General features: G+C 46.5%; 2 protein-coding genes and 1 long non-coding RNA gene across 6 annotated transcripts; 2 read left to right on the forward strand and 1 right to left on the reverse strand.

Moving 5' to 3' along the window:
- The first annotated feature begins 3,562 nt into the window (after positions 1-3,562).
- LOC142559304 (uncharacterized) lies at positions 3,563-12,987 on the forward strand. Its single transcript, XM_075670921.1, has 3 exons — positions 3,563-4,524; positions 5,922-6,849; positions 12,625-12,987. Exons 1-3 carry the CDS (start codon positions 3,632-3,634, stop codon positions 12,985-12,987), a joined length of 2,184 nt encoding a protein of 727 aa, XP_075527036.1. The 5' UTR covers positions 3,563-3,631.
- Positions 12,988-46,911: 33,924 nt separating this feature from the next.
- Positions 46,912-51,180, forward strand: LOC142560722 (uncharacterized). 3 transcript variants are annotated; one of them, XM_075673019.1, is made up of 5 exons: positions 46,912-47,235; positions 47,317-47,445; positions 47,757-47,852; positions 48,421-48,480; positions 48,538-51,180. In XM_075673019.1, exons 3-5 carry the CDS (start codon positions 47,799-47,801, stop codon positions 48,595-48,597), a joined length of 174 nt encoding a protein of 57 aa, XP_075529134.1. In that variant the 5' UTR covers positions 46,912-47,235; positions 47,317-47,445; positions 47,757-47,798; the 3' UTR covers positions 48,598-51,180. The 3 variants fall into 3 exon arrangements, with proteins under 3 accessions (XP_075529134.1, XP_075529133.1, XP_075529132.1); XM_075673018.1 differs by having other exon boundaries at positions 48,421-51,180; XM_075673017.1 differs by lacking the exon at positions 46,912-47,235 and having other exon boundaries at positions 47,243-47,445.
- On the reverse strand, positions 50,903-54,567 carry LOC142560723 (uncharacterized). 2 transcript variants are annotated; one of them, XR_012823420.1, is made up of 3 exons: positions 54,282-54,567; positions 53,668-53,741; positions 50,903-53,058 (listed from the first exon to the last, which is right to left on the reverse strand). It is a non-coding gene; the product is annotated as an uncharacterized LOC142560723 (long non-coding RNA). The 2 variants fall into 2 exon arrangements; XR_012823419.1 differs by having other exon boundaries at positions 50,903-53,741.
- Between the last annotated feature and the right edge of the window lie 17,522 nt (positions 54,568-72,089).

Here is a 72,089-nt window from a genome sequence, read left to right on the forward strand (position 1 = left end):
ATGGGGTTTTACGTGCCAAAACCACTTTCTGATTATGAGGCATGCCGTAGTGGAGGATTCCGGAAATTTCGACCACCTGGGGTTCTTTAACGTGCACCTAAATCTAAGTACACGGGTGTTTTCGCATTTCGCCCCCATCAAAATGCGGCCGCCGTGGCTGGGATTCGATCCCGCGACCTTGTGCTCAGCAGCCTAACAACACAGCCACTGAAGAACCACGGCGGCTGCTGCGTGCTGTAGGAGATGGCTACGTCATGGCGTTTTCAGTAGATGTCTGCTCAGATTCTTTATGTCCAAAGGATGCTATTTACCCTGACGCAACATTTCGTCACATGATTACTGCGGACCTATTGCCTGAACAAGCAGCAGCTGTGTCACCTTTGTTTCCTGCCACATCTTCGACCTCAACAATTGCCAATTGGGCCAGACCTCAATTTTTAAGCATCACATAAATTGTGGTAATGCCAGTCCTATTCACCACCGGCCATATCGAGTTTCTGTTTCAGAGCGTAAGGTTATTCAAGATGAAGTGAACAAGACACATGCCAAAGGTATTCTTGAACCTTCCTCGAGCCTTTGTGCGTTGCCCTTGGTACTTGTTAAAAAGAAAGATGGCACATGGCGTTTCTGCGTAGATTGTCGTCATCTAAACCGCATTGCCAAGAAAAACGTGTATACCCCTTACCTGGCATTGACGACGCCCTCGCTTGCCTCCACGGCGCCAAGTACTTTTCATCAATAGATCTTCGGTCTGGTTATCGGCAAATTTCTGTGGATGAAAAGAACCAAGAGAACACCGCGTTCGTTACCCCTGATGGCCTATATCAATTCAAAGTTATGCCATTCGGTCTATGCAACGCCCCAGCAACGTTCGAACGCATGATGGACTCTTTGCTTTAAGGGTTCAAATGGTCAACATGCCTGTGCAGCCAATGACGACGTTCTCGTATTTTCACCTACATTTGAGACACACCTTGAGCGCTCATCACCTGTTCTTCAAGTCTTCCGCGAGGCTGGGCTGCAACTAAATTCATCGAAGTATTACTTCGGTCGTCGCCAGGTTACAGTGCTGGGACACCTCGTCGACGCTTCCGGTATTCAACAAGACCCGGAGAAAATTCGTGCTGTCACGTCTTTTTCTGTACATCAGTCTGTCAAAGACGTCCGAAATTTTGTAGGACTACGCTCCTACTTCCGACGCTTCGTTAAAGACTTTGCAGTGATTGCCCGACCGCTTACTGATCTTCTGAAGAAGGACGTGCCGTTTACGTGGGACCCCACTCAAACTGCCGCGTTTGCCCAGCTCACCAACATTCTCAACACGCCACCTACGCTGGCCCACTTTGACCTGTCCCCTCCTACAGAGGTGCGTACCGATGCCAATGGTCACGGTATCGGAGCCATCTTAGCCCAGTGCCAATGTGTAAGCTGCCAATGTGCCATCTTAGCCCAGCCCAGTGTTATCGCCTACGCTAGCAGCCTCCTCACAGCAGCGGAGCGCAACTATTCCATTGCAGATCGGGAATGTCTGGCTCTCATCAGGGCGGTTTGCAAATTCAGCCCGTACTTGTATGGCACGCACTCCTCTGTAATCACGGAACACCACGCGCTCTGCTGGTTTTCCTCACTCAAGGATCTTACCGGCCGGCTTGGTTGGTGGACTCTGCCGCTGCAGGAATATTCCTATGCAGTAGTGTACAAGTAGGACCGATTGCACCAAGACACAGACTGTTTCTCACGCATTCCATGGGACGAACAACCCGCCGACCCGGACCCCGATGCCGACACTTGCGTTTTCTCCGTTTCTCAATTGCTACACGTTGCCGACGAGCATCGCTGTGATGCAACCTTGCACGCCATCATTGATAGCTTAGAATCTTCGTCTTCTGATTCGTCCCTTCACCTGTTTGCTCTACGGGATGGTGTATTATACCGCCACAGTGTACGCCCCGACGGTCCTGCCCTACTCCTCGTCATCCCTAACCACCTCCTGTCAGCTGTTTTCCAAGAACTTCACGATTCACCAATGGCAGGTCACCTTGGTGTCTCCCGCACCTATACGACGGGATTCACCGACGCTTCTTTTTGCCATGGCTTGCCCGCTCCGTCCGGAAATACGTTGCGGCGTGTGAGAAATGCCACTGCCGAAGAACACCATCGACGCTCCCTGCCGGGCGCCTTCAACCACTCGGCATTCCGTCGGAGCCGTTCTTTCGCGATCGCATGAAATTACTTGGCCCTTTCCCTATATGCACGTCTGGCAGACAGATTACGCCACGCGCTACGCCATCACCAGAGCTCTTCCAACGAGCTGCGCCACCGATGTCACCGATTTTCTTTTACGCGACGTGATTCTACAGCATGGCGCTCCACATCAACTGCTCACTGACCGTGGTCGGACATTTCTTCCTAAAATCATCGCCGACATCCTGCAGTCCTGCTCAACCAAGCACAAGCTGACTGCGTCTTACCATCCACAGACTAATGGTCTCACGGAGCGTCTGAATCGTACCCTAACAGACATGCTTGCAAAGTATGTCTCGTCCGACTATACCGATTGGGATCTTGCCCCACCCTATGTCACTTTTGCATATAATTATTCGCGTCACGACACTGCCGGTTATTCCCCGTTCTTTCTGCTGTTCGGCCGAGAACCCACATTGCCACTGGACGCATCCCTTCCATCCGCCGCAGCAGAGACCACCGAGTATGCACTTGACGCCATCACGAGGGCATCCCAAGCACGCGAAATTGCCCGCGCTCGCCTCCAGACCTCGCAAAGAAGTAACGGCGTTTGTAGGATCGCCAACACAGAGACGTCCACATTTCGCCTGGATCTCTGGTACTCCTGTGGTCGCCGACTCGTCATGTTGGCCTGTCAGAAAAACTCCTGTCTCGGTGCAAAGGCCCATATCGAGTGCTGCTTGCAAGTGACTCCAGTTACGTACGAAATCGCCCCAGTCAGTACCAGTACTCATCTGCCTCGAATTCCACTGACGTTGTGCTTGTCGCACGCCTCAAACTATATTACTCTCCTCTTATCACCGATATTTGGACACACCGGGACGGTGCTTCTCCCGCCGGGGATAATTATGCATGCATATTGCATGTTTCTTATGGACGGTGCACGCGGGCGCCCTGACGAAGACGACGAACGCTCTCTGGCTCTCTAGCTGTCGGCTGAACTGGCCAGCGCTGATTTATCCTTTGTAAACATACATTGTAAATAGACTCCACTCCTTAATCCTACGTTCGCGTAACAATATGCTAATCTTTGGCTCATAGGCCGTGTGAAATTTTCGGCCCCAGTCCATGCTTAACAATAACAAAAAAAGAAAGAAAATGAAAGCGGTACATCCTCGCAGCGTTTCTTTTTTTATATATACATGGCCCATGGTTGGCGATAATCTTACTCTTGGTAGTCAAAACATGCTATAGAACGGAAGTAACGTCCCTTGAGGTAAACGCGCTCGTGATTTTTTTTTTCATTGTGAAGCAACTGTTTAGTCGCTAAATCTTTCGCCCACCTTTTTGTTTTCTCTTCTTCTACGCACAGGTTATACGATAGACGACTGAAGGACTGCTTTCAGGGGGCAGCACAGCGTTTCGCCAATCAAGCGGCCGGTGAAGCATGTCTGAATCCTCGCAAGCTGTGGTCACCAAACGTGCACCCCACCAGGTCAGCATCGGCTGGGACTCGCTGAACATCCCGTGCACTAAGAAGGATGGCGCCAGCTGCAGCTTAATGAAGCACCGTCGTGATTTGAACAAGGTCCTCCTAGGTGCTTGCCTAGAGCTTGGGGAAGATGGGCGAGGAAAGAGCAGAGGTGCCGTCCTAATCGAGTGTGACCAGGCACGCGCTTGCGTGTACGATGCACACGGACCTGAGCACGTCTCGCGCCAAGCGAGGGCACTGGATCTCGCCGTGCGTCTACTCGCCGAGCATCGCTGCATCACAGCGATAAAATTCAGTCCCGTTTGGATCGGTCGCGCTTCGATGCGTTCAGCAATAAATCGCAATCGCTTTTTGAAAAGGATTACCATGTGCCGAGCACTTATATTATCACCTCTCGACGACCCTATCTTGCTCGAAGTGCTCAATCCTATCCCACAGCGTGGAAATGTCACCTTCAATGTCAGCGAGATCGAGGAGGAATGGGGAGCCGACGTGCCCATGCCTGGAAGGTCACTCGGATTAGGCATGGATCATCTGACAGCCCTCGACGTGTCAGAGGTTCAAATGAGCGATAATCACGCATGTTGGCTGATCCGGGAGCTCACTGAAAACAAGAGCATCACCGAACTCAGTGTCTCACAATGCGTGTTCGGCTACCGCGACGAAGCTTCCAACGCGCTCTTCGCCAGATACCTCGCCAAAGAAGACTGCGCGCTGCGCAAACTGACTTTGAAATCGGAGCACTTTTACTGCAGAGAGTTGCCCCTGAGGGAAATCGTCGATGCAGTCTGCAAGATAAATGCTTTGGAGGAACTGAACGCAGACATCGAGACGACGAGCGAAGTATTGTAAGTATTGCTTATAATTGCATTACGAAGCGACGCTACCAACACGGCATCTTGCAGCACGTATTACGGGACCTTGGCTGCTTCGCCCTGTAATGCCCAACATGTCATATAAGAAAATTTGAAGCATCATACATAGTGTGAAATCTAATTTAAAGGGCACAACTTAACGCGATGCCTATACTATTGTATTTCATGAGCTGTAGCAAGCTTTTCAATTGTTGGGAGTTCAGCGAACAAATTATTAATTGTATATTTGCCCCACAGTTTGTTTAAGCTAACGAAGACTTTTTTTTTAACGAAATCGCTCTTTATGACTTGAACAAAAAAGGGCACATGTTGTTTTATACAAGGTGTTTCAGCGAACACTTTCACAATTTTTTAAACGGTGCCTGTGACAGATACCGCAATTCTAGTTTTTGAGCAGGTCAACTCGAAGGTAGCGACAAAACTTCCACAAGAAATTGAAATCCAAAACCGACCAATTATACAAGAATTCACTAATTAATTTTCAGCTCATTATCGCATGACCCATATTGGATTTTACAAATTCTAGCAGTGGACTTCGCAAGGCGCATCCACTTGGAAGGAGTTTTGAAGGTGACACCAGGTTCCAGATATAAATTCCCGAACTTCGCGAAGAAATGCATTGGCGGTCCAGTTACTTGTGTGCTTCAGTGCATGAAACGACGTTATGTTAACAATTTAGACCAGCTCATAAACTAGGATTGCGATATCTGCCACAGGCAACTTTTACAAATTTTTGAAAGTGTTCGCTGAAACATCCTACATTTCCTTGATGTCGAACTAGCATTGTAAATTGCGTGCTTATGAACGCGATTTAGGTCACTGCGAGTTTAGTTATTTTCTTGGACTTTCTACTGTCATTTGTTAAGATTGCTACAGGTGTCGTGTATTCAAGCTCGTGTTTTATTCGTCACTCTAGACGACAGCAGTGAATGGTCATTAGCCAAAATTGAACTTGCCCTTAAAAGGATACGAAAACGCTCTTTTTAAGTGATTATAATTACGTATCGTTGTCACATAAATGCTAGTAATTGCGAAGGAAAATGATGAGCACCGCCAGAGAAAAGACCAAGCTTGGTTCTGGTTGAATCTTGTGCGGGAACCTAAGCCCCTCAATTCAATATGACCTGATGGATATCAAAATGCCTTTTTTTTTCACTGACACCGTTTCATTGACGAGACAGTTGTCGACACCTTGTGGATCTTTTGAAATATGATGTGGTCCTTATTTCTTGAAACATAAATGGTTTGTACACGTTCACAAACGTCGATTTCTGTTTCTTGCAGTTCAGTGTATAGGAGCTCTAAATAACTTTCTTACTTGAGGCATAATTTTTCAACAACTATATTTTTTTCTCCATATGTGTTTCCAGCATGAGCACGGTCACTCTCTTCGCCGAAGTCATCACACGCAGTGCCACACTACGCCGGCTGAGGCTACCTTCGACGTCGTGCGAATGTCGTGCGTCATTCTGGAATCCATATCTCCAGCGTGCGGATCACCAAGCCGCGAAGCACATGGAGTCCTTGTGCCAAGCCCTACAGAAACAGAACTCGACGCTCAGCCGGCTCTGCATCGACATGCGGACTTTCGGAGAAGCAGAGTGCCACGCCTTCTTCCGTGCGGTCGCGAACAACAAGGCACTGAAGACGGTGGTCGTCAACACCTTGCCCTGCATCGACGGACTCGACAGAGTCTCCAGAACTATCCGTGAGCGGAGACTCGATGACCGCGTTGTCGTCAGGGGACACTGCGTGCACGACAACACAAGGCAGCTGCAGCAGTGCCCGCAAATCTGCAATGCAACGATCAATGCGGAGAGTCCAATTGCCAACGTCCCGCGCTCGATAATCCCATCTTTACGTGTTGTCACTGGTTGCCATCACATAACTTCGCTACGGGTTGTGTGCTATAGCTGCGAACGCAATGAATATTCCGCCTTGACAGCATCTATAAGGGGATCTACCGCGCTAACTGAGGTAGACATAGAGCTGATTCCCACGCGTGTCCTTAGGACAAGCCCTGAGCTTCGGGAATTGGAGGGAGAACTGGTGTCAGCTCTCGCTTCTAACACTAAGCTAGTCAGAGTCAAGCTCAAGGGTTTGAAGCTGTCATACGACGACTTGAACGTGCTCGCGCGAGGCGCTAGCAGGAGCCTCAGCCTCACCGAATTCGCCGCGACTTCTGCGTGGATCCTTTACGAGTGGTTTCAAGTCCTGAGGCGCAGCTGTCCTGTACACGAGACCGAAGCGTTCCTCGAAGCATCCGACCTCAAGGACGGCGCGCTGGCGGACATCATGGTATGACTCTGTCCTAACATCTTTTTTGCCTGGTCGCCATAACAAGGAAAGTGATAGCCTACTAAAGACAACGCACGCAGAGGATTGTCCACTTTGAATATTCTGTGGAAGTTACTAGGCGGAACTCTTGATTGTTATTAGCATATTGCGTCCTAAACGCCACCATTGTCCATGGTCTGCGCATATTCACAGCGACTAATAAAATTGCTTTGAAGACAGAGTACTTACCTATATAGAAAGCTAAATGGTGCCATAAAAGGCGTCGCAAAGATGTTCGAGGCTACAAGTAGTTGCAGACAAATGTACCTATTACCCATGATTCACATATCAGCTGAATGATGAAGACCTCCCTGTGGGAGACTCCGTAAGACTTACGGAAATAATCTTGGTACCGGCTAGTCGGACAGTAAGCTACGCTGGGTCGTTGACACATAGACTGCGACACACATGCGCGTTTCTTTGCGTGCACCTTTTAAACTAATGAAGTGCATTGTTAAGTCTCCCATATGCAAAATATTCCCTCCGGCACTTGAATGAATGAATGAAAGAATGAATGCTTTATTTAGACAATACATTGTCTGGGATGTAGGGGCTAAAGGCAGATGCAATGCCTGACAAAGGCCCCCCCTACCTGTACATTGCTCAGGGGATGGAACATCATGAAAATACAGTGGAACAATGTAGAAACAAGAAAAAAAGAAAATGTATGCGGCAAGCAATCAAGTATACAAAGAAGTAAGATTGTTACACTTTATACATAGTATATTATCAGTGATGCGCGAGAACATGGAAATATTTGAACAAGCGAATAATACGTATGTGTGTTACAAAACATTATATAGCAAATAGGAGAAAAAATGCAAAAGAAGAAACGACTAAAATGAAAACAAAAGTCATCGAGACCGCAAGTACAGTTAAGTACCATTAGGAACTTAGCATAAGATAATTCCTAACCTTTTCTTTATACTATAAGCAGATCTGCATTCCTGAATCATAGTAGCGATTTCTGGATTATTATTGAGGAAATGAGGTACTAGGTAGGCGAGTGTCCGAGTTTGGTTCTACATATAGGTGTTCTAAGTCTGTTATGCCTAACGTGATATTGTGAGTTGTCGGATGACAAAAATGTTGACAGGGCATTTGGGTCATGCAGAATTTCCCTATGTGTATACATAGCAAGCCTTAGTTGGAATAGATGTTCTATTGTGAGTATGTTTAGCTTGAAAAAGTATGGTGCAGTGTGGTCACTACGTTGAAGGCTTTCTATGCGACGCACAGCTCTTTTTTGTAGGATTATTTGTAGGATTATTGTAGTAGGATGTTTGTAGGAATTTGTCTTAGTAGTTGTATCGCAGATTAGTTGACAATAGTGTATATGTGAATGAAAAAGAGCACAATATAGCTGTAGTTTTAACCATTTTGGCACCAAGGTCCTGGTACTATACAACATAAAAATTGACCTGCACATATTTGCACGTATCTTGTTTACATGTGGTGTCCAGCTCAAGTTTTCTTCAAAGACGACACCTAGAAACTTATATGTAGAAACGCGTTCGATAGCACAATTCTTTAATCTAATACAGGTACTATAGCCATCAGGCTTATTACGGCTTTTGAAAATAATATACTCAGTCTTTTGTACATTTATTTGAAGCTGATTACAATGCAACCAGTTTGATAGATTAGTTAACCATCTATTAGCTGTCTATTCAAGTTCAAATAAGTGTTTACCTGTAAAAAAAAATACTTGTGCCGTCTGCATTAAGAACTATGTCAGGAGTTCAGGGTATGTTCACAAGATCATTTATATAAAGAATAAAGAATAATGGTCCAAGGATATAGCCTTGCGGTACGCCATATTTTATCGGCTGTAATTGGGAACGGTAACCAATTAGGCTAGTAAATTGCACCCCGTTGGATAGATAACTGCGTATCAGATTTAATACCAAACCTCGAACACCGTAGTGTGGCAGTTTGCGAAACAAAATAGGATGCTTAATAGAATCGAACGCATTTTAAAGTCGAGAAATAAACCAAGAAGGTATTGCTTATTATCAATATTATTAACTAATTTTTCTTTAATATCTAAGAGCGCCGTTTCGGTTGATTTCATTTCACAGAAGCCAAATTGCTGTTTGAAAAGCATTTGGGGGTCGCCAATAAACTTCATTAATCGTGATTTTAATGTATATTCTACCACTTTAGAAAATAAAGGTAGCACAGATATAGGCCCATAGTTATTCAAGTCATTACAAGAGCCACCTTTGTGAATGACTACTACTCTGCCTATCTTCATGCCTTCAGGAAAGTTACCCATTGTGAAAGCTTGATTGCAGATGTGTTAAAGTGGGCCACATAATAATTCAGCAACATGTTTAATTGGGTCAGCCTTAATGTCATCATAGCCAGCGGCAGTATTTTTATTTAACGATTTCAAGTATGTAACTATTTCTAATTCACTACATGGGGCCAAGAAAATAGATTGCGCGCAGGAAGAAGAAATGTATTGTTCACAGTCCTTTGTTGTATTATTTGTCTGACCTGCTGCACCAGCAGTTAGGAAATGATTATTGAATTTCTCTGCTAGGTCGGCTTCAGTGAACTCAACGCCGTCAATGGTTAGTGTCGTAGGAAGGCTAGCCTTTGTTTTTTCTTATGAGCAGACGTGCCGAGTTCCAAGCTTTCCTGGTATTACGGCAGACCCTAGCAAACCTTGCCTGATAATATTGAATACGAGCTCTCTTCAAATCTGAGTTTAACTTGTCGCGAACTTTTTTGTATCCATGTAATATAGATATGTCTCTCAGTCTAATGAAGTTATGGTATAATTTATCTCGTTCTCTAATTCTATTGTAAAGATAACTGTTAGTCCATGGTTTCCTGAATTGCTGTGCCTTTTGTAGTATTCATCAAATTGAACCTGCTTTGCGCCTTACGTTCACGTAAAGACGCTTGTTCGAGCTATGCGAGTCGATCATGAACGAACCACTAGAAAACGTTACTGCGAGACCGGTGAAATACTCGAAGCTGGGTGTGGCACAACGATTATTTTTTGTTTCGACGTCCCAAGCCACCTTGTAATCTCCAGCTCCACCATTTGCCTAAGCGTGATGAAAAAAAATTACTACAGATCTCCACCTACTAAGTCACTATAACTCAGGAGTCCCGGCAATTGCCCAGACTGCCCAGAATTTTATTGCTCGCTCTCGCACATGCTGTGGCAATGTACCACGTTACCAAAGGGCCCTCTCTCCAGTGAGCCCGAATGGGAAGAAGCCATCAAAAGTCCGGACCTCAAACTCCAACTCAAGGCCGTCCAGAGGGCCCACGAACTGGCGGAGCGTCACCACGTTCCCGTCCCGACTTGGGAGTCGCCTACGGTTTCGGCCGGAGGAGTTCCCCGCGTGGGATCTCCAGCGACTTGAAACTTCTCAGGACTTCAATAAAGTTCTTGACTGACTGTCGGATCTCCACAGCCGACCACATTGGAATGTGAACTCCGTGCCACTGGAGCAATGTACATTGCAGAGTCGAACGCGCTAACCACTAAGAAATCGCGGAACATCGATGCTGGGTAATTAGTTCAAGGCTTCACACTCCAGGCTGATTCTCAAAGGAGTGCAAAATACTCATGCATTTAGACGGCGAGAAGGAGCAGCACTGCAGTGCGCGAGGTTTACAGTACGTGGGCATTGGAAAACATTGTCTTCTTGACAAGATGGCGGTGTTCTTTTCGCGACGTTCCTCGTTGTCGTGCTCGTGAAAATAGCGCCGGTGGCACAAAGAGGCCATACCTGAAAATGATGATGAAAGCCTCAAACAGGGCATGTAACCACGATAGGAGATACACTCAAATTTTAAGTTATTTGTGGAAAACAACCTGAATATGCATCGCCAACGTCGATGCTCTACGGCGACGTCTAAGCGTCAAACGGCGCACGCATATCTCGTGGAGCCGCACTCCGTTATTTCGCTTCTGGCATCAGTAGTAGTGAAAGATGTTGGCTCCAAACTCTACTTGAAAGTCTCAGACGGGAATTTCGAAACGAGTCACCGGGCCTCAAAACCATGAAGCGTTTTAATAGCGCAACAATTCCTTCACCGGCGTTCTACATGCTGATGCAAAAGCCGACTTAATGAAACGATGGAAGGAGACTTCCAAGTGGCAAGTCATTTCGAAAGCTACGCTGGGGTGACTAGATATTGCACTGAGACTTTCTGTTAACGAAGGAAATACGAACTGCGTCTCTTTTACACAAAACAAATTAAAAAAACACGATTCACTAAGTGTACCTCAAACATATTTAAATGATAATACGTCAAATGGTCGCGAACAAAGGAAACTGCGAATATAAAGTTCTAGAAAGTTCTAGAAATAGTTTACTTAATAAACGTAGGCTACTTCGACAAGGGGAGTCTGAGAATGCTAAAATCTCTGTGTGAAGGTAGTTCGAATTTAATAGCATGTTCAGCGTCACGTAACACATGATCTTAGGTGAGCAGGCATGTGGCCAATAAACCTTCGCACGCTACCTAATGACATCAAGGCTGCCGAATTCGAGACCCTCGCCACCGGGTAAAAAAAAAAATGGATGTTACACATACGTTTAGCAGGAAGGGTGCTGCTAACACTCCTACGGCCCTATATCTAGTAAATATGGATACCCAAGTTAGTGGCCAGATTCATGACCGTGGCTGTAGCACAATTGCAAATACAACGCACGCGTAATGCTGGCGTTGTGGGTCCAGCTCCCAACGGCGACAAGTTACCGTTACGTCCGCTCTCATTTCCAATTTTCTTGATTATTTTCCACATTTCAACTACAGATAAATTCACCAATGCTTTCCTTGGCTTCATTGCCTGTTTCCTATATATATATATATATATATATATATATATATATATATATATATATATATATATATATATATATATATATATATATATATATACACGCGCACACAGACCATGTAAGAGCAGTAACTGTTCGATGCGGACACGATTCATGCCAAGCATTTTTTTTGCTAAACGGTGAATGCTTAAAATTACGTAGCTGTGGACCGGGCTTGCATCGGCTTAGTGTTTAATCAGATTAGCAAGCTATAGTGTCAGCAGATGCCGAGTCTCACGGTCCATTGCATTTCCGAGGAGGAATGTGTTACGCACTACGGTCATCACGATGTGGCAGCGCGCTCGTCAATCACGTCGGACGCTTCCGTGAACTGCACACGTGCCAAAATTTTGTGAACGAATATATTACGTACTTTGGTGGAGTGAAGAAATCGGGAAATTTGCAAGCTACAGTTTGAATCAGCTCGCACAGCGATGATTGGAAATCGCTGGGAGAGGCCTTCATCCTGCAGATGACGTAAAAATATACTGATGATGATGATGATGATGACGATGATGATGATGAAGGTGATCTTTCTGCACCCACAACGGCGTTTGCCTGCAATGTTTGTTTGCTCTATGTGAAATCCTGTGATTGCACTGGATGGCGCTTGACGTCAAAATGCTCATAATCCCGTTGCGTAGGCTTCATATCGGCAACTTACGACATTATTTCTGGAGTGAAGCAAGCGATGCTGTGATCGAGACGGCACGTCATGTTTTTACAGTATGTGCACTGCTACCTTCAATTTCCTTATCGATTCCACGCACTATCCACTTCAGTTCCGCTTTCGCGTACACTATAGAAATGCTTGGAGCGTTTGACTTTCGCAGGCTTACATTTCTCTGGCTTTCCCAACCGTGGCTCATCTCTGTACACGCAGGAAGTGACCAAGAAGAACGCATCCGCCATCTTGGACGCAGCAGACTTCGTGCTGGGCGAACAAAATGGCGTCGAGGGTGCGCGCGCCATCGAGCTGATGCGTGAGCACCCGCGTCTCCTCGAAATGGTGATCGAAGGTGCTGACGTCACTAAGGCCGAAGCCAAGAAGAGGATCCGCAGCGCCCTGGTTCGCGTCCGCAGCAGCAGCATCGACGAATTTATGAGAATGACTGGCGTCGTCAAGGAGGCGCTGCAGTGCCTCAGTCATCCCGGTGCCAGGAGGCCTCAGCTCGCCGACATTGGCCACGACTGCTGGCTCCACGTTCGAAGTTTCCTGAAGATAGCGGACGTCGTGTCAGCTTGAGCCAGTCCAGGTCAGTGAAAACAATCTAAAGGCCTTTTTTTTTTCGCCGTTTGCATGGGGTTGGGGCTTGAAGCAATAGCTCGTTTAACACAGCATGACGAAAGTGAATGTGGCTGTCTATAAATGAAAATAGCACGAATTTGTCGTAGATTGCTCAAAAGGCATTCGGCAGTAGCTTACGAAGAATTTGTGAAGTTTGTCAGATTCCTGCTACGGGCGTCATTAGCCTTATTACTTAATCGTAAAGCTCAGATTGATTTTTCTATGTGCCACGCATTTGTTTTGATAGTACAAAACGCGCAAGCTGAGAAGGCGCATATATCGTAAACATTCACTATCGTCTTGGATAGTATTTCAGCCACATGCATGGGGGATTCAAAATTACTGCCTTATTGATACGTTTACTGTTTTTTCATACGCAATAATGAACTTGTAATGGCATCACAGACGACAAGATTGGTTCGAGATGGCAGCGCTAGATTAAGGGGGGGAGGGGTAGGGCTGAGGGGTCAACAGCCCAGGGCCTCACCTCGGACAGTACGAGAAGGGGCCCATTTATTTTAACCTCCCCGATGAGCCTCCTTCTACTGACGAGCTCCAGGAAACAACACTCCAAGAACCGACTGACTTCTTTCCTGTTAGTATGGCTTCAAATAATCATGTTCCCACCCACAAAGTGCGCCTCGGGAGGACCAACGATACGGCTTCTCGTTGCGGCAACAGAGAAGTACTGACACCCCGCAGCGAGAGGTACGTTGCGAGATTCTCCGAAGTGACCCTGCTAAGTGGCCAGACGTTATTACTAACAGCTTTCGGAGTGCGTGCCTTGAGAAAGGGCCATTTTATTTTCCAAATCGGGCAGAAATTTTTCCGTCTTCCGAAAGGCAATACAAAACTCAGAAACGCTGTATGTCACCTCATCTTTTCGTGCGAAAGGCTGTAAATGGGGAGGCGTACGAGCGACACTGCTTAATGTACTCGGAGTCCAAAGGTTCCGTTTACTGTTACATGTGCAAACTATTTTCGATTTCAAGCAACCCCAGGGCTTTGACCACGCACGGCTTTTCCGATTGGAAAAGAGCAGAAGGAAAGGTTCGCACACATGAAAATAGCGTCGAGCACCGGAACTACGTGGCAGCACGGCTCGCCCGCTCTAATTCGAGCAGCACAATTGACAAGGAGCTGGTTAAGAATCTTGTCACTGAGGCCGCTTACTGGAAAGAGGTGTTGAAGCGCATAGTCGTTGTAGTTAAGCTTCTAGCTGAGCGCAACCTAGCGTTTAGGGGCAGTGAGGAGATTTTTAATTCACCGAGAAATGGCAATTATATGGGAGTGCTTGACGCCATTGCCAAGTTTGATCCCTTTCCAGAGTAGCACGTCAAACGCTACGGCAACAGAGGAAAACGTCACCCATCGTATCTGTCAAAAACCATTTGTGATGAATTTATCGAGCATATGGCAAAGGCTGTGAAGGAACGTCTCGTTGACGAAGTTAAACCCGCAATATACTTCTCTTTAATTGCTGATTCGACTCCAGACCTAAGTCACGTTGATCAGCTGTCAGTTGTTTTACGATACTATTTAAATGGGAAAGTGTACGAACGCTGTCTTGGATTTTTTCCAATTGAATCGCATACCGGCTTGTATCTTTTCGATACCGTGATGTCCCTCTTGACGACCAATGGCATCTCAATTGATGATTGTAGGTGCCAAACTTATGATAATGCGAGTAATATGCCAGGAAAATACAAAGGACTGCAAGCTCAAATCAAACACATGAACGAATTGGCCGTCTACGTCCCGTGTGCTGGTCATTCACTGAACTTAGTTGGCGCGTGCAGCGTTGACAGTTGTCTTAAAGCAGTCAAATTTTTCACTGTAATTCAGAGACTGTATGTGTTCTTTGCTGCCTCACCAAAGCGATGGCGGCATCTTTTAGACAGAGTGGGTGGAACTGTCCAGCACCTTGTTTTGAAAAGTCTCTCTGAGACCAGGTGGTCAAGACACGCTGAATCATGCAAGGCCATTCTGAAAAATTGCAATGCAGTCTTGTATTGCCTTGAAGCTATATCAAAGAACGAGGAAGAAAACGGTGACACTAGGAACGAAGCGCAGTCTCTCTTCAAGAAAATGACAAAACTAGAGGCTGCATTCATGGCGATTTTCTGGAGTGAAATCTTGGAGCGCTTTGACAAAACGAGCGTAGCACTTCAGAAACCAGGCCTAGACATTTCAACTGCTGCAGACCTGCTGAGCTCTCTAGAAGGCTTTAATTCTTTGCGACCTCTCTTTGATACCTCCGAATAGAGAGCACGCACGCTAAGTACCAATGAATGTTATCAGGATGAGGGCAAACGCACCGTTTTGAGTAAGCACCCGGACGGAAAAAGCGATAGTGCGCTCCAAGGTAGAAAAAAGTCTATCGTATACAGACCTACAATGCTGTACTTGACAGTCTAGGCTCTGCTTTGCGAGTGCGAAAGGCTGCCTACACTGAACTCTGCGATGGGTCCGGATTCCTAAAATTGCTGAGAGAAGTTGGGAAAGAGGCCTCTCTGGCACAGCAGGCTAAGTTGGTGAAAACGTATAAATATTATTTGGAGCCACAATTTTCCGCTGAAATCGTTCAGTTTGCGAACTTTCTGCACAACTCTGTGTGCCAGGACACGAGTCCCCAGGGAATAATGAAGTTGCGGCACGAAAAAAGAAAAGCTTATTGATGTGTTTCCGAACCTTTCTATTGCTTTGCGAATGTACTTAAGCATACCCGTGGCAAACTGTGAGACCGAACGATACTTTTACGAGTTGTCGCTGATAAAAAACGCCTTCGTTCGGACTCCTTGACGACAAGGTGAATTCGCTTGCTATCATGTCCATTGAAAGTGACCTCCTCCGCGATCTGTCCTTCGAAGAGGCTATATCTGATTTCGCCAAAGCGATGGCGCGAAAGATGCCATTTTAAAAGAGGACTGTTTGCGCTATACATGGATAGCTCCAAGATGTTCGTTGTGTCGCCTCCCTGCCTCCACGTTGCCAATGAAACGCTGGACAGTGTAATTCAAGATATGCAAATCTTCGTTGTTCGTCTCTTGTTTGTTCTTGTGATATTTAGCGTGCCTATAAAGAACTGTATTTTTGTTGTTTCTGATAGTGCCACGTTTATTTGGCGTCGTCCTTGCTTGGGGGGGGGGGGGGGGTCTTACCGTTAACGAAAATATTTTCAAATAATGTTTTGTAATTACAGTTGGTAATTTTCATGTCTGTTCTAGTGCATTTTTATGGTGTTTGTACTGCCTTAAGTATTATATGTATCTATGCATATTTATAGAGTAACGTGTATAACGAATACTGCAGTCTGATGCTTGAATTTTAATAAAGAATGTTTTGGATACAACCATGCGTCTCCTCACAGGATTAAGCTTAGTGATGCAAACAAGGCCTAGCTACAGAAGGATCGACATCTGAGCTGTGTTGTCTTGTCTACGTTCTTGTTCGTCCTGAGTGCGCTAAACTTTTCCTTAAAGCCTAGCTTTTGCTGAAAACAGAATGCAGATTCATAGACAGTTTTAGTATAGCGTACGCTATTCCATTGCGTACGCTAAAAATAGCGGGTCGCCACTGCGCATGCGCTGAACGCTAAACGAAATAGCGGATATAGCGGGCGTACGCAACGCAAACGAGTTAGCGTTAGCGGTTTTGCGTGGTTTGCGGTGTTTGCGGGAAACATGGCTGCGGTCCCGGCTGCTCGCTTCGAATTGAATTTGGCGTTGCTTTTGTAAAATGCGCTTCGTTCATAGCAAATGACTGTGCAAACGGCTTTCGCTTACTCTCAGGCCGCTTCGATGACAGAGTATTATGGATAACTTCGTCGTGTTTTGGAGATCGCTTCTCGTTTCGAACGAGTCGAAGCCTAACGAAAGAAATGTTCGAGATGTCAGCGCCACCTATCGCTACAGGCGCGAAATGTGCGAAACATATGTGTTGGTATTTACAACAGCACGCGTTTCAAGCAAGTTTTGTTGTTTTCTTTATAATAGTAACAATAACAATAATCCCGTTGATCGCACATCATTGTTTTTAATTTGGTGGAATTAAAATGAAACATGGCATATTTCCAGTAGCATAGCAGGTGCCAAGGGGGGGGGGGGGTCAGTATAGGGAAAGGGGGCCTGCATGTGCATTAGCCCAGGGCCCCCATTTTTCTTATTGCGGCCCTACCAGATGGTCTGCTTTGTTATTCATCGATAGCTGTGCAGGTGAGAGATTTTATTGAAAGGTGAGAATGCCATCCCGGTTATGCAGGTCTTGTTAGCTCAGTTAGTGAGAATGGTATGAGGAGAAAAAGAATGAAGGGGAAAAAATTAAGAATAAACGAGCTTGACAGTTGGGATTCCGTGTAGCACTTACGAATTGTTTTTTCCCTCGTATGTATAAAGGAAAACCGACATGCCATTTCATGTATTCATCTTTTGCATTTACCGAATGTCTTCGGGATTTACCATATAAAAAATACAAACAGCGCTAAACGAACCTAGAACCTGTTTCATACTAGCTGGTCTACAGACTACATTTGGTTCCGTTTCTCAGGAGATTTGTGTATCATGACGTCATAAGGCAGAAAATGGTGACATGGGATGCGAACATCGGGACGACTGGGTCACATGTTTCATCTCTCAGTGCTCTGCTCTGCTGCCGCACAGCGCCGCGCAGTGAGTAGCTTTGTAGAACATAGCTGAGCATTCTACTTAAGTTAATTAATTATATTTCATATTTTAACTTGCTAATGGCCTTCTCCTTTTCCTAACGCCATCATTTTCAAGGCACACAACATATCACACGTTAGAGGAACAAAATGGCGGTGACAGGAAAAAGTTGGTGGTCATTCATACTTTGTTCTTGCTCTATGTATTTAGTACAAAAAAAGAGACCCCGAACAATGAAGTTAATTATGATGCGCAAGCTACCGTCAATACTGCCATGACGCACATAAACAAACGGTACATATAAGGTCCAATTTATTCAGAGATTAGACTTCGGAAACAGATATTTAATTCGTAACTAAAACGGGCCTTTTATAAACTAGAAAGTGATGAAATATCACGACCTCTTATTTTGAATGAATTGGCATGCACGAATGCTTTTATTTTCTACACAACCTGCAGTGTGAGACTGAGACGGCTAAGGGTGTTCCCACATTTGTATGATTATCGCTTCCTCGTTGTGTTATCAATGCTAATCAACAAATTTTACCAATACCTGCTTCATACTGCAGCCTTCGGCAGCCGAGCCTGGCAGCCTGAGGGGAGAAGGAACCAAGGTGGCCCCTCCTGCTGGCGTCGAAGTGCGGCTGTCAAGAGGGGCTGTTACGTTTCAACTAGTAGGGCTCGGTTGTGCACCTCTGGACTTTTCCCACTCGTTACATCGCCGACCCAGGAAGCTGTTAGGAAGCCACTGAACACCGTTTGCCATCGCCGATCCAGAATTGTTCCAGCGTGTATTCACTGTGTGGTGGCGTTTAAGCAGTGGAGGAGGCGTTCGGTCGTTTTCCTCGTATTACTTCACGTGACATGAACGACGATAGGAGTTTGCTTGACACGTGCCAATTTTGCAACCATAGTGGCGTGCCGGTCTTTCTTCATTGACCCTGATTTCAGTCCTGAAACAAGCTTAGATGTATATCTATCTCACCCGATACTATGTGCTGCCGTTGTTTTAGTTTGCAGTGTGCACTTCGGAGCGACTGATTTCAGGCACTTATTAGACACTAGTGTTCTGCTTGGTTTTATTGCGGTAAATATTGACATGCAATAAAGCGACCATGCGTCTTTCAGCGTGTCTACCACCATGTGCTCGAGTGCCGAGACCTTTCTTACACATTTGTATTACTCTGTCCGCAAAGTGTCAACTGTCAGTGTTGTACTGTGCATTGTAATCGTCATGTCTGACGAAAGTAACAAATAATCTATGTGTGTTTCCGCAGTGGAGCCCGAGCTAGCATATAGACCTGGAATCAATTTGCTACACACTTTGAATGTGAGAGACTAGAGACGAGAACTCGAACGTATTTGAACTTGAACGTGCCGGAGTTTTGTTTATTTCCCTCAACGGATTCTCCTTTCCTTTTAAAGCATTGTATGTGTTTCTTTTTACACAGGGGAAAAGTCAAGTATACAGTACCACGCACTCGACATAAACTGTCAGGTATAGTGATATTATCGCATTTATTACCTCGGTACCTAATGCTACATCGACAGTCAAAAGACGTTTCGTTCTTGAACTAGATATATCTCAGGATGTGCAGTTCTGATCCCTAACCGCGCGTTGATACTACTTTAGTGGAACTCAACGGACACAATTAGCTTCGCAGACCGGAAAAAGTAGTGATGTTAGGTATAGCCATGTATCTAGATTGCCTAACTCTATTACGAGGACATATTGACACAGTAGATGTTGACGGCATGTAAATGGGGGGAGGAGGACAGTGAAGGACTAGACGCAGTGACAATTTCTAGTAATTTTGCCACCATGAAGTGAGTTTCATTCACACAGGAACCATTCACCTTGTGTTATCAGCATAATGTCATAGCTACAGCGCACGTGAGTAAACTGGAGAACAAGTTCGTTGTCGACAGGTTTGTGTTTTTTCTGTTGCCTGCATGTACCAAAATATTCCAATAAATGAGTGTGTCATTGCAAAATGACTGTGTGTGGCCTTTTATTGAATAAAGCTCATGCTGTGTACACTAGAAATAGAGAAATTTAACACTCCCAGGGTTAGTTTAGAAGGAAAGGAAAAATACCCCAGAAGGTGGATGGCAAAACGGCGCCGCGGTGACTCAACTGGTGAGAGAATCGCACGTGTTACGTTGAAGGCGTGGTTTGGTATCCCACAAGCGGCCAGTTTTCTTTGTTTATCCACTGTCAGTTCCATTAATTTATCATTTCTTTAATTCAACTATTAAGTACAAACATTTTCCCCTATGTTGTCATTGGTGTCTGTTGGCTTCTTATGATATGGTTAATGAAAATCGGGCCCCTCTGTTCCCTTTCTTCTCGTTCATTATATTAAGAGGGTCTCGATTCCGGCAGCATGGTAGCATGGAGGTAGCGTGTGTGGGTTTATCGACCAGTAGCCGTCAACTAGGTAGAGGATGTACTTGTAACGCCTGCGGCAGAAATGTTGTTCCACATCGGACGCCTAGGTTAGTGAGTGGTGGCGCTGGCTAACACTCCCTGGGTTAGTTCGAGAGGTAAAGCCCAGAACGTGAATGAGAAAACGGGGCCAGCGGTTGCTTCATCGGTAAGAGCATCGCACGCGTGATGCGATCACGTCGGTTCGTATTCAACCTGCGGCCAGCTCTTTTTCATCCCCTTTCATTTTCATTAGTTTCTCATTTCTTTACCGTAAGTAGTAAGGGTGTAATTTCCCCTATTTTACCCAAATTTTTTTCAGAGCACGTGCTCTGGGACTAGAACACTAATCATGTTATCACGACCCTAGCTCGCACTATAGGATTAATCTACAGGCATCGAGGCTTATTTCCTGTAAGCACAAGACTGCTCATTTATCATTCACTGTTCTTATCGAGCATAAATTACTGCTTTTTAGTGTGGGGCAATACAGCCTCAACAAACATTAGGAAACTGACGATAATGCAAAATAAAGTAATGCGGATTATTGCAACTTCTCCACCAGACTACTCAGCAGACAGCTTGCTTAGAAAGTTTAGACTAATTAACAAAGAACTTGTATAACTATCACCTTTGCAAAAAGTTCAGAGATGAAAAGAAACAAGGCATTAATCTCATAACTAATCTGGCAAACTTGCAAACCAATACCCATTACTATACAACTAGACATGCTGAGCACTGGGAAGTCAATCGTAACCGCACTAATTACGGTGAATAAATGTTACGACACACAGTACCAAGTGTATTAAATAATTTTTTTCGCAAGGAAATTGATATGATGAGCATTTCGAAAGCAGAATTCAGAGATTTATTCCTTTAGTTGTTTAGAAATAGCGTAGAGAAAAAGTAATACCCCTGTCACACGGCAAATCTAATGTCATTTCCAACAAATGACATTTGTTGCGATTAATGTCATTATCACAGCGCGCTGTCACACGGCGAAAACTAATGTCATTTGAAAATGATTACAATGACGATAGTAAAAAAAAGACACAAACCCACTTTTGCCCAATAATTATTTTCCAATATGCTAAATTCCACTAGAATGTGTGATCGTTGCTTTCAAACCGTAGCGTTCGATCGCTAACTTGTCGACATTGCCAACGAAGTTGAGTCGAGCCAAGCCAAGCCAAAGCTAAGGCAAGCAACAGGGCCAAGAGAACGATAGGCGCGTCCGCTACATCTGCTAAAGTAGTACGAGAAGGGCACTTGCATGTCATCGCCGTTCTGATGTGCATGCGGGCTTCTAATATCCTCATTCTTGGCGCGTGCCACAGGAAAACACGCGCACGCTTTTACGCCAAGTCATTTGAAGCGGCCGCGGCCGATGCTCCGGTGCGAACCAACACGACTGCTGCAGCGAAAGCTAAAGACGGCTGTCTGGTCACTGGACTGAGAGTAGTTTTCTGTATTTACGCACGTGATGGACTTCAATAGTTTTAGTTTAGCGTCCGCAACTATAGCGTACGCTATACGCTATAATATAGCGTACGCTAAGCAGCACACGTTTTCTACAATTTTAGTTGGCCGGCGATATCTTCGGATCTCAGAGGCCATATGCCGTCGTTGCGGCTATATCGCGCCTTTACCGACAGGTGGCGCTGACATCTCAAACGTTTCTTTCGTTAGGCTTCGACTCGTTCGAAACGAGAAGCAATCTCGAAAACACCACGAGGTTATCCATAATACTCTGTCGTCGAAGCGGCCTGAGACTAAGCGAAAGCCGTTTACACAGTCATTTGCAACGAACGAAGTGCATTTTACAAAAGCAACGCCAAATTCAATTCGAAGTGGGCAGCCGGGACCGCCGCCATGTTTCCCGCAAACCCCGCAAAAACGCAAACTCGTTTGCGTTGCGTATGCCCGCTATACCCGCTATTTCGTTTAGCGTTCAGCGCATGCGCAGTGACGACCCGCTATTTCTTACCGTACGCAATGGAATAGCGTACGCTATACTAAAACTGTCTACTTTTAGTATAGCGTACGCTAAAAAATAGCGGATCGTCAGTGCGCATGCGCTGAACGCTAAGCGAAATAGCGGGTATAGCGGGCGTACGCAACGCAAACGACTTAGCGTTAGCGTTTTTGCGGGGTTTGCGGAGCTTGCGGGAAACATGGCGGCGGTCCCGGCTGCCCGCTTGTAATTGAATTTGGCGTTGCTTTTGTAAAATGCCCTTCGTTCGTAGCAAATGACTGTGTAAACGGCTTTCGCTTAGTCTCAGGCCGCTTCGACGACAGAGTATTATGGATAACCGCGTGGTGTTTTCGAGATCGCTTCTCGTTTCGAACGAATCGAAGCCTAACGAAAGAAACATTTGATGTCAGCGCCACCTGTCGCTAAAGGCGCGAAATAGCCACAACGACCGTATATGGCCTCTGAGATCCGAAGATATCGCCGGTCAACTAAAATTGTAGAAAACGTGCTCTGCTTAGCGTACGCTATGTTAGACAGTTTTAGTTTAGCGTCCGAAACTATATCGTACGCTATACGCTATAATATAGCGTACGCTAAGCAGCGCACGTTTTCTACAATTTTAGTTGGCCGGCGATATCTTCGGATCTCAGAGGCCATATGCCGTCGTTGCTGCTATTTCGCGCCTTTAGCGACAGGTGGCGCTGACATCTCGAACGTTTCTTTCGTTAGGCTTCGACTCGTTCGAAACGAGAAGCGATCTCGAAAACACCACGAGGTTATCCATAATACTCTGTCGTCGAAGCGGCCTGAGACTAAGCGAAAGCCGTTTACACAGTCATTTGCTACGAACGAAGTGCATTTTACAAAAGCAACGCCAAATTCAATTAGAAGCGGACAGCCGGGACCGCCGCCATGTTTCCCGCAAGCTCCGCAAACCCCGCGAAAACGCTAATGCCCCAACCACTGGCACGCGCCGGAAAGCTTCGGCGCGCGCCGAAGGGTCAAATGCGTCAAAGCGTCGGTCGGAAACGCGGCGAAGCGGAACGTCGCGCAGCGATTATGTCTACTGCCGATGCTAGAAGTTTGCCGACGCGCGGCGAAGCTGCGCCGGCGTGCACCAATGAGAGGCTGCGACGAGTCGCACGCGTCAACCAATCGAAGGCTGCGTAGCCTCCGGCTGCTATGCCTGTAATGGCCGCCCAAGCGGAGGCTCCGGCATCAACGATCGTCCGAGTTTTTTGGACGCACGACGCGCGCGACAGTGTTCCTAAAAGACAGTGTTGTAATAGTAGGCTGACAACGACACGACCGACCGACCGACGACAGTGGGTTGTGGCAGTGCGACGTGGATCCGAAGCGACTTCGAACGACGCCGACTAATCCAACCTGCCCATTGGGTTCCGCCGGGCTCAGTGCGATCGTCTGCTAAAACAGCCAACCGAATCACGATTACCGCAACGTCTGTGCTTGTTGTGTGTGTATTTTGTTGTGCCCAAAACGAATGGAAACATGTTTACGAGTTCCGAAGTCTGGATAATCAGCACTCGCCTATCGCCGATGTTGTTTACGTTACGCGTAGGCCTAGCGGGTCCATCGAGTTCGTAACTGACGAGTGAACGAGGCCAGCTAAGAAACTCTGTCGAAGGAAGTGAATTTTCAGGTCCGTTTGGTGCTGCAGTGATTTAAAATATGACACTCCTGACTTCGTGTGATGTGTGATGTGGTGAATGAACCGTGTGGAAGTTGGGTTGGTCAACCGCGGCGTGTTTCGTGTGGTGTCGGTTGACTCAAGTGTCACGGCCAAGCTCTGCGCTGTTTCCAGTGGTAAAGATAACTTCCGAAAGCGAAATACACTAGTAGCCGAACTATTACAAGTACTTACATAATCAGCCGTGCCGCCTGTTTCAGCTGACACTGCGCTCTTCTATTCGGCATGTGAATCCAGTTCAGTACAAGTTCACTGTACTCATTCACTCACTTCTTTCTAGTGCGTCCGTCTTTTGGGCTAGTTGGGCATAAATCGCTCGTGTAGCAATCAAGAACACTGACGCACTGAAGCATACGTGACAATGCAGTCATGTTTGAGTCAGTGTGTCGTTATAGTTGAGCACTGCAAAAAGAAATTATCTGTTTTCAACGTGTACCCTGTGTGCAGTGCATAGCAGGACCTGCATCATGCAAGACCTATGCGTGTAGCAGCGTATACCACGATTGCTTCGATGCCCGCTTCAGAAGCAGCAAGTACTGAGTCAATGAAACTGTAATTGATTTTTTATCTCACTTTTTGCTTATGGAAAGTGTAGATGGTGTGAGTGCATTGTGGGGGAGGTGAAAAGGTGTCGTCAGTGTTTTGTGCAGTCAGTATGCTTAAACTGCTGGAATCCCTTCAGCTTCTACTAAAATGTTTCTTGCTGCGATACTATAAATTGTAGTCAGGACAAAGATCTACTCAAAACCAAGTTACTAATGCATCTGCGCAGAATGTGTTTGATTAACAAGTTAACGCTTCCACAACAACAATATGCCGATGCACAGCATATGTGCTTACAATAAATGCATTCCGTAAAGGTGAACGACTGGGATCAAACTTTGTAGTAGCGCTGTAAAAAGTGCTGCCATGCGTATCAGCCACAACGAAACTGCTGCACGTCCAACCTTCTTCCTTGGAGGCACTTCTATAAAGACTGTTCGGGCCCTTCCCATTCTGGGTGTAGCATTGAGCTGTTCTCTCAACTTTTCCGCATATGTCACCAGCACTGTATGTAAGCACCGGCCCTTTCTTGGGTTTGTGTCGCGTGTCTCCCTTCCCTGATGACCTAAGGTTTTCCGAGCACTCTACACTTCTATCATTCTGTCACGACTTGAGTACTGCTCATCAGTATAGTTCCCGTACCAAACTAGCGACGCTAACAAACTCAAGCTTGTTCAGCGCCGGACAATACGCACCCTTTACTCCTGTCTTTTCGGTTGTCACAAGCTCATGCCAGCCTTCTAGGATTGCCTCAAACCCCTCAAGTAGCACACCCTGCAATACCAGCGCAACATTGCACTAGTCTATACTGTAGGGTGCTTGACGACTCTCTGGACACCACTAATATTTCTTCAGTTCGTCTGAACAAGTGGTCAGCACAGTCTGAGCCCTCATCGCGACTCTATGGCCCGACACCACAACTCCATGATTATATCTGGCATGCAGAGCTTTCTCTCCACCCCCCTGGCGATTTGGATTCTCCTTCCTTGGAACCAGACTGAATTGGCACTCGTGTGTGTTGTGCACCTGTGAAATGTGTGCGTGTGTGCCGTGCTGTGTTATTGAGCAAGTGTGTGTGCACATGGAGAGGAAGGAAGTGTCTTCTGCATCCTGCAAATTCCTGCTCTAGATGGCTGGTTATCAGATGCTCTAACATACAGGCATCAGCCTTCTTTTTAGTCTAGTGTGCCAAGTTACCACTAAGATTATTATTGTTGTTATTATTATTATTGTTATTATTAGAATCATCACTTTGACCACGTTGATTGTGTTGAAGCAAGCGTGACACATAATTCAAAATATTTCTGGAGCTTTGTGGGCTCTCCCTTCTAAAAAGACTGCCAAAGATGTACGTCTTCTTCATGGAAATAGTGGTGTTGTCTCGAACACTGCTGATGCCTTTGCAGAACATTTCTGTTTGCTATATGGTGTGAAATATGCTTCAAGTAACCTTCCTTCTCAGTCTGGCGCAGTGTATGCTAACAGTCAATGAAAACCTCGTTTCCAAGTATATGAAGTGCCTTAAACTTTGCCTTAAACTTTCCCTTTCTTGTGGTGCTGATGGTATTTCCTCCGCAGAGCTTAACCCTTTGAGACGCTGTCTACACAATTGGGCACAGCAGGAGCGTGCATCAATAGCAAAAGCACTGATGAAAGTAATGGTATTTAAAATGTGTTTCATACATCTTGAAACACTTATTATTGGAACTGTGCTGCAATTTTGAATAACGTGCAGAATGTTTTAACAAAATGAGTGGGAAGGTAGACGGCTGGGTGTTGTTACTCTGTGTCAGTACGTTGTATGTAGCGAGTTCACTTCTTTCATTGTTTTTTACAATGTCGTGCACCAGGCATAATTGTCAAGTGGCTGGATAAGTGCTTTTCAAGCTTTTCAAAACACGATATAGTACACGTTCTCATATTTTGTGTTCCTGTAGTGAGTTTTCGCATGGAGTCGAAATTTTGTAAACTTCACAAAACTCGCTAAACAATTGAAAATTCTTAATATTTGCTGCAACTGTACACTTTCTACGATTCTGAGTATGCAAGAGATGTGGTGAAAGCAACTTTTCAATCAACGGGATAAAGTGGTGTCTGAAAGGGTTAAGACGTATGGAAGCATACTTGTTCCTCATTCTCACAAGCATCTTCAATAGTTCCCTAAAGTCTAGTACCTCTTCTAGCACTCGGAAGGTAGCATGAGCATTGCCCATGCACAAATCAGGTGCTGGATGTGCAGTTACTAACTGCCGACCTATATCTATCCTCTTCAGTGCGTCAGGTGTTTGAATCGATATGGGATTCCTCGCTTTCTGTTAGTGCTGAGAGCATTTTAATAAATGAACAGCATGACTTTGTGTGCCGACAACTTAAAAACTATTTCAGACTGTCAACAGTGTTCACCACTGCATCGACTTCCAAAAAGACATTTTTTCACTCTAAAACTGGTGCAGAAAAAATAAGTACTCTTAAATGCTTCCACCACTATGGCATTAAGCTATATGCACAAAACGCACCATGTGAAATTTTGATACACCCTACGTGATGCTCCACTCCTTAGGGTCGATGAAATGAAAGATCTTGGTGTGTACTTCGACAAAATGCTAAGCTTCTCTTCACATAGATAATTACACAAGATGCCCTTCACGCTCTTGGAATTGCATGCCGTATATTGCATGATTTCCACTCACCTGTTGTGTTTCTGAAATTCTGCTGTGTGCCTCCAACTACTAGAGTATGCCTCTGTAGGAGGGGGGTGCAATGAGCAAATCTGAATCTGACCTCATTGAATGCATCCAGAATAAATTGATGTCTATCTTCAAGCACCACTTTTGCCATTCTGGCAACCACAGTTGAGCCTTCTCAAATATACTTCAACTCGCACCTCTAGATTCAAGTCTTAATTAATCGCACCTTTTGTTCCTGTATAAGGTGGTCCATGACATTATACATTCCTTAAAGCTCGTTAAGTGCACCAGTACAAAGGCTCTCTAGCTGTTCCTGGGCACTACAATGAAAATTTGAATGATTGATTATTATCGTAGTATAAAATTGTGCTTTTTGAGTATGTACTAGTATACTATTTTAGTGCAGTAGCTTTTGTGCAATTAAAAAAAGGGCATGAATTAAGAAGAGAGAGAGAAAATGATAAATGAAAGGTAGGGAGGTTAGGAGGCACGATGGATGCTGACCTTGTTAGAGAAGGACGCCTTTGGTCGTCGTTCTGGCATGAATTAGGAAAGTGCAATAATATGCTATGTGCCTGATCATATGCATTGTGCTATTAATTTCTTCTGAGTTTTAATAACGGCTGGCTACTGTATGCAGTTTTGTGCAATAAAATATGCCACAGCAATTATTGCGTGCCTCGCAGAACAAACTGAATATATCTTTCTCAGTCAAGACATCATAGCAGGCTGAAAACAATAAACTGCAATTTTTCTTTTTGTGGTGACGAAGTGTATAAATTGTAAAATAACCTGTTTATATATTTCTTATACTATGCAAATGAGCTGCTCCCACACATGCAAATAAGTGCTTCAATAGTACAACTTGGCAAAGGGCAACGAAAGACTCCTATTAAAACCCTCTAATTCTCACGCTTGTATTATCTGACGGTATGTCATTTCATTAATGTAAAGAAAGGCAAACTTGATATGTGGAAACCAGTTACAATAGAACATGGCCCTTACACTGTGAAAATGTTTTGTAGCAATAAACTCAATGTGAAGGCCTCCAGATGCGGTGTTGATGCATCAAAACAACCTAGAATAATAGAGGTGCTCCATGGGCTAGATTTGGCAGAATCAAGAATTGGGGGGAGACAAGATACGAATTACATACATTTTAGCTATTCTAGTTTTTTTTTTTTTTTGTGAGTGCTACAGGTGTTTCAATTCTGTTTTGCTGATTTTCTCAGAAGCCACTTTTTCACGTTTCTCTCATGCACCAACAAGCATAATTATATTGACACGGATGCTTTATCTGTATCCGGTTACCGTATTTCACCGGCTAAAAAATGTTAAAACGTTATCGCTCGGTGCAGGATGCGCCTGAACGTATCGGAAGTTTCGCGAATGTTATCGATGGTTCTGTCTGTTGTCGACGAACCTTGCTAATCTGATTGAATACGCGACACGAATTGTGTTGTAGTTTCTGGAAGGCGCGCGGGCACCAGCGAATAGGCTGTAACTTTCGACGACTGACGTATGCAAACCGACGCGCTTGACCAGCAGATGAGATTTTCTACGATTGCCGACATTGCTCGCCGCTATCGTTGCGATTGAGCCGGCACTATTTATTTACCGTCACTACTACGTGGCAATATTTCCAACACAGATTTTTTTCAGTTATACCATTGCACGCCTAATTCTTACATAGTTGGCTGTGCAATAAGCTACCAAAAAATGAAATGGTACAACAGTTTTTGATATATGGCATCGTCGTGCAGGTGTTTGCAAAGCGATCTTGCAGACAGACGACGCGCGAGCGCTGATGTCGATATTTTGTACACTATTGTTACTTCAAAAATAAAAACGAACTGTTGCGGCAGGTGTATATTCATTATGCAAACGTGTTTTTTGTATCTAAAAGCACATACAGATCACAACCTTATTGTTTCAAGCTTAGTTTACAGCAGGCTGTTTTAGGCCGGACTTTGACGGATGAAGACGGAATAGTCCAGCAACAGTGCGCCGCAGCCGAGGAGCGAGCTTCGGCGCGCGTCGGAGCTTGTCTCCAGTGGTTGCGCGCCCTTTCCCTCCAGCCGAAGCAAAGCGACGCGTTCGCTTGCCAGCGCGCGCCGAAGCTTTCGGCGCGTGCCAGTGGTTGGGGCATAACGCTAACTCGTTTGCGTTGCGTACGCCCGCTATACCAGCTATTTCGTTTAGCGTTCAGCGCATGCGCAGTGACGACCCGCTATTTTTTAGCGTACGCAATGGAATAGCATACGCTATACTAAAACTGTCTATTATAGCGTATAGCGTACGCTATAGTTGCGGACGCTAAACTAAAGCTGTCTAATGTCGTTGAAGCAATAATTAGGTAATAAAATGGATAGAATAATAGTGATTTTTTGTTAAAACAAAAAAGAAGCATGTACTGTTTGTGAAACACTGATAAAACCCGCGGTGTCGAGGATACACATTCAGTTCCAAACGAATGCGAATGAGTTTGGCGAACTCATTCGTTTGTAAATGTCATTTTCGAAAATGTCCTTACGTTTTACCGTGTGACACCAAACAAATGGCATTATCAGCGAATGTCATTCGCTGTAAATGACATTAGATTTGCCATGTGACAGGGGTATAATTCCTTCTTTTTTCTTTCTCAAATGCTACAAATTTACTACCCATGCACTACATTTTATGGAAAGTTCTCAGGTTTGATTTGTATGCTTTGTGTATCTGTTAATTCTACTGTTTGATTTTATAACTGCTGTTCTTTCAAATCTTTGAAGTATTTTCAATCATGCATACTTACACTACGTTTCGCACTTGTATATATTTTACGGAAATTGTCTTTCACCATTTTTTAGTTATGTATAAAATATCCATCAAAACGTGTTTGTCTGTGTGCGTGCGTGTATGCTGATCTGTATATGTATATCGTATTAGCTGCTGTTGCCTATGTAAACAAGGGGGGTGGGAGCTTGTCAAGCTGCTGTTCAGCAGCTTTTTCTTCCATCGCCCTATGTTTCGAACAAACATGAAATAAATCGTAGTCGTGTTCGTATATTGCTGTTGGTGTCCTTGTTTGTTCGGTTCTTATGATATGGTTAACAAAAATGGGGCTCCTCGGTTCCCTTTCTTCTGGTCCGTTTGTATATTATATATATATATATATATATATATATATATATATATATATATATATATATATATATATATATATATATATATATATATATATATATACCAGTCTTTGTCAAAGGCTGGTCCACCAGCCGAAACGTCAGTGCAATTTACTGTGGGTATTCAACGTATACGTCGCACTCTTTTTTCTTCATTTTACCATACAGAAATGAATATAACAAGAGCGGGCACTCGGCGAAAAGTGGAAACAGGAAATACGTCACGCTATAGTATTAACGCTGGCCGTTTGCTGCCGCGAGCATCGAAAAACAAGAAGAGAACGTAAAGTGAGATTATTAGAAATTGTTTTATTTTTATTCTTTCCTGGAAAAAGTAAAAATATCTGCGTATAAATTAAATTAAAACTTTGAGGCGTACTTCCGTTGCCTAGCGACAGGCGAATCGGCGAATAACGCGATCCAGACCGGCCGCGCATCTGAGCGTTGGCCTGTTGGTTCACCCGTCTGCCTGCTTTTCTTTTTTTGGATTTAGCTTGGTTTGGTGGGATCCAAGCGAATACTTGCGTTCCTTCTGACCTTCGACATGGCACCGCTGCACTATTGGACTATGGCAAGGTGAGACACTTTGTTCAGCACTCGGCGACGCATTTCAAGCAACTAAGCTTAGGGCACGGCACCTAGGCTATACTTGTGACGCAGTTAACGAAAAGCAGCGTGGCCGTCGTGGCGCAGTTAATTTTAATTAATGAATAGTATTGGGAGATGTTTGCGACGCTTTCTATGAACCCCAATACTTATTTCTTATATAACTTATTTCGGTTGTTTTTGGGCACGCTAGTCACACAGGATGCTGTGACGCAGTTTCGGGTATACTGAATCTTACTGCGACAGGTTTTGGCGCTTTCTCTGGCCCCCAACATTATTGTAACTAATTTCGTTAGTTTTGGGGGCACTTTTCAAGCGCAGTGAGCGCGCCTGGCGCTGTGACGCGGTTAGCGAAAAGCAGCTCGGCCGTGGTGCGCAGTTTCGCGCTTTAATGCACTGACCAGACAAGTTCCTGGCGCTTTCCCTGACACCCAACGTTGTTGAGAATTATTTTCGGTTCCTTCTTTTTTTTTGTTTGTTACCACGGCAGCACGCTCGCCGCGTCTGTCATGACGCAGCGAAAAGTAGCTCGGCCGTGGTGACAAAGTTAGTTTGGCGCAGACTGAATCTTATAATGCGACAATATTGTGACAATTATGGCCCCGCAACAATTTAAGCCTTATTTCGGAATCACGCTTGTCGAAAACGCGACGAGCAACTGTCAACAGTGATAACACGGGAGTGTGTTGCTTGATCCGGCAGAACGCGCAAAAGATAACACCAAGGAGCTCAAACTATAGTAACTCGAAAATTCCGTCTTCTGAATGGCACCCACGCATTTGTCTTGAGTGCGAGTAGAAGCAGGGTGTCTACCAACCGGGAAAACCGGGAATTCTCAGGGATTTTGAATAGTCTGGGGAAACTCGGGGAAAACTCAGGGAATTTGTGCTTCTATCAGGGAAAATTAGCCGTAATTTTATTGAAAGGGAAAGAAATTCGGGGTAAAGCTGGCTTGAGTAGGAGGAGTTGCCAGTGTTTAGTCAACGACCGACTTTCCGGAATCCCGATAATTCGGACGGCTTCGCGGCACCACCACGTACCCTATATGAGTCTATGTATAATAACGTCTGAAATTTCGGATGCAAGAACCCTTCGCCATCCGATTTTCCGGACTTTTTGCCGTCATGGCAGATCCGAAACGGCATTAATAAAACCACCACCACCGCCACCGTTTTGATTACCCCGTCGCTCCTCGAACGCTCTCGCCCGCAGATCCGCCGGCAGCCGTAGCCACCACCGCAGCAACGCTAGGCCTAGCTGCTTCTGCGTTCGCTATTAAGCTTCTTGCCGTTCTGTTCCGTGTTTTTCATTGAAAGAATTCGCCGCTATCAGCAATGGCACCGACTCCGCCTTTGTGCTCCTCGCGATTGGCTTCGAAGCTCGGAAAGCACGACGCGTTGCATAATTCCGGTTGCCGAAAGTCAGCTTCGCCTCACTACAGTAGTATTACGCGGTGAAGCTTGCGCAAATTATTGCGGTGAAGCACAACAAGCGTGGGAAGGGGCAATTGTCACGGGATACGCGTGTACCCGCTGCCTTTTGGCACAGGATGAGCACCGATGTGCCTAATAAGTGTACTGGCAGGCACTTAGAGCTTTTTCTTATGTTCTACGGCAGTAAAAGAAATGCAGTGGCGTACCGACTATCTCTAGTGTGTGTGTGTGGGGGGGGGAGGGGGGCAAACCGCAGACGGTCTGACCTTTCGTTCTCTCTCTCACTCTATATATATATATATATATATATATATATATATATATATATATATATATATATATATATATATATATATATTGCCAGTTACTATTACAATAAGTGAACTAGCCTGGGAATGCTTCTGTTATAAGTATATTTAACCGTGTTTGGATCGCACCGCTGGTACGATCTGTTGGGAACTCGGCGCTGACGCCCGTGGTTGTACCTGGGTCGCAAGCCCCAAGGGTAGCGTTGGCCTGGCGGCCTGGGGTACAACTGGAAGCATCCGAAGGTCCCGGCAAAGCATGAGTCGACTGGTAACAACAAAACAACTTGTTTATTTTAACATCGCAAAGAGTTGGCGGTCAGGTTGACCGAAGTAGAGAGACGGGAGAGCACTTCACTCAACAGAAGAAATCGGAGCCCTCCTTTTTGGCGTCCGGGGGCAGCTGTTTTTATACTCTCGCAGTTGAGGGCAAGAAGGAACCCCTCAAAAGACGAGCACGTGAATGTACAATGGGCTAATGGTGACGCACACTGTCGTAGCGCTGCCGTAGCACCATGTCGAGCACGATCTCGTAGCACCCTGTCGTAGCGCTGCCGTAGCACCATGTCGAGCACGATCTCGTAGCACCCTGTTGTAGCGCTGCCGTAGCACCATGTCGAGCACGATCTCGTAGCACCCTGTTGTAGCGCTGCCGGTCGGGCACAATGACTGTAATGAGAGGATGATCCCTGCTTTCGCATCGCCTGGTTCTGGCACAATGACTGGAATGCGAGGGTGATCCTTTGCGGTCGCATCGCCGCAGTCGCGCCTGGAAACACCTGCCGATGAGCGTTGCGGCGACGACGATCGGGCCAAAATGTCTGCCGCCCCGCCGCAGTCGCGCCGGCAAAACCACGTGTCGCAGGAGAAACGCAACAGACCGCCCCGCCGGGGGAAGGAGATCCCGATGGACAGGGGACTGCATCCGCTGTCCGGAGGGATGTCGCTCGATGATGCTCATAACCGAAGTCGGGCGTCCCTCGACGTTTCTTGAGCGCAGCGCACAGAGAAGGCCTCGTTCTCTCGTTCAGGTTCGCACGGGACACTGCAAAGTGACTTCGGGAGAGTTCACATTTTTGTTCTCGTTCCCGGCAAGCGTTAGAACTACGCTGAAACTCAACCGCTCAGTCAGCAAGCACGGCACAACCCTCACTAAGCCCTGCCAGGCTCTTTCCCCTTTTTATACCACTGCCTAGTTCCTTACAGTAGTCTAGCATCACTCAGAACGCGTCCACAAATTGAAAAATTGCACTAGAAAGCATATCATCACTTTGAAACACTAAACAAAAGCAATATGTTAAAAAAAATCCTGCCTCAGGAAGAAAAACATCAGTAACAAACAATTTTGAGGCTGATTCCTACGTTAGGGGCTTCGACTTAAGCCATCGGCGTTACCGTTGAGACTCCCCTTTTTGTAACGCACCTCAAAGGAATATTGTTGTAAAGCGAGGCTCCAGCGCAGGAGGCGGCCATTTTTGGGAGAGATGGTCTGCAGCCATTGGAGAGGGCAGTGATCCGTCTCAATGATAAACCTCGAGCCGGCTAGATAGCATGACAATTTCTGAACGGCCCACACGAGACATGCACACACTTTCTCGGTGGCGCTATACGCCTGCTCACGACTGGTCAGCTTACGACTAGCATACAGGACGGGGTGTTCTACTTCTCCATTTTCCCGTTGGCACAGTACAACGCCCATGCCTCGCTCACTAGCATCGCACTGAACAATGAACCCTTTTGTATAGTCTGGCGATCGTAGCACAGGCTGGCTTGTTAGGGCACTCTTTAGGGCGCTAAAAGCTCTTTCCTTTGTCTCGTCCCAGACGACTGTTTGAGGCTCTGTCTTTCTTAGAGCATCCGTCAGGGGAGCCGCGATATCAGAGTACCTGGGGATGTACCTCTGATAGTAGCCGGCGACACCTAAGAACGACCGAATATCGGTCTTCGTGCGCGGTTGCGGAAAGTCTCGCACAGCGGCCACTTTTATTTCAGAGGGGCGGCGACGACCCTGACCAATCACGTGACCGAGGTAGACAACCTCGGCCTGTGCTAACTGGCACTTAGGAGCCTTGACTGTCAAGCCCGCTTCGCGCAGGCGGGTTAGCACTGCCCGCAAGTGTGTCATATGCTCAGACCAGGATGCGGAGAATATCGCTACGTCGTCTAGATACGGTAAAGCGAATTCTTGCTGTCCCCGCAACACTTTATCCATGAGGCTTGAAAAACAGTATGGCGCGTTCTTCAAACCAAAACTCAACACTTTAGGACGGAATGTTCCCATTGGTGAAATGAACGCCGCATACCTACTAGCCTCTTCTGTAAGTGGAACCTGCCAATAACCCCTGACAAGATCTAGGGTGGAAATAAACTGAGCGCTACTAACTTTCTCAAGGCGCTCCTCGATGTTAGGGATCGGATAAATTTGATCCTTAGTGATGGAATTAAGCCTGCGGTAGTCGACGCAAGGACGAGGTTCCTTGCCCGGTACCTCAACTAAAATCAAAGGGGAGGTATAATCACTCTCACCTGCCTCAATAACACCGAGCTGTAGCATTTTCTTTACCTCAGCCTCCATAATATCGCTCTGGCGGGGTGACACCCGATACGCCTTGGATCGTACTGGCTCTGGGGAGGTAAGTTCTATATCATGAGTAAGTACAGAAGTCCTACCAGGCCTCTCAGAGAACAGACCTTGAAACTCTTGTAATAGCTGGTGTAGTTCGGTTTTCTGCTCGGGCGACAGCGGTGCTTTACTGATAAGGTCACTAATGACTTGACCGGTGTCTTCCCTGTTCGTCACTGAGCCTAGTCCCGGAAGCTCGACCGGAAGCTCTTCAGGAACGTTTACCATCATGCACACCACTGCTTCCCTTTGTCTATAAGGTTTGAGCAGATTACAGTGGTAAACTTGCTGTGCTTTCCGCTTTCCTGGCAGACTTACCACGTAGTTAACGTCCGACAGTTTCTGAACAATTCGTGCTGGGCCCTCCCACTGCACGTCTAGTTTGTTGTTTAGCGATGTGCGCAATATCATGACCTCATCGCCAACCTCAAAACGACGGGCCCTGGCTGTCCGATCATAATAAACCTTGGCCCTCTGCTGGGCCTTTGTCATTGCTTCACCTGACAACTCCTGTGCCCTTCTTAAGCGTTCGAGGAGCTTAAGCACGTACTCCACCACGACTGGGTCGTCGCCCCTACCTTCCCATGATTCTCGAAGCATGCGAAGCGGAGATCGAAGCGAGCGACCGTACACCAGTTCAGCTGGCGAAAACCCCGTAGCCGCATGCGGCGCGGTCCTTAAAGCAAACATCACCCCAGGCAGACACAGCTCCCAGTCAGTTCGATGTTCAAAACACAACGCTCTCAACACGCGCTTCATGACGGAGTGGAGCTCCTCAACGGAATTCGACTGTGGGTGGTACACTGAGCTGTGTAGCAGCTTTATCCCACACCTTTCGAGAAAAGTTGTCGTCAAAGCGCTAGTAAACACTGTGCCCTGATCTGATTGGATTTCCGCAGGAAAACCAACTCGCGCAAATATGGACAGTAGTGCATTGACTATCTCAACTGAGCTGAGTTCTTTAAGCGGCACTGCTTCAGGGAACTTTGTCGCTGGGCAGATCACAGTCAAAATGTGTCTGTACCCCGTGGCTGTTACCGGCAGAGGTCCCACTGTATCAATAACGAGCCGTCTAAAAGGCTCCGTAATGATAGGTACCAATTTCAACGGCGCCCTCGATTTGTCCCCTGGTTTGCCCACCCGCTGACAGGTGTCACATGACCTCACGAAGTGGTCTGCGTCCCGAAAACACCCTGGCCAATAGTACTCTTGCAAGAGACGGTCCTTAGTTTTCTTAACTCCTAGGTGTCCGGACCACGAACCCCCGTGTGACAAGCGCAACAGATCCTGACGATAGCATTGAGGCACGATCAGCTGATCGAACTCCACTCCTCTGCGGTCTAGATACTTCCGGTACAGGACTCCACCTCTTTCCACAAAACGCGCATTTTTCCTGGCGATACCTTCCTTGACATTGCAGCGTATGTTTTCTAGGCTACCATCCTTCTTTTGCTCGGCTATCAAAGCCGACCGGCTGACTTTTAGCAACCTATCAAGTCCGTCTGACGTAGGCGCGATGAGCAAATCAGTAGATAGCTCTTCTAACTTTCCCGCATCGGGATTTTCCTCTCCGGTATCTGGTGCCTTTAACGTTACAGACTCAAGTTTATTCAGTTCGGGCGTGCTCTGAATATCAGCTTGCTGCGCCTCTGACCCTTTTTCGTTGTTTGATAACGTCGGCCCCGCAACTACCGCCTTTGCAGCGAGCTCCCGAACCTTCGATCTGGTTAAGGCCTGAACACTAGCTTCACCAAACAAAAGCCCCTTCTCGCGCAGGAGGTGATCGGACCTGTTTGAAAATAGGTACGGGTACTGGGGTGGCAGCATAGATGACACTGCCGCCTCCGTCTCAAGCGCTCCGAAAGGTCCTTCAATAAGCACCTTTGCTACTGGCAGACACACGCTATGAGCTTCCACGGCTTGCTTGATCCACGCGCACTCGCCCGTGAACATATGGGGTTCTACGTAAGACGGGTGAACTACATCCATTGTAGCTGCGGAATCGCGAAGCACTCGGCACTCTTTCCCGTTCACGAGGAGGTTTCGCATGTAAGGCTCGAGAAGCTTCATGTTCTCGTCAGTGCTGCCTATTGAAAAAAACACAACTTTTGGTGTTGTTTCCGGACACTGCGCCGAAAAGTGACCCGGCTTCTGGCACGTATAACAAACGCGCGCTCGCCTCATCTCGAACCGCTTTCTGCGTTTGGCTGCCGCCGTCTCTTTACGTTTGGTCGGACTGCTTTCACTCGCATCCTCACTACGCGTGTCCCCCTTAAATCTCATGGGCGTGAACCTTGGCCTCTCAAACTTGGAGCCAAATTCACCCTTTTGACCGTCCTTAGCTCCGCGAGCCCGACGCGTCACAAACTCCTCGGCTAGCTCAGCGGCTTTAGCCACCGTACAAACGTCTGGCCTATCCAAGACCCAGTATCGCACGTTCTCCGGTAACCGACTATAAAACTGTTCTAGCCCGAAACACTGCAGAACTTTATCGTGGTCACCAAACGCTTTCTCTTCTTTGAGCCACTCCTGCATGTTCGACATAAGCCTATACGCAAACTCTGTATATGACTCACTTCTGCCTTTCTCATTTTCCCGAAACTTCCGACGGAACGCCTCCGCAGACAGCCGGTACTTTTTTAGCAGACTCGATTTTACTTTGTCGAAATCCTCTGCTTCCTCTCTATCCAAGCGAGCGACTACGTCGGCCGCCTCGCCGGGTAACAAAGTGAGCAAGCGCTGTGGCCACGTTTCCCGAGAGAACCCCTGCTTCTCGCACGTTCGCTCAAAGTTAACCAGGAACAAACCAATGTCCTCTCCAAGCTTAAACGGCCGCATCAGGTCAGTCATTTTGAACAATACGCGTTCTCCTGCACCGTGTGCCTGACTTCCATTACGAGCGCGTTCCATCTCTACCTCAAGACGCTTCATTTCCAAAGCGTGTTGACGGTCACGCTCTTGTTGCTCTCGCTCTTTCTGTTCTTTACGTTCACGCTCTTCTTTTTCTTTCTGTTCTTTACGTTCACGCTCTTCTTTTTCTTTTTGCTCTTTAAGTTCGCGCTCCTGTCTTTTTGCAGTCTCCCTCTCTTCAATGGTCTCAAGGCATTCCGACAGCTCGTCATCCTCAGCCTCTAACTCAAGAATAGCCTTTAGCAGTTCAGGTTTTCTTAGTTTGTCTGAGACATCCAGACCCAACTCTCTTGCAAGCTCCAACAATTTCGGTTTGCGCAACGACTTCAAATCCATGGCTGCTCTGAATGCTGCTTTCTCTACTGCTTACTATTGTCTTGCCGCAAACTAACCCGGCAGCAACGACAACCACAATTACCAGCTCTGTTTCTGACACTAACAAAAGCCTGGCAAAGCTCAGAAGAAGAAAGTCCCGCACTCACCAAACCTCGCAGGCAGGAATTCCGCGCAGTCGTTCCGCTGCAGGCAACCAGTCGTCACACAGGGCTCGTTGCACTGCTCCCGGATCGTCGTTGAGCTGCTCAGCCTACAGTCAACTGCATCTCTTCGCTGCTGGCCTCCGTTGTCGCGATCTCACCGCTGGCAGACAGTTGTTTGAAGTCGTAGGCGATCTCACCGCTGCCAACCAGATGTTTGGATCGCACCGCTGGTACGATCTGTTGGGAACTCGGCGCTGACGCCCGTGGTTGTACCTGGGTCGCAAGCCCCAAGGGTAGCGTTGGCCTGGCGGCCTGGGGTACAACTGGAAGCATCCGAAGGTCCCGGCAAAGCATGAGTCGACTGGTAACAACAAAACAACTTGTTTATTTTAACATCGCAAAGAGTTGGCGGTCAGGTTGACCGAAGTAGAGAGACGGGAGAGCACTTCACTCAACAGAAGAAATCGGAGCCCTCCTTTTTGGCGTCCGGGGGCAGCTGTTTTTATACTCTCGCAGTTGAGGGCAAGAAGGAACCCCTCAAAAGACGAGCACGTGAATGTACAATGGGCTAATGGTGACGCACACTGTCGTAGCGCTGCCGTAGCACCATGTCGAGCACGATCTCGTAGCACCCTGTCGTAGCGCTGCCGTAGCACCATGTCGAGCACGATCTCGTAGCACCCTGTTGTAGCGCTGCCGTAGCACCATGTCGAGCACGATCTCGTAGCACCCTGTTGTAGCGCTGCCGGTCGGGCACAATGACTGTAATGAGAGGATGATCCCTGCTTTCGCATCGCCTGGTTCTGGCACAATGACTGGAATGCGAGGGTGATCCTTTGCGGTCGCATCGCCGCAGTCGCGCCTGGAAACACCTGCCGATGAGCGTTGCGGCGACGACGATCGGGCCAAAATGTCTGCCGCCCCGCCGCAGTCGCGCCGGCAAAACCACGTGTCGCAGGCGAAACGCAACAACCGACAGGGACCTATTCATCCCACATGGTGAACCATAGGGGCCCGAAAAATGAGCTCAATTCGCATTTATCTCTTGCAACTATATAACATCTCAAGATGATACAGGGGCAAAAGGCAATGAGTGCACCCACAGTGGTCTCGGATCGCACCCAGTCGTAGCAGTACAGCATACATAAAAAGGCACATTTGCTAAAAAGAATTTAAATAATTCAGCAAGGAATTGTATTTGCTGTTTAAGTCTACGAGATAAGTGTATCGCTAGTTTAGGTAATAGTACTGTCGACGTTATAGGCGGCGACGTACAATCACCATAAATTACTTGCAATATTCACACATTAAAAAAGTGGACTCGCCATCTCGGCCCTGCGACAGTGAACGGCCAGCGAACCTGTTAAACACCACCACTGCAAAAGAACTTCACTTTGACCTAGTTGGTATTTACTGCATATCATATTGACCGCAAAAAAGACGGGGACAGAGGGAGAGAACACATAAACAGCACGGGCGGTAACAGCACACATACCGCCCGTGCTGTTTATGTGTTCTCTCCCTCTGTCCCCGTCTTTTTTGCGGTCAATATGATATGCACCACTACAACTTCTGAGGGGGGGGAGGGGTATGCAATGCTTTATTGCCTTATATGGCCCCCCCTCCCCACTACCCTTCCCACGCACTCAATTTCCACTAGATTTGATATCTGTTGAGTTCACAGTTATTCCAGGGCAATGGGATAAATTCTGTGTTCGCAAAACACATTCATAAAGCTCCGAATAGCTGACATGCGTAATATACCAAAAATATCATAATCAGTTCTCTATCTTGGAAGTTTGCCTTCATATTGGTGATAATGCGCCCTTTATTTTCGCCAAATATAAACAAAATGTATTGTTTAGTTCATGGGGGACATCGCTGTAACAAGGACGGAAGGTGTCATGACACGTGAAAATAAGCAAAGAAAAACGACGGCTCATTATTATTTACGCTTTTAGCCGGACCAGGAACGTAAACATTTTGTCACACATTGCAGTTACAATGGCCCCCTCCACTTTCCACAATATATGAGCCTGTTGTAAACTACAGCTATGTCGGGACACCGGGAACGATAGTTGATAGCGGCCATATCACATGCTTGAATAGGAATTTTTTTACAAAAGCTGTATTTGATCCAACCACTTCGCACAGGAAGTTTCCATTGGGCACCACCAATTTTCGCTAAATTTGGTCTTGGCGGCTTTTATAGTGCTGCCAGAGCAGCGGGCTCAATTCTTCCGCTCTCTTTAGGCACGCTCAAACACGCTGGAGTGCTTGCATACGTAATTTATTACGAAAGCTATCAATATTGAACTTCATGTCGACATCACCCATGAATTTGTACTTACCGTCACCAAACGTAAGGAAGCTGCCTTCTTTAGTTCAGTGAGGATACCAGCCGAAACTAATATATCAAGCATGACAAAGCAAGTACAAAAAAATGAGGGTTCAATGATTATTCATAAGACTTCTCAATAACCCAGAAATATTAAAATTATGCAACACATTCCACTTGAAATGCTGCCTATTCCTTCAAAGTATAAAGTATCATAAACTCTCTTGGGACAATAGCAGTAGCGTGATAATTTCAAACACTTGTTCACAATTTTTTGATGCTGTATTTGATCAAAATGCATTTACCATCGCACATAAACTTGGCGTATTGCTCCTCTTATGTTCGCACAATTTTATCTCACTTGTTATTGTAATTATGCAAGCGCAGCAGTCTAAGTCTTACACCGCTCGTAAAACAGACAAATAAGGCTATGGACCACTTGCATACCTATTCTACTTGAAAATGTGCATTTAACCCACCCATTTGAAGCATTGCCAACAGCTTATCCATGCCATACCCCTAATTTCCCCTAGAAATAAACAAGGTGCCTTGTTTAGCTCACCAAGGACACCGGAGAAACAAACTGCGAATCTCGTAATATCCCCTACGGTCACGGCATAACATTTGCGAACGCAACTTATTTTTGCCATTAAGGCGTAGTGGTTACAAGGGATCTACAGTGAACATTAGGCTTTGAGTAAATTGCACGTTCTGCTTTCTTAAGGTACACCCATTCCACTACTCAGTGAAATGTATCCCTTCAAACGAGCGCTTTCACGAAGGCATTGCCCTCTCGGTCGTCCCTTCAAAGAGGTTAATGCCTTCGTGAAAGCGAAGTGGGGGGTTTCGGTAGTAATCGCAAAAGATTATTTCTTCCCTTGTTGTAATGCTTGGGACCAATAATTAGCCTTTGCAAGTAAATTGAGCGGATGATTGAATATATTTGTTGAAGAAACGTAGCACGACTCACTTTACAATTAATGAATATTAGTTACTATATATTTACGATGGGTCACTATAAAATTCAAAGCCATTCTCCCGCCTTGGCTTACCTTCTGTATGGAGTCTCCAGCAAATACCTAATCTTCAAAAATATTTGCATCTTGTGGGGATGCGCGACCCTCGCGCCTCCCCTGATGTTTTTTCCACATAGCGCGTCTCCTGTATTCCGGCTACGCCGCGTGGCCTGCGTGATGCCCGCGGCGGTCGATGTGGTTGGGGCGCAGTGCGAGTGTTGCGTTGCTAACGCCGCCTCACGGCAGGGTTACTTGGGGGTGCATAGAGTTACTATATGTGCTACCGCAGGTAGCAGAGTTGCGCGTCTGTTTTATCACGCCGCTAGCGCCTCTATTGGCAGAACGTCATCACGTGGTAGCCAAGCAACCGTGCATTGCGGAGAAGCAGATGTTCGGGCCAATTTTTGTATTTCCCGACGCCGCCGCTGCAGCGAACTGGATTGACACAAGTTGTCGCCAGTCAAATTCAAATCCAATCCGGCCGATCTTGCCGTTCGCTGTCCACGTGCGTGCTAGCTGCGTAGCAACAACGCAACGTGCGCAGCGCATCTCACGTTTGTTTCGTCGGCCTGCCTCGTGACACCTTACTGCAGTAATTGTTTTTCTTCCTTTGTAAAACTAGTGAAGGGTGTTCAGGTAAAGACACCTGAACAAACAAATTTTCAGCCAACTGCCTATTGCGTCAAGTGTGTATGAGACGAAATTGCTTGACTAACAGCTACGTGCTTTTTGGGCTGTGCTAAAAAAATTCACAGCTGGAATATTAAAAGCTACTGCAAGTCTGCATATTTTTAAATAATGCAAGCACGTAGAGTTATACAGAAGATTTAGCTGGAATTACCAGTTTTCTGCATGTGATGCACCACACTGCTTTCACAGAAGTGTCGTAAAAAAGCCAGCTCACATTTTCATGATTATGCACGGCTTGGGTTGTTTCTGAATATGAAAGAGGTTACTACTAAGTAAAGATATTTAATCTACTACAGCTTATGTGAACCAGGATGCAAGAGGAATGAATGTCGTCATTTAACATACGGTAAGGGCCTGACTGTGTTTTGAATTATTCCCTATAATGTAGCTATGTCAATCCTGTGAGAAAAACTTTCGCTACACTCCCACAGAAGGCTACTTTTGGAATCCCTGCAGTGAAAAGGCACATAATGAAATCACACTTGCAGGTGTAGCTGATATCCGTTGCTTGCTGGTAGATGGATATGTTCCTACACAAGATCTAATGGGGTGCCAGAGTCGAAATATCAATCGTTGGTCATTGATTGACCAGTAATATTTTAGACTGGCTACATGTTGAGAGCTATGGCACATAAGCAAGTATGAGCCTCATTATATTTAGTACAGTTCCCTTTGTAAAAGAGCACCACTTGATAAAGCTCACTATATCAAAATATTTGCACGCGAATATACTAGTGTTTGTTTTTTTGTCTGCATTTCGCATTGTGATTTTATTGCAAAAAAAAAGAGGTAGTTGCGGCTCGGTGCTTTTTGTTACTGTTTACATGCTAAAAGAGCACTGCACTGCTCTTAGTAGCGTATTTATCTCTTGAAACAAAACCTGAGTGCCAAGCAGTATTCAAGCGAATGAAAGTTATTAACGTATCTGATTGTTCACCTCAATTACTAACGTTTGTCCAGTTTTTAATACGCTATGTTATTTCGAACCTTATACTACTTTGTGAAGTAGCTTTTTCGCACAAAACTTTTTGTAGCATTTCCGGAATCTATAAAACAACATCACCATATTCCCTAAGTTTATTCGGTGCGATCGAATCGTTACCGTCGCGGTTCACGAATGCTGCATCTGATCGGCGTATATAGAATACAGAATCTATTCTAGATACGCGAGTGCCCATGCGTTATTAGGGCGGAGAAAGTGCACAGGGGAATGCAAGTCCAAAAAACAACTAATATACGCGCTGCACCCTACGCCGCGCGCTAAAAAAGGGCAGCGCCTTTTTCTTCACAATCTAATCCAGTCAGCTGTTTCGATGCGCTTTGTTTGCGATTAGGCGAAAAAGCGGTGCACAGCGATGCAAAAGCGCCCACGGTCGATCGACGATACGCTAAACATGTCGCCTGCAAAAACGGAGTGCGGCTTCGCCGCATAGACTTGGTTGCTTCTCAGGCAAGATGGCGGACCTACGCGCAACTCTGCTACCTACGGTAGCATATACAGTAACTCCAGGGGTGCAGGGGAGGACGGGCTACCTCTTCCCCGGCGGGGCGGCGAACAGCGTGGACATCCCGCGCGCCGCCGACCCATGCTTCTGCGAGACCGCCTCGCGTGGCCGCCTTGGAATGCGCCACCATTCGCGTGACAGTACGCGCGAACGACCAGGCGTTGGGATCCAGCATGGGGCGAACATATTCGCTCGCAAACCGTTCGCGGTGAGTCGGACTTCTAGATTTGTCGCGCGCCCATCGGCATGTTTTGTGGATAGCAACTCGGCTAGCAGGCATTGATCTATGAAAGATGCAATAAATGCCCTTGTAATTGTTTGCACTACTGTGTTGTCGTTCCTTTGTCCCAAGAGCACGGGTGTGAGAACCCCACAATCTGTATGCATCTCGTTTTCATTTTTATTTGAGAATGTCTCACTGTGAGCTTTACGCATTTTCTTCCAATATATGTTTTTTTCGCTGTGCATTTTACTAACTCCTCCCTTCTGTTTTCTTTTTGAATAAAATAAGCGCTACCCCTTACTATTCAAGCTGGATTAAGTCGTTTTTTTTATTTTTTAGCGTGCTTACTAGAGAGTGACACCATTGTGCGACATGGTGTCAGCCCGTCTCTCGACATAAAACAAAGTTCTGTGTCGCTCAGGTAATTTGGCAAAGGCACTCAGGGAAAACCTGGAAAACTGAGGGAATTGGGAAATGTCAATTTCGTAGACACCCTGAGAAGGAATTATGCGAGCGTCCAGCATGGTCTGGTTGAGAGCCTGTGTTGTGGCCGCCTCTGTGTATTTGTAGCTTACTATATTCGTAGCCTATTCGTAGAATTTGTCGTACGTAGCCAAATTCTGGAAACGCGAAGTAGCCCGTGTATTTGTGCCATTAAAGTGCTGGAAATAAGGTCCCGGAAGAGGGGAATGCTTGGAAATAGAATGTTTTCGTGGTATGTACGGTATTGTTAGGGATGAGTCGGGTATATTCTACGCCGTGTGTGTAAAAGCGAACTGCTTTTGTTTGTAATGCCGCCCATTCACCACTGTCTCACGCTTCGCCTCTACACGCATAATTCTTGCATGTTAATGCCAAAATAACACTTGCATGTAATTTAATTTTTTCAACTGATGTCGTCTGGTGGAGCTTCCTACGGAAACTGCTGCTGCTTACCTGGTGCCACAACGTTGGATGACTGCACAGAAAGCCCGCAAGGAGCATTTATAAAGAATACAAATAAACATTTCCTCATTACGCAAGGCGTCTTGCGTCTTTATGAAATTGCACGTGGCACATATTCGATGGCGGCTTCTGAAGATCGTTCGCAATCGATTTTACTTCACAATAAAACGATTTCGCGCGAAGAGCGCGCGCGGTTGAGCTGTAGAAGCAAAAAAAAAAAAAAAAATAAGGAAAGCAGCGGAGCCGGCGTGACGCGTACCAGCGAGTATTCAAAACGCGCGCGCACAAAACCGAAAGTGTGGTTGAGGCATTAACGCCGACTGCTTGGTGCACCGCAGTCAATGGGCCGCTGGCCTCTATAGGAGTGTCCGCTCTTGTTGTATTCCTTTCTCTATGATTTTACTACCGGGGCCAGCGTGGTTTCATCAAGACATACATATATATACATATATATATATATATATATATATATATATGTGTATATATATATATATATATATATACATACATATATACATATATATATATATACATACATATATATATATACATACATATATACATATATATATATACATACATATATATATACATACATATATACATATATATATATACATACATATATATATATATATATATATATATGTGGCTACTTCACTGCCTTCGTCAGCAAGAGCCGCACTTGTCTGCTTCCCACCAATGCGAGCGTATAATTGCTACTGCACTCGCCCATCGCTGTTTCCAGCATGTTTAGCGAGCACAAGATCGTCAAGGCATATATCGGAAAATTTTCACTAAAAAATGTGCCACGGCGTTTTGCGCGTTACCACTATGTGATTGGACACTCAGACCAGTAAGCTTTCCGTTGCACTAAAACAACGAGTACCACAAAGTTTGGTTGTCAGACCCTTCAAATCGTCGTTTTCAATGTTTTCAGGCGACTGTTGCGGTGAATGAGTGACTTTCGTAATTCTTTAAAAAAAAATACCACAGTTTCACCATAAGGGCCAATTGCAATTATTGCGGTAACCATGGTTACACGAAGTGTAATGTTCGTAGCTGTAGTGGCAGTACGAATTGGAGTAAACGTATGCAACCTGAGTAAAAAAGAGCTGATGCGTTAAGTGAACTCTGTTTGAATTCCGCCATTGGACAATTTCATCCATTTTCTATGTTTCGTTTAAATTTTACTTCAGTAAACCCTAAAGGCCCTCCGTTGGAGGGTATTAAATAGGGGTTACATGCAACATCGTTAAACGTAACATGTAACATGTGACAACAATATGAAAGCCAATGTCTTTCTTAAGGAATTAAAACCACTTTTCCGTATCGGGTATGTTTCAAGTGGCTTTTCTGGGCCGATCCCGAAGGTAGTGCGCAGCCGCGCTAATGAAATAAAATTATTTTCAGGTTTGATCGCTGTTATTGCTTCGCAGTTCTAAAATTTAAGACTCACAGATAAATTACATGCGTTGTCGGTGTTTTGTTTCATGGCATTTGTTTGTGGGCAGCCATTGTCGAAATTCCGAGGAATAATTTTGTCACAAATGTAACTGGTGTGAGCTACCTTAGTGATAGAATTATGTGGCAGTATAGCCCGCATATCATATCGCATTGCATATTCGCGCTTTCCAGAAACGCTAGCGCCGCCGCGCGGATCTTTTCGGAAGCCGGGAGGGGGTGATGGATTTCTCGCTCACGCGGTTTCTGCAGCTGCGTTGGCGTACTTGTGCTCTTCGTTATGGAAGAAAACAGTCGACGAGCGAAGAGCAACCGCATGTGCAGTGTGCCGCAATGCACAAATCGTGCAATTTCCGGAAAAGTGAGCCTGCACCACTTTCCAAAAGATAAAAAACGGAGGAAGTTGTGGGCGATCAAGCTCCGCATCGGGAAGCAAGTGAGCGAAGAAATGGTCGTATGTAGCGATCATTTTAACAAAGACGACTTCTTTTGGGGCCACCTTGGTGAGTAATTGACTGTTGCGATGCTCTCAATGATTTCATTTTATTCTTGTGGTGAGCTGATTGTGAAATTTTGCCTTAAAGACGGGTTGAAGCCCTTACGAAAGCGGCTGAAAAGAAACGCCGTGCCTTCGCAAAAGATCCCTATGCGCTCCCACGAAGCAAGTGTGAGGCCTAGGGTTCCCCGAAGAAAGCCCCCCACAGATTCTCAAGGTAAGTTTAAGTACGCAAGTGTCACCGTTTATTAAATGTTCTGCCTGCACTCGCGCTGTTTCGGTAAATATTCCTCGACGGTGCCTGACGCTGCGTAGTGAGCATTTCACACTAGCGAACGTATTCTGCATCTGTTCTTAGTCGTTCTGTGTGAAAATCAAACAGGCGGTCAATGTGCAAGGCGTTCGCTACTTTTTTTGGCTGTAGTGAAAGTTGTGTACCGATCGGAGGTACTGCGCAAGCGTTTGTGATCTTGTATTTGTTTTGCTTGGTCTTAAAGCATCTCTTCTATTGACCTAACAATGTTGCAGGAAACGAGGGCCAACAGGACGACGTATCTGAAGTCGTCATTAATGAAGATTGCGCATGCGAGCTTCCTGATAATTTGGAAGAAAGTGAATACAATGGTGAGAATTTTTTTTCCGACCTTCGCACCCAAGTTTTGATGATGCATAGGCGTTACCGCATGTTTAAGTTTGCCGTTTCACCAAACAAGGCGAGTCCGGTTGTGCAACTGCAAAGGGCAATATATCGAGAGTGGTATCGCCGAAAGATTTTGGGCACCTAGATAAATACACGTTCTACTATTAAGAGACTAAGGCTTTTCTAATGTCACCTTAGGCAAGTAACCTACTGGAGTGACTCTGATGCAATAGTGTTCTGTGTGTGTGAATGTGTTTTTTTCTATGATCTTTCTCACTTTTTGTGCTTTTCTTTGTAATATTTCGGCACCCCCCTTACCCTTTCACCTGTGCACCAGGTTAGCAAAGTGGATGTTTACCTTCCAGGTAACCTCCCTGCCAACCTCCCCGCCTTTCGCATCTGATACTTTCTCTCTCTGCTCTTGAATTTTAGAGCAAAGGCAAGCCAGTGCAATGCATCTTGTTTTATTTTGCCGTAGGACTGAATACACCGTGTTGTAGGACACTTCACATGGTTTTATGAAGGATTTAGTTCACCATCATTGTATTGCAGACCCACCTGTGCAGGATTGGCTTCCCCCCCTTTCAAGCTCTTGCTCACGAACAACAGCAGGTAACTTTTTGCTTAAAACTGTACCAATTTCGCTCTAAATTTTTTCTTGCGTTACAGAACGAGACGCTGCAAGGGCACTTGTTGAACTTCAAGAGCTGGGCCACACACCTGAGCTAAACAAATCCGTTCAAGTGAACTCACTGGACTTCACACAAAAATTTAGGATTTCGGACGTGCTTCTTTCTGATGCTCACCTAAACACTTTGACTGGCGTACCTTCTCATGCACTTCTAAACAAGATTGTTTCACTCGTAGAGAAGTATGAGGCGGCAAATAGGATGGAAGCTTCTGTGAGGGACAGAGTTATTTTGGTGTTCATAGTTCTGAAACAGGCTATGTCATTTTCCTGTCTCAGTGTACTTTTTCAATGCAGCATTTCGTCCATACACAGATATTTTGTGCACACACTGCCTCTTGCTGCTGCAGTGCTGAAAGCTGCCATTGAGTGGCCTTCAAAGGAGGAAATTTTAAACAATATGCCTTCGCACTTTAAACAGTATCCGAGAGTGCGAGGTGTTGTAGATTGCACAGAAATCCCAGTTGAAAGATCTCGCTGTGTGAAATGTCAGCTACTGACATATTCACAATACAAGTCGACTTACACTGTAAAATTTCTCATATGTGTAAGTCCAGCTGGCACAATAACATTCATCAGTGAAGCATTTGGTGGACGAGCCTCAGACAAAGCCATTACAGCTGAGTGTGCAATACTGGAGAAGTTCGAGTCATTCACAGATGACATTATGGTCGATAGGGGTTTTTTCATTGATGACTTGTGCACTGCCCGTGCAATTGGCGTAATTCGGCCACCTTTTGCTAAAAAGGACTGCCAGTTTGACCGCAATGATGCCCTTAGGACAGCTGATATTGCTAGGGCACGGGTTCATGTAGAACGAGCAATACAACGAGTTAAAATATTTAAGCTCTTCAACTCAACTCTGTCCTGGGAAATGCTGCCTTATATCAATGAGCTGTTCACAGTTGCGTGTGGGCTAACTAACTTGTGCGCACCAATACTGGCTGATGATAAATTTCAGTAAGCACGCTTGCAAAGCTGACACAATTCATCCTCATCATTGCAATCCTATTTTATGTCCACTGCAGGACGAAGGTCTATCCCTGCGACTTTTCAATTATCCCTGTCCTGTGCCAGCCGATTTCAACTAGTGCCTGCGAATTTCTTAATTTCATCACCCCAGCTATACTTCTCCCGTACTCGACTGAGCTTCCTTTCTCTTCGCACCCATTCTGCAACCCTAATGGTCTACCGGTTTTCTAACCTACGCATTACATGATGTGCCCAGCTCAAATTTTTCTAATAATGTCAATAAGTATATTCGGTATCTTTGTTTGCTCTCTGATCCACACCACTATCTTCCTGTCTCTTAACTATATGCCTAACATTCTTCGTTCCATCGCTCTTTGCGCGTTCCTCAACTTGTTCGCAAGCTTCTTTGTCAGTCTTCACGTTTCTGCCCATATGTTAGCACCGGTAGAATGCGCTGATTGTATACCTTTCTTTTTAATGATAATGGTAAGCTTCCAGCCAGGATCTGGCATGTGCTCCAACCCATTTGTATTCTTTTGCTGCTTTTACTATAACTTCGAGATTGCTGGTGCCATTACCCTGCTTATCTTTTAGTGCATACATCTTGGTTTGACCTACGCCAAGCTTCCTTCACCGATTTCATGCTGCGTCCATCTTTTACGGCTTTTTTCAGTCTTTATCGCGTTATAATTTCGAATCAATTATTTTCGCCTTGTTGATCAGTTTTGACAGTTTCGCAAATTCTATCTTATCTCTTGAGTTGGACACTTTCATTCTTTGTCGCTTCTTTATTAGGTCCTTTGTTACTTGGGAGAGCTTGCCTACTGGTTGCCTTGGTGCCTTGCCTCCCACTTCAATTGCTGCCTCTGAAGCCATCCTCGTAACGGTTTCATTCATTAGCTCTATGTCATCTTCATCTCTGTTCTAAGGCTGCATATTTGTTTGCAACTACCAGCCTGAATTGGTCTGCTTTTACCCTTACTGCATCTAGATTGGCTTGTTTCTTCTTGACCAATTTTAATCTTTCCCTGTTCAAATTGAGGTGAATCCTAGCCCTCACTAACCTATCAGTGTTGATCAGACACATATTGCTATGGTTAACGGAACACAAACTGGCGAATGTTAATGTTACTTTAACAGAACAATCTCTTTTGGTGTATTTTCCACTTAATTTGTGCGACATCATCAGCTGTTCAATTATACATACTGTCTATAGTATGCGCTGTTGGGTCAAATAGGCGTGATGGTTATTTTTTTTTTATTTTTTCATCACTTTGTCGTGTACATTGCTATGTGTGACTAAGTACAGCTGTGAACTTGTGGGCATTGCAACCACAAAGACGTGAAGAATGTGAACCGAGAGCAGGTGGCAAATATACGAGCATGCGAGAGCCTCGCATGTGGCATACATTTATTTGCAGACAACCTATACAAATGGAAGTGATGTGTACACATTCAGTTAAGAGACATATGAAAGTTGAGAGGAGGGCGAATATCAACATTTTCTAACAAATAGTAAATATTGAATATCACATAGCAAAACGCAGACACACATTTACAGGAGGAATGTTTATTGTGGTATGTTTATAGGTGTGATACGTGTACTGACAAGTAAAAAAAAAAAGCAGCCAAGTATATCAGGTACAAAGGACCAGTTATAAACACAGAAGCACTAATTTTCAAGTAAAAAACTACTTGTATTCGCTCAAGTACTTTAGAGTGACTGCAAACAAGCTCTTCAGGAATTATGAGCTGCTGTGTGACTAGCTTTTCGAAGAATGCAAAATAAATAGTTGCTTAAAAAAAGGATCAACAGCTTTCTTCTCTTTTTTGCAACATGTGCACTGTAGACACTTGTAAAGGTGTCATTTGCAGAGAAAACATCACAGGTTGTAGAGTAAAAAATGAAACTCCATGACTAGACATCCAAAAGCACTAAATGACAGAATACAAGCAAAATTTGCAGCTGGCCATTTATGCATATGCTGCAAAACCTAGAACCAAACTTGAACTCCTCATTTTGCTTCTTCGATGCTTCAAAAACTCTTGCCATTTCAGTTCTCACAATTTGCTATACTTTCCTTAGCAGACATTGAACAGTAAATATAATTAACAATTGCTTAATTGCTGCTACATATATTGCAATTCACGGCGGCCGCATTTCGATAGAAGCGAAATGCGAAAGCACCCGTGTACTTAGATTTTCGTGCACGTTAAAGAACCCCAGGTGGTTGAAATTTCCGGAGTCCTCCACTACGGCGTGCCTCGTAATCAGAAAGTGGTTTTGACACGTAAAACCCCATAATTTAATTTTTTAATATATTGCAATTCGTAAATATTACAAAGTACTGAATAGCTTTTCTTCTAAGTATCCCCCCTCCCACTGAATGGAAGTGATCAACAACGAAAAAAACCTATGAACACCAACATACTTTCAAGCCTTGCTAATCTGCACAAGCTTAGGTAGTACCCTTTTGAAGTAGACATACTGCAGCCTGTCTACAAGTGCCTGAATATGCTCGGTGTCTCTCGGCACATGAATGACAAGGCTCTCAACTTTCGAATATACTATAAAATGACACAGATTCATGTTAAGGAGGAGCATGCCCAGTTGAACCTGGGAATAATACTTGTGAGCACGTCTCAATGCATAATTTTCTCCATCACACACAATAAATGCCAGCTTCTTAGCATTTACAAGGTCTTGTATGCTAGAGTGCTTGCCTAGAACAGGACACTTCACTTCCAGCAAGATGTTCGTTCCCCTCTGCTCACTTATTCCATCCGGGCTGTAGCCAAGCCAAGGAACATCTGGAATGACGACGAGTCCCAGCTTGCTCACGCTTTCGTTATGAGTCTTCTCGTACTCTTCAAGTGCAAGAGGCTCGTTGTCTTTTCCATACATTGTGGCTTCATTTCCCTTGAAAGGCTCCCTGCAGTACAGCCTGTCCAGCTTTGCTTCCCAACTGCGTGTACCTCTTTCTTCAAACGTGTAGAGTTCTCTGCAGATGCTTCCAGTAATTCTTTTTTTTCTTTCGCTGTGCCACAGAGTGGATGACTGATCAGTTGTCTCGCGGCATATTTCCCTAGCTTTGGCATAGGAGAGGCACACATTTTGAAGATAGAAACTCTTTTCATTTTCATTGAGATGTTCAAGAGTAAACCTTTTCAGTACTGTTTTTTCACCATCTAGCACCGATTCAAAAAATGAAAATTTTGTGTGCTCTCTCAAGTAGCAACCTTGTGTGAAAATTGTGTCGATGGCGCGGACTATGTTCAAATTGCTAGTGAAAGGGATTGACTTTCTTGCACGAGTTTTGTGTTTTGCCAGTGCAGAATTTGGTACTGCATCGATAAGTTCTTTCCTAATCAGGGCTTGAACATCTTCAGGGACACTTATTGGTTGAAGCTGCTCGACGTGGCAAAACAAACTAATTGGCCTTGGTTTGTAGATGCTGGCGGCACTGGCACGTCCCCACTGTTGTTGCACATCCGTGCATGACAATGCATCCAGGGAAGTGGCACTTGTCCTGTACATCAAAATAAACATACCTTGCTGAAATACTCTGTGTATTGGCTTTTTTCTGCATCTTTCATATGATTCAAGAAAATGTTTCCTAACAGTGTCGCGATGGGGCTAGTTGGAATTCTATGATGCAACTTGGTAGTGCGGAAAAAAAAATGAGACAGACGGGAACCATTTCAGTTTTGAGTTAGCGCTTGTGTACATTGGTTCCATTTTGTTTCATCCTTTGTTTCCGTGTTAGTAAGTTACATCAACAATATTTTACAGCAGATTCAGAATCAAAATCCTACAGTAAACAAATAAAAAAGCCCAGAACGTTTAAAACATTTCTGGGCATTCTGTGGTTATTAATACAGCCTGTGCCCACCTGAAGTGACTGAAGCAACACATACTCAATTGATTGCTGTGTGCATGTTCTTGAAACTCGGTTCCTAGTGCAACAACAAGCCCCAGATGGCATTGAAAAGGCATCATTGCCACTGACTTCTATGTTCGCCTTTTACAATGTGGCTCTTAGTTCGACATAAGGTAAACATATTCACTGTCACTTGATGCACATTACAGGCAAGCCAACTAATGAAAATAAATAAACACATGATGTATAAAGTTTTACCTGTTCAAATATATCAAAGTGGCAAACAAATGTTTGCATTGACCAGAGAGACCGGCCTTGCACGTGCATTCTCCCTGAAAACAATCAAACCAATGTTAAGCACGCAAACGACCTTAAAACCGCGCTAATTATTTACAGGGCAAATGCGTAGGCTCCCACATGCACATTGAATTCTGGAAGCCGAAAACAACACATTGGTGCTTTTATGACACTAGAACGACGAAATTGCGCGTTTAAGCCCGAGAAGTAAGTAAAAAAATAATTGCATTTAACGCGTTGCACTTTGGCGAAATCGCCGTACAGCACGCGAAAACGCTAATCATGCTGGAAACGGGGCGCGCTGGCACACCTCATTGTCTCGCTCATAGCTTCTAAATCGGCACTACTGAAATGTTTCCGTGTTACCTGGCATTTTTAACAAGCATTCCACAAATAAGCCATTGCAGGGAGCCATGAATGCACATAACGTCATCAATGCACACAACGTTTATATTATGCAGCGGCATGAGGGGTACTGCGCTTTGTTTACATCCGAGCGCCACCAATTAACTGCTTGGTGTCAATTCTCGTACATCACGTATATCTTTAAAAAAAACGTAAGGTGAAATACTGACCTTTACGGCGCCGGTTTCATTGCAGACTTGAACTTTTATAGTATGCGGGGGGCCTCTCACGGCGCTTGTCTGCAGGCATAGTGACTCGACCTCGACAGCCGCGCTTGTCGTCGCTCGTATACCGCAGCATATTATATGGCCAGCGTTAAACGCAGCCTCTCCTTCTACAACACATCTCTGCGTTTCCTTTGCAAGATCAAGGATCGCGCTTAGAGATACTAGAGGCCCGTGAGCCGCCTGCACCTGTAGACGCGCACGCTTTCGTGTCGGCTCCATCACCTCTATCCCCGCCATATTGAAACGTTCTCCGCGCCCCCTATAGTCGCTGGAAAGTGCGAATAGCATACATGCATGCACCTAAATATATACAGAACGTCCCGGCGACGCCTACAACGAGGGCGAAATTCGCCTGGAGTCTACCTGTACAGCTATACCAATAAAAGCTGGTGGGAGGCTAAGCACGTGTGCGCAATTTGGATCGGGTTAATAGTGCTCCATCAAGTTCGAAAGCAAGTAAACGTGCTAAGAACCACACTGCAGGAAAACATCTGCAGCTACGTAATATTTCGAGTTCGCGTCGCCATTTCTGAAGAGAAAATGCTCAAATTTAGAGTCAGTTTGAGATTAGGGACTTGACCTCGCTGTTATTGTGTGGCCCAGTTTAGGCGACTACAGCAAAGCGTAGGACGAGCCCACACCTGCTGTATCGGCCAATAACCGGAAATTAGGCCCGCATATGGGTTCCGCGAAGAGGGGACGCGGGCAGCACTCACGCGTGAAGAGAAAGCGGATTAGTGGCTGCACCGTAGAAGAGGCACTAGAACTGCACCCCCGCTCGGAACAAAAGGGTAGAAGGCTCGAGCTGAAGGGGAGCGTTCGGGGAGACGAGCGTGAAGATGAAAGTAGTGGGGTGTTTCAGGTCACCGCCACCGCTAATGCCTATGCGCTCCCCAAATGTCCCGTCGACCGTCTCGGTCACGGAAATTGAGCGACGCGACACTGCCCAGCCGGTTTGATGTTTGGCATCCGCGTGCACCTGCCAAGGGTTCCCGTGAAAATGGCTGTAGCTTTATCACTTAGCCGGCTATGGCCGCGGAATGCTTTTATGTGCTATTGCCATCGGGTCCCAATTATGGTGTTTGTATTTCGAGCGAACCGGCACACAGCTGCACGGGAGACAGATTTCTCAGTACCGGCAGGGTAGCCCGCTGTCCGCCGGATATGGAGTTAATAAACCGCGATTTCACGGAACATTCTCGGCAGCTTGTATGGCGGCCGGTTGCATGTGAAAAGAGGGAAGACATCAGGGGCCGATACTCGCAGCCCAACGTAGGGGAGAGGGAGGTGGCACGTGTCTTTGAGAAATCCTATCCCCTGGCGTGTTCTAAAGAGTGCCACTGTTTCCACCAATGCCGCGTGCGGCACGATAGTGGTTGTGCTATTGGTTACAATGATGTGAACTCGCATGTGTGATTGGCTGGGTTGCGAATCCATTGTACAACTGAGAGCTTAAAAAGTCATGTTTTGTTGTGTGGTGAGAGAGCGGAGCTTCGGGTTTGGACCAGGACAGACGCTTCGGCGTTTGAATAAAACGTCACTTCGTCGGACAACGGCTCTTCCTTCGCGCTGCCACCGTGCACTCGAATCATCGAGGGGCGCCGACTTCGGACCTTCATCACCTTCCCTCCTTGACTAGCGTTCAAGCTACGAGAGGACAAGGGAAAGGAAATTAACTTTTAGGTTTGCAGTTACTGTGATATACGAGATGAACATGACATTGACATTTACGCTCCCTGGATACGAACAGTTCGCGCCTGAAACAAGTCGAAACCATAGCTAACTATTTACCAGGCTACGATATGACCTCACGTAGTCTTTAAACCAACTTCCGTTGCATCACAGTAAATAGTACGCTTCTATAACATTGAAATTAAAGCGCTGCTCAATCTCGGTCAACGGTAGCTACATTTGTCCGAGGGTAAGATTTGACGCTGGGCGCCTGAAATTTGTTCCGGAGTGCAGCCAAGGGCGTCGCGTTATCTGTCGTACGTGACTCCAGCGCGTACCATCATGTTTGGGATAACAAAGTCATAAACATTCGATAACGACGACTTCTTGAGTTGACAAACAGCGATGGTCTTGACATCCTGAGCGACCGCTCGTCAGCATATTTTCGTGGCACAACGTACAGCGGCTGTCTAGAGTTAGCTATCGCTTCCCGATGCCTTCCCTTTGCTGCTAGTTGGTGCGTATAGACGTTTAAACGTATGGCATCGATCACCTACCTTTCGGCACAACTGACAGGGTGTACCGAACTCGCAAGTTCTCATGCGCGATGCACTGATTGGGATGCTTATCAAAGTGACCTGAACAGAGTCCTGCGGCTGCATAAGGTCTCGGAAAGAGATTGAGGATCGTATTACGGTGACAGCGAACGCAGTAACGCGCATCCTCACAACATAAGATTGAACAACATCCGTTGGCGTGGTATGCATCGAGCAGTTCGACGAGTTCGATCACTCCAGTGGTCGCAGTTCGACCACTGCGAGCATCAGTATAAGTCATAGCGCTGGATTGACACGGAATACGACAAGACCTGCGCTAACAAACAGCTGAACTTTATTTCAGAAATGTATGGTATTTACATACCGGCTCAAACGAGGGGAAATCATCGCACGCGCAACCCAACATTTTCCAGATAGGCAGTTTCCTTTCTGCTTAGAGTAAACAACGGAGCGCTGACGCAGTTTAGCACCTTCTTTTGAAGCTTGCTTCTGCAATTTCACTCGTATCTTTATCAGTATTTCCAAGCACTTACACAATCCTTAAACAGCGATTCACAACCGCAATCATCACAATGCACGGAGACGTGTCCGTCTCGATAACAGTTCAATTTTTGCTTGTCTTCCCTCAGCATGTCATCGAGGCATCTGCCTGTCTGCCCTATGTATATACACTTTGCAACACGAGAAAGGGAAGTGGTATATACGACACATTGCGCGCTTTGCACAAGCAGCGGCCGGTGGTTCTTCGCGCGCAGCCTCGGCGCATCTTTCTCAACACATCGGCACCAAAGTGCCGAGCACCAAAGCACCGAAGTGCAGAAGGATAAAGGTGATTCTGCTTAGCAGAAAGAACAAACACAAGCGCTTGTGATTGTTCTTTCTTTTTTCAGCTAACCTCAGTCACTCTTGTTTTTCTGCACTTCGGTACTTTGCGCTTCAGCCACGCCATTAACTATACCAACTCCTCCAGATCGCTATTCTAACTCGGCTGCTGTGCGCCTGTACCTCTTCAGGTTACAGTACACGTCTGCTGTTCGTACACTTGAAAGCGCCCAGGCTCGGGGACTGAGAATTTGCCTAGGACGACCACAGTGTGCTTCTAATTTGGACACTATTACAAAGGCACGCGCCTGGCCATCTCGAGTTTATATATCTTCAACATGTGCCACTGCGAGTGCATCTGTGGCTACTGACGATGGGCACAGGACGCGTACACTTGCGAGCGTACGTTACTTGGATACACGGCCTGACGCCGCGTCGCAGCAAGATATCTACTGCCGCCGGAATTCGCACCGCAGGACGTACCCGAAATTCCACTCTGGACGGTGACAGATCCGATGGTGCCACTTTCATTACCCGGAATAACGAAGAAGTCGAACAATGCTGCCTGCTGGGCTCAAGCATTTCACGTTATCCTGCATTCCCTACATGTACAAATATGCCGAACATTTTTTTTTTTTTCAGATGGCCCTGAAACTCGGACCTCTTGGAACCACGTAATACTCGACGTAACGCTTCAAGATAGCACAAAGGACATCCTCTACTGCCGCTGTGCTGAACGGCGTTTGAAAGGCAATCCGCTGTCTACTACGAGAAAGCCTTGCGAAAGTGACAGTAGTTTGTGGCTCAAAGCCGGCAATGCAACTAATAAGCAGTTGTCATATGTGAAGCTAAGAGCAGCATGCAGTCCTCTGATTTACGACATCATGACTGTGCTTGCTGAGGCGTCTCAATCTGGGCATGTCAGCGCGCTACAGTGGATTCCTTTTCACTGAGGCAGAGGGAAAAAAATGGCACCCGCTGACAGAGAGATGTCAAAAATTAACTTTTCCCGATATGACATCAACGCCTTGCAACGTAACTCCCGTAAAAGCTCTATGGCGCGAGAAAAGAATAACCCCGACCATTGAGAAGAGCGCATAACGCTTGTTTGCGATTCCGGCTTCCACTTCGGCTGCGGAAAGGACAGGAATTATTATACTCCGTTGATTACGGCTCGGTGTGGCGGTACACTGGATGATACCTTCCCAAGGTTGGACGGGAAGGGGACGCTGACTGCAGCGTCCGTCACACTCCCGAGGTAATACGCCACGTACTTTGCGTGTGCCCTCAATATGCAGCCGAGTGAAGGACGCTCAAATTTACTATTGGCGATCTGGGCTCGCGCCTCTATTCGGAGGAGATTGTGGGCGCATGGAGACGGGTTGACCATGCCAACGCGCCATAACATCTTTCGTAAGCTTGCTGCGTGAGACGGGCTTAGACGCTCGTCTCTATATAGAACATGTGGGATGCGAAGACAGTATGAAGTGGGGTCGCGCGAGAAGGTTTTGTGTGGACTCATTACTCCTGCGCGTAGTGAGTATATAGTGCACATCCGCGTATTGGACGACCTGTAAATGGCAGCTCATTGTATACCATATAGCACAGTCACCTGTCACGTATACATTTCCCTGTGTTTGCCATTTCCCCTCGCCGCTTTCAGGAGTATCAGGCTAGGGACGCGCCATACGGGCCGATCTCTCCTCTTTAAACTTGATTAATATCTCCTCTTCAAAGAACAACATGCTAATTTGTTAGCTTCGAAGCTAACAATTACACAGACTCGCTCAAGGGCAAAACACTGACCGTGATAGCAGGGTATTTGCATTCCTCGGACGCTGTTGCAACTATACACGCAGGTGCGATATGTTGGCATGGCGCAGCATGAAATGCAAAAGGAATCGCGCTTTTGCAGCTACCATGCGTCTCACAACGCCGGCACGACGAGGACCGCCGCCAGTAGCGCTGCACGCAGTCGTCGAGCCTTGATGACGCACGATATGAGGCCGACGGGAAACTATTGGCGTTGGTGAACGCTCAGTGAAGTCTTACATAACATTAACTTGACGTTTACTGCCACTCCCACTTGGTGCACTATGCGTACACACTGCAGCCGCTCAGCAGGAACGCCAGTGCACTTATAGTGGCCTACGTACAACGCTCGTGCCACCAATTTGACGCGAAAACGTCATATGGCTTATCGAGCGAAAAAGCCCGCGTCTGTCATCTGCGGCAGCGGAACGGCACCTAAGCTATCATTGCCATTGGCTGCGACGCCTCATCACGAGCGTGCCTCGACGGAGTTCCCGTTGGCTGCGACGCCACGTCACGAGCGCGCCTCGACGGAGTTCCCGTTGGCTGCGAACCCACGTCACGAGCACGCCTCGACGGAGTTCCCGTTGGCTGCGACGCCACGTCACGAGCGCGCCTCGACGGAGTTCCCGTTGGCTGCGAACCCACGTCACGAGCGCGCCTCGACGGAGTTCCCGTTGGCTGCGACGCCACGTCACGAGCGCGCCTCGACGGAGTTCCCGTTGGCTGCGAACCCACGTCACGAGCGCGCCTCGACGGAGTTCCCGTTGGCTGCGACGCCACGTCACGAGCGCGCCTCGACGGAGTTCCCGTTGGCTGCGAACCCACGTCACGAGCGCGCCTCGACGGAGTTCCCGTTGGCTGAGAACCCACGTCACGAGCGCGCCTCGACGGAGTTCCCGTTGGCTGCGACGCCACGTCACGAGCGCGCCTCGACGGAGTTCCCGTTGGCTGCGAACCCACGTCACGAGCGCGCCTCGACGGAGTTCCCGTTGGCTGCGACGCCACGTCACGAGCGCGCCTCGACGGAGTTCCCGTTGGCTGCGAACCCACGTCACGAGCGCGCCTCGACGGAGTTCCCGTTGGCTGCGAACCCACGTCACGAGCGCGCCTCGACGGAGTTCCCGTTGGCTGCGACGCCACGTCACGAGCGCGCCTCGACGGAGCACCGCGGGCGAAAAGGAACACCCACTGCCGCAGTAGCGCGCTAGGCGTTGCGTGAGGAAAGAGCATTGTCGAGGAGCACTTTGGTGGAATGCGGCGTTGGCGTCACAGGCAGCGGCGGCCGCTGGCTCGCTCGCTCGCTCGCTTGCTTGCTTGCTCGCTTGCTGCTGCTTGCTTGCTGGCTCGGACAACACGTACCGTTATGCTACATTACTCGCAGCGCAAATCCCGCAGGACCGTTCAGCAGCGTTCAATTGGACATCAATGCTTTCGCATTCACAACTCATAAGAACTGCCTAGGTGCCCTCGTATTTTCTTGCGATGGCAATTATACGGACATTAACCTAGCGAATTTCTTGCCGTCATAGTCACCGTGAGGTATAGGCATATGTACGCTGTATGCCATGGCATGACATGCGGCATATGTGAGTTATATTGCCACACCATTCTATTACTAAAGTTGCTTATGTCAAAGCTCAAATTCCTGGCAAAATTATTGCTCAGAATTTTGAGAATGGCAGCCCACAAACAAATGTCGTGACACAAAACACCGAAAGCACATGTCTTTTTTTCTTACATCTCATATTTAAATACTAAACGTGTGAAGCACTACCAGAACTCATACCTGAAAAGACGAAATTTCATTGGCGCGGCTGTGCGTGCCCTCCGGAATCGGCCCGGGGAATATGTTTGAAACATACCCGATACCGAAACATGGTGGTCAAGTCATTAAGAAGAATAATAATAATATTTGGGGTTTTCCGTGCCAAAACCACTTTCTGATTATGAGGCATGCCGTAGTGGAGGACTCCGGAAATTTTGACCACCTGGGGTTCTTTAACGTGCACCTAAATCTAAGCACACGGGTGTTTTCGCATTTCGCCTCCATCGAAATGCTGCCGCCGTGGCCGGGATTCGATCCCGCGAAAGTCATTAAGAGAGACGTTGGCTTTCATTAATAAACATAAATGAAATTCTCCGATGGCAGGACTTAAACAGAGGACCCCTGGCACGACAGTTAATTTTAACTTAGACATGTTTACGTTAACTTCAACTCATACTTCCACTACAGTTACGAGTCTTCATTGCATTCATTGCTCCGCCCTTACGGCAAAACTGTGATATTTTTAGGTTCGATATTAAGTGAACAGAAATTAATCATCAGAAAGGAACCAAGCGTGAATTTGTGCGGCTGCTAATGCGTTGATTTAGATCAATTTACTCTTCGTTGCTTTTCCCTCCATTTTTAACGCGAGAGCGTTAAGGAGCTCGTGTCGCAAAAAAGCCGGTGTCGTCGGCGTCGGCGTCAGCGCCGTTGGCCGTGAACGATAAATCCCAGAAGGCACTTTTTCCCCAGCTCCTCACGGCAGCTTCGCTCATGATCGCAGTGAAGCATAGGCAGAACACGCAGCAGCGCTAGTAAGAACGCTAGCTCGATCCAAATAGGTCGCGAAGCTTCGGGCGAAAAGCGTTTCATTACAAATTGTCACCGACTCTGCAAGGGTGGTTATGGGAGCAGCGATTGAAGCGCGACTACGTTTGGAGGGAAGAAACACTGCGGAAGAAAAAAAGCATTTTTTTTTAAATCCAAGCGAGACACAGTTAGGTTCATTCAAGGAAAATAACATTTCTGGTCAATTTTATACATTCGTGACGAGTAAAGAAAATCCAAGTTTATTCAATTTTATTATTATTAACAAATACTTTTTTTTCAGCGCCCATCGTTACAGGGGACATGGACGCCGCTATCACTCGCGATGCAATGCTCCTCTTGAAATGTGCTGACAGGCGCGCCCGCAAAGTTCACCTATTGAAATGCGGCCCCCCTCGCACGTTGTGCTGTTTTGCCTGTCAACGTTTGTCCGAATTAGGTAACGCGGGTAGCTTCATCGCTTCTTGTCCTGTTCGATGAAAAGTAGTGTTACGACCGCCAGATAATTGCTTAGTTGTTTTCGTGGGACGGCGCTCGCCGACGGGCTTGGCGCCCGACGATAGGACCAGCACTCTACACCTAAAGCTTTCGTCGGCCTCCAAAGAAAGTATGTTCTGTGCAGGGGTGCGATTTCGACAACCGTACGGCTGGCCTTTTCGTGCACCGCCTTCCGTGCTGAAAGCTCGAAACGCCCGTCAAGTCGAACGGCGGGGAATGTGAATATATGTAGCTCCAAAGGCAGGCCACCAAAACAAATTTTGCGCCTTCGAAAGCAAAATGACGTCACTTCTGTTTTTAACGGATATAGCGTCACATTATTTTTTTCTTCCGCCGGAAGTGTTCCCTCCTCATACGGATGGCGCCAAGCTCCATGAACCGCAATGAACCGTCACTGAATGGGTGGTGGCAATGGAAAAGAAACCTGCCATGAATAACTACTTAAAAGGAAAGAACGAAATCAGGAAAGAAACAATTTATGATAACTGAAAGGGAAGCTCATTACTTTCTGAAGCGAGATCGGGATGCCTTAGAACACGCACCTATAAAGCGAGATATAAGAACGAAGAAGCAAGTGCTTGCTGCGGTAAAACTAGGGAAACGATGGAACATGTTTTATTAGAATGTGAAGACGTCTGCCTAGAGGTTGGTTCAGGCACCACTGGCCTACTTGAAGCCCTCGGGTTTAGCGAGAGCAGGGGGAAAGTAAACATGCCAGCAATAGAGATTAGTAAGAGTTGATTGAAAGATTGGTGGAAGAAAAGTAGGGAAACGACAAAATACAGAGACGTACAAAATCAAAGTTCACAACAGGTGTCAGAAAATTTGGTTATGGGATCTCAGCGTGCGTTTTTGTTTTTTAACCTAGGTAGGACATTAAGCACTACAATAGCAAGAGCTTGGTGGCTCAACCCACCGCTCCTTTCAAAAGGGGACGCTCATAATATCCATCCATTCATCCATCCCCCGATGAACCTCCATGTTTTGAACGTATGGGCTCCTGTGGAAGCTTCGCTACCAGGTATATTTACCGTGAGGAACGTGCGAAGTCATACGTTTTAGTGGCTTAACTTGCCTAGCTTCCATAGCGCTTCGCTGTAATGGTACATTCGGCTGGTCGTTTTTCGAGCGCTCTGAATGCATTCAAGTTGTTCTTTCAGGGCGCCGCGCTCCTTAGCTCAGAGCGCTCGGAAGCGCTCACCCCTTGTACTTGTGAAGGCCAGCGCTGGATTAAGGGAGGAGGGGGGGGCTATGGGGGCTGCAGCCCAGGGCCTCACCTTGGACAGTAGGAGAAGGGGGCCCATTTACTCTAACCTGCTTAGTATATGGAACCATGGGCAACGGAACTTCGAGCGACATGTATGAAGCGAGATAACCAGAACGAGCAGACGGGGCCCCCCGCCTAATGTAACAGCATGCGTTTCGCCTGATCATTTTGGGAGAGCTTGTCGAGATGCAAAAACAGGAATCCCCCGCCACCCCGGCGGGGCCCTCTATCTTGCGAAGCGAGGTGCGTTTCCTTGGAAGAGTTTTCGTGGTTTCCTGTCAGTCCGTCTGTCCAGTGCTGTCTGGAAAGGCAAGGGGGTAACACCTAAAACATGTAATTGTGGGATGAGGACCTAAATCTCCCTTTCCGCTCGTCACCACCACGCCACCCTCCACCTCTCAAATAGTTCCGCCGCTGTCCTTCTCATAGAAAGGATGTGCTGCAATACGCAACAGTGCCTCCCATTCGACTTTTCTTTACCGTGATGAAAATTTGGCCGGGTTAGGATGAGTCCGATAGCAGATGATGAGTCTGAAGGCAGAGTCTAGGTAGGAGAGGAAAGAAGACGTCACACGTGCTTTTCTCCGCGTGCCATGGGGCATGGAATGTCACTGTTCGGGTTAGGGTTGTGAAAGAGTGAAGGGGGAAGTTGGCGATCTCGACACAAAGGCCTATCGACACAAAGGCCTGTCTCCAGGGCCCATTCCTGCCTAGTGGCTGCGCACCCTCGCGCGCGATCGACGGAAAAAGTAGGTCAGACTGGCCGCCGAGCTTTCCAGAAAGAAGCAGAAAAAAATGACTCAGAGGCGACGGAGGGCGCGTAACTTCGCCCGCGCTAGGAGTCGCCCTCTCCCCTTCGTTCTCGCCCTCGGCGTCGACGGGGCGAAAGAAAATTAGAGAACCTCCCAGAACAGATGATTGCGCCTAGCCAATAGAAGACCAGACCGGAACGGGAGAAGGATTGAGTTTGTACGGAGAAGAGGGGAATTTGTACAAGGAACTGTATGCGTATGTGAACGCTTGCTTTGGCGCTAGCAACAGACAGACGCCGCGCGCGTCTATACAAGCAGGTTGATCGCGGGCTGCGATTCAGCCGCGAGCCGCCGGTTAAGCTTGCATAAGTCCGCCAGCTGAGGAGCATAAGCCCGCCCTCTAAGTGTACGAAGGATTTCCTGCATTTTTTTTTCAATTGAATCGCATACCGGCTTGTATCTTTTCGATACCGTGATGTCCCTCTCGACGACCAATGGCATCTCAATTGATGATTGTAGGGGCCAAGCTTATGATAATGCGAGTAATATGTCAGGAAAATACAAAGGACTGCAAGCTCAAATCAAACACCTAAACGAATTGGCAGTTTACGTCCCGTGTGCTGGTCATTCACTGAACTTAGTTGGCGCGTGTAGCGTTGACAGTTGCCTTGAGGCAGTCAAGTTCTTCACTGTAATTCAGAAACTGTATGTGTTCTTTGCTGCCTCGCCTATGCGATGGAGGTATCTCTTGGACAGCATGGGCGGAACTGGCCAGCAGCTTGTTTTGAAAAGTCTCTCTGAGACCAGGTGGTCAAGACACGCTGAATCATGTAAGGTCATTCTGAAAAAGTTCAATGCAGTCTTGTATTGCCTTGAAGCTATATCAAAGAACGAGGAAGAAAACGGTGACACTAGGAACGAAGCGCAGTCTCTCTCCAAGGAAATGACAAAACTAGAGACTGCATTCATGGCGATTTTCTGGAGTGAAATCTTGGAGCGCTTTGACAAAACGAGCGTAGCACTTCAGAAACCAGGCCTAGACATTTCAACTGCTGTAGACCTGCTGAGCTCCCTAGAAGGCTTTGTTAATTCTTTGCGACCTCTATTTGATACCTTCGAAGAGAGAGCACGCACGCTGAGTACCAATCAATGTTGTCAGGACGAGGGCAAACGCATCGTTTTGAGTAAGCACCCGGACGGAAAAAGCGATAGCGCGCTACTAGGTAGAAAAAGGTTTATTGTAGAGACATACAATGTTCTACTTGACAGTCTAGGCTCTGCTTTGCGAGTGCGAAAGGCTGCCTACACTGAACTCTGAAAGGTTCGGATTCTTAATATTGCCGACAGAAGTTGGTAGTGAGGTCTCTCTGGCACAGCAGACTGAGAAGTTGGTGAAAACCAACAAAAATTATTTGGAGCCAGCATTTCCCGCTGAAATTGTTCAGTTTGCGAACTTTCTGCACAACTCCGTGTGCCAGGACTCGTGTGCCGGTCCACTGGGAATAATGAATTTGCTGCACGAAAGAAAGCTTATTGATGTGTTTCCGAACCTTTCTATTGCTTTGCGAATGTACTTAAGCATGCCCGTGGCAAACTGTGAGACCGAACGATCGTTTTCCAAGTTGTCGCTGATCAAAAAATCGCCTTCCTTCGAGCCTCCTTGACGAGAAGGCGAACTCGCTTGCTATCATGGCCATTGAAAGTTACCTCCTCCACGATTTCTCCTTCGAACAGACAATATCTGATTTCGCCAAAGCGAAGACGAGAAAAGGTGCCATTTTAAAAGGGGACTGTTTGCGCTATACATGAATAGTTCCAATAAGTTCGTTGTGTTGCCTCCCAGCCTCCACGTTGTCAATGAAACGCTGAGCAGCGTAATTCAATATATGCAAATCATCGTTGTTCCTCTCTTGTTTGTTCCTCTTGTGATATTTAGCGTGCTTATAAAGAACTGTATTATTTTTTTTATAGTGTCACGCTTGTTTGGTGCCGTCCTTGCTTCAATTTCATCAGCCTGATTACGGCCGCTGCAGGGTAAAGGCTTCTCCCGTACTTCTCCAACTACCCCGGTCATGTACTAATTGTGGCCATGTTGTCCCTGCAAACTTCTTAATCTCACCCGCCCACCTAACTTTCTACGACCCCCTGCTACGCTTCCCTTCCTTTTGAATCCAGTCCGTAACCCTTAATGACCATCGGTTATCTTCTCTCCTCATTGCATTTCCTGCCCGTGCCCATTTCTTTTTCTTGATTTCAACTAAGATGTCATTAACTCGCGTTTGTTCCCTCACCCAGTGCGCTCTTTTCTTAACCCTTAACGTTACACCTAGCATTCTTCTTTCCATAGCTCGTTGCGTCGTCCTCAATTTAAGTAGTACCCTTTTGGTAAGCCTCCAGGTTTCTGCCCCGTACGTGAGTACTGGTAAGACACAGCTGCTATACACTTTTTTCTTGAGGGATAATGGCAACCTGCTGCTCATGATCTGACAATGCCGGCCAAACGCACCCCAGCCCATTCTTAGTCTTCTTATTATTTCAGTCTCATGATCCGGATCCGCGGTCACTGCCTCCCCTAAGTAGATGTATTCCCTTACCACTTCCAGTGCATCGCTACCTATCGTAAACTGCTGTTCTCTTCCGAAACTGTTAAACATTATTTTTCTGCAGATTAATTTTTAGACCCACCTTTCTGCTTTGCCTCTCCAGGTTAGTGAGCATGCATTGCAGTTGGTCCCCTGGGTTACTAAGCAAGACAATCATCAGCGAATCGCAAGTTACTAAGGTATTCTCCATTAACACGTATCCCCAATTCTTCCCAATCCAGGTATCCGAATACCTCCTGTAAACATGGTGTGAATAGCATTGGAGAGATCGTATCTTCCTGCCTGACGCCTTACTTTATTGGGATTTTGTTGCTTTCTTTATGGAGCACTACGGCGCCCTTGCTTGTCTTACCTTTAACGAAAATATTTTCAAATATTGTTTTCTAATTACAGTTGGTAATTTTCATCTCTATTCTAGAGCATTCTTATGGTGCTTGTATTGCCTTAAGTATTGTACATATCTATTGCATATTTATAGAGTAACGTGTATAACGATTACTGCAGTCCGGTGCTTGAATTTTAATAAAAAATATTTTGGATACAACCACGTGTCTCCTCACGGGATTAAACTTAGTGATGCAAGCAAAGCCTAGCTTTAGAATGATCGACATCTGAGCTGTGTTGTCTTTTCTACGTTCTTGTTCGTCTTGAGTGCACTAAACTTTCCCTTAAATCCTAGCTTTTGCTGAAAATAGAATGCAGATTAATCACAAAGTGAACATATGTGTTGGTGTTCACAACAGCACGCGTTTCAAGCAAGTTTTGTTGTTTTTCTTATAATAATAACAATAATCATAATCTCGTTGATAGCACTTCGTTCTCTTTAATTTGGTGAAATTAAAATGAAATATGGCATATTTCCAGTAGCGTAGCAGGCGACAGGAGGGCGGGGGGAGGTGGTCATTATACGGAAAGGGGGCCTGCATGCGCATTATCCCAGGGCCCCCATTTTTGTTAATCTGGCTCTGGTGAGGGCGACCAATATCTGGCGGAGCTCCGGCTAAGTGGCTTTCGCGGTCTTCCGTTGTTAAGGTGACCGTCAGCCGCGCTTACATGTTTCCACGTCTGCGTATACCTAGTTTGTTTACAACAGAAGTGGTGACGTACTTCCTCTTCCGGCCTGCGATTGCTCTGGCGAGCGGCCTCACGTTCGGCTTGCCCACGAATTTCGATGGCTCCAATAAATTCGAGTGGGCTCTGCGTCGTTGCCGTCCGTGTCAGATCGCGATAGGGACGAGCTGTATGTTGTTTATTCCCCGGCACGTGCGTTCATAGTTGCGCAATGTCATTTTTTCCCGATTCTGTTGCTCCCTTCCACTTCATTTCTGCCTTTCCGCTTATACAAGCTATCAGTCTTCCGTGAATAAAATTTAGTTGACAGTCAGCGCTTGTGTCTCGTCCTTGTTACTTTGTGGATGCATCTATTAGCGCTGTTGCAATTTTCAAATCAAGTATGCACCAGCTCGCCCAGAAAGAAGTTTGAATGATTGTACCAGAAGTACGAAACCGGGTACTGCTGAGAGTGCACCGATTTCGCTTCGTTGGTGTTGCAGCCAAACGGATTCTGCGTCCCTGGAGCAAACTTTCCTCGCTTTAGCCGCGCATGCGCCGTCAAGCGCGACAGCACGACAATGGCGGCGGTGTTTTCACTCCTCGAGCTTCCGTGTAATTGATATCGCAGTAAAACTAAATCTTCATATCCCCGAAGCTAAATTCGCGAAGCACATGTTCTGCGTGATGGAGCGATTCGTAAGAACAGGCACTGGCCAATCCTGCCTGGGAGGGAATGATATCGTTACGGGAATCGGCCGGCGCCTTTATTTACGAACGCCTGTAATACAGCGCAAGAACACGCTTTGTGAATACGGGCCCGGTCCTTCATGGCCCAGTGCCTGGTACGCCCTGTACTAAGCCGCTTCGCGCGCTGCATACTAATCGAGTGCTCCCGTCCCGTCAGGTGACAAAGGCACGTGATGGATGACGACGGAAGGCGCGCGTGGCTGCGTCACGACACGTAGTACACGAGGCACGCTGTGCGCCACGCGCGTACGCGCGCGCGGCAGATGCGCGCCGAGCGACCCACGACGCTTCCTAATATGTTGCCTAATCTTAGAGCAGAGGATCATTTACCTTTTAAGAGTCAGTCGCGCCCTTTTTATCTTCCCGCCTTTCGTTTTCTATATTTCTGCTTCCTTCATATTTTTTTCGATCTTTTTGTTTTTCGTTCAGACGAAGAGCAGAAGGAAAAGTTCATGACGGTCGTCTGCTCGCCCGGCGCGTGTCGTCTGCGTGCCGCACAGGACGACACGCAAGCACCTGCACCGGAAGCCGCGCTGCTGGGACCGCTTCCGGTTTTTTTTTTTTTTTCTTAGCGGGAGCGACCCGCCTGGAGGGGGGGGCACGACGGCACCGTCCCAGATGTTTGGCAGGTTTCCCACTTGGGTTACTGGCGCGCCTTGACCCTGGCGGTTGTTAAGCGGCTGCTCGGCATGCCTTCCACCGAGCGCATGCTATACGTACATACATGTACGACAACGGGAAGCCAGCTGCGTGCGTAGGGCGACTGCATGCGCGATGCGTGAGCCGTATCTCTCTCTAGGACGTACGGGGCACGCTCGAGACGCCTTCCACTCGTCGTCGATTTCACCTGTCCTCGCACGCCTGAATGTACACCACCTGCCTCGTGGGCGTGTACGTTCGTTCGGTGGTCAGCTACGCAGGACGTTTCCAGTGTGCGTTGGTGCTTGACGAAGGTCTCCCATGTCAAAACGTTGGGGCATCTGTACGCACATCGGTGATGACCCTCTAAGAAGGCGGTGCATGCGTGGAGCTCACTTATGGTCGGCGTCCGTTATAGGAAACGTCTGTCGTGGAACATAGTCTAATTTGGGTTAAGAATTCGAAGCGTTAGAATTGCGGCTCCTCGGACAAGCGTGTCGTTGTCTTATCTTGCGTAACACTGCGCAGGAAACACAGATGGGGACGGGACAGAAAGAAGCAACGCGAAAGGGCTCGCAACTCAGGAGATTTGTTGGAACCGAAACAGCATTTATACGTACATTCGATTGTGACGTGAGCACTGGGGAGTCGAAAACGCAGATATAGAAAATAAAAAAATACTACTCCCGGTATCATCGATACCCAAAGAAGAATAGTCCTATCTGTTAATGTTTGTGGCGCAGAAGGTTAACGGAAGGAATAAAAAAAACGGACACTGACCTATTCCCTAAACTAAACCACTAGGTACTTTGCTACAAACAATGACAGTTATCCAACTATAGTCCAACATCCTACTTTACTGCGCAGCAACAGACGCAACAAGTGCATGTGCCCACAAATACGCTCGTGAGTTAAATTGACTTGAATTTTATTTCCTTGAAGGCCTTATGAGTTTCAAGTGGAGACAGAAACTAAAGGCGCGGAGTGCCTGACAGGTTGCGGTAGCGGCAGCATTTACAAAGATTACATTTGCTTACACATCGACCCCGCATAGCACAGTGAATAAAAACATCACATTTATATCACAGTTCTATCACTTTTGTTTGATGTATCGATGATTCACAGTGCAACTTCACTTTTTTTTATGTTTGTGTTCCTGGCGTTCATGTTCCCATGTTCGCGGTGCTCATCGGACTTGATCGAGCATGTAAATATTGTTCTGCTCCCAGTAAATGTTGCAGTTGCGAGTGGGGCGACTGTCCGGATGATAAACATCCGGTGATGTTTTAATAAACTTTATTTGTTTGTTATTTTTATTGTCCGTATTTGCGCGGTGTTATTTCAGATAAAGCTACAATACCAACTCGACGAAATGTCAGTTCGTGCTGTAGTCGCGAATCGCGCCAAGCGAGACCGGAAAGAAAAAGAAATAAGTTGACAGCTTTGCTTATACGCTTTCTTCCCCATCTTTCACGCTTACCTATAGCGTGTTCTTGTCCACTTGAGCATTCGCTTTGTTGCCCTAGTTCGGTTCGCCACGGCGGTGATCCGAGATCTGTATAAAAACGCGAGAAACAATTTCTTTATATGCTTGAAACAAACAGTGTCGGTGATATACTTCGCATTTGCTGAACCAAAACTGTTTTTGTACGCAGTGCTGGTAGTATCCGCCAACCTCGGACGTGCTATTTCTAAAATTCTCTTCAGAGAGTAATATCTCTATGGAAGCTCAATAACATAGACGTAGATCATAATACCGAAAGGCGTTCTACAACGCTGATGGCTCCCATGTTTGTGCTGTGTGTAACTAAAACGAGCACTAGTTCATTACAGGGATCGATTAAATTGCGATAATACATTGGCATCAAATCTGCTTGAGCGACACAAGCATCGCGGATCGATCCTTGCATTTTTTTTTTTTCGTATGGAAGGACTTTTCAAAGCAAGAACGTATGTATCTGCATGTGAGTTACAGTTGATCACAACGTGGCAAGTCGTCGCCGGCAGCGCTGCTGTTACCCGATTCGTTTTTCCGGCATTCCGTTAAATACTCCGCGCTAATATATATATAAGCTGTGACATATAAACTCGGATGATTCGAAGTCTGCACAACCACTGCACCGACCGTCATGCTCTGCGTCCATCTCACAAGCCGTTTGCAGCACTACGGAAGCTGCAGTACTCCTTAGCCAATATGGAGGCCGAACGCCTCTCGAGATGTGTCAATCCGCGCCGCGCGTCGTCTGCTCGGCGGCTGCCGAATTCGCGGTATACGACACGCATGCGCAAAAGCTCTAACGTCTCGCGTATCGCTGTAGCGTATCGTGTATATACCAAGCAAAAACAGAACTTTACAATTTTGCAATTAATCAGACAGTTACGGCCCGGAACTACATTCCGCTGCGCAATTATATTGCCTGTGTACGCCTCGTACCTTAGGCAGTGCTGCAGACCACTTGTGAGGTGAAGTATAACGCTACGACCGCACGTGCGCAGATGAAACTACTAAGGACGGTAAACGTTGAGCGGTAACGACTTGCAAGAATGTTCATTTAAGTGTCATCGTTGTTTTTACACGTCGTCTGCCGCGGAAGACAGGGCTAAATGTGGCCACATTCTCGTTCAGGAACGGAACCCGCGACCTCGTGAACGATCGATAACTGAGAGAGAGAGAGAGAAGTGGTTCTTGTGGGAAAGGAGGAAAGACTGGCACTATCTTCTGCAACCCATGCGG

Source organism: Dermacentor variabilis, chromosome 10 (genome assembly GCF_050947875.1).
Source record: "Dermacentor variabilis isolate Ectoservices chromosome 10, ASM5094787v1, whole genome shotgun sequence".
In the NCBI taxonomy this organism is placed as follows: Eukaryota; Metazoa; Arthropoda; class Arachnida; order Ixodida; family Ixodidae; genus Dermacentor; species Dermacentor variabilis.

Coding starts and splice junctions, on each gene's coding strand:
- LOC142560722 (XM_075673017.1), top strand. CDS start 47,256: ATGCTCTCAATGATTTCATTTTATTCTTGTGGTGAGCTGATTGTGAAA. Junction 47,446..47,756: donor GCCCCCCACAGATTCTCAAG/GTAAGTTTAAGT, acceptor ACAATGTTGCAG/GAAACGAGGGCCAACAGGAC. Junction 48,481..48,537: donor TTGCTCACGAACAACAGCAG/GTAACTTTTTGC, acceptor CTTGCGTTACAG/AACGAGACGCTGCAAGGGCA.
- LOC142559304 (XM_075670921.1), top strand. CDS start 3,632: ATGTCTGAATCCTCGCAAGCTGTGGTCACCAAACGTGCACCCCACCAG. Junction 4,525..5,921: donor GAGACGACGAGCGAAGTATT/GTAAGTATTGCT, acceptor ATGTGTTTCCAG/CATGAGCACGGTCACTCTCT. Junction 6,850..12,624: donor GCGCGCTGGCGGACATCATG/GTATGACTCTGT, acceptor CTGTACACGCAG/GAAGTGACCAAGAAGAACGC.